The 72,089-nt window shown below is 37.2% G+C and overlaps 2 protein-coding genes across 2 annotated transcripts in view; both read left to right on the plus strand.

The window, feature by feature from the left end:
* The first annotated feature begins 19,881 nt into the window (after nt 1-19,881).
* On the plus strand, nt 19,882-56,508 carry LOC121368788 (protocadherin Fat 4-like). Its single transcript, XM_041493536.1, has 32 exons — nt 19,882-20,347; nt 21,644-21,723; nt 22,171-22,328; nt 23,244-23,437; nt 24,972-25,214; nt 26,322-26,563; nt 27,183-27,369; nt 27,818-28,223; nt 29,442-29,635; nt 30,168-30,591; nt 31,084-31,277; nt 31,657-31,899; nt 32,447-32,691; nt 33,966-34,149; nt 34,749-35,169; nt 35,959-36,152; nt 39,278-39,520; nt 40,730-40,977; nt 41,650-41,920; nt 42,990-43,404; nt 44,033-44,226; nt 44,481-44,723; nt 47,165-47,409; nt 47,944-48,115; nt 48,891-49,299; nt 50,116-50,309; nt 51,757-51,996; nt 52,681-52,919; nt 53,677-53,818; nt 54,730-55,150; nt 55,873-56,066; nt 56,492-56,508. Exons 1-32 carry the CDS (start codon nt 19,882-19,884, stop codon nt 56,506-56,508), a joined length of 7,962 nt encoding a protein of 2,653 aa, XP_041349470.1.
* Nucleotides 56,509-63,394: 6,886 nt separating this feature from the next.
* Nucleotides 63,395-72,089, plus strand: part of LOC121368789 (cadherin-23-like) — a 9,218-nt gene continuing 523 nt past the window's right edge. The window contains exons 1-6 of the mRNA XM_041493537.1: nt 63,395-63,587; nt 64,869-65,119; nt 66,012-66,198; nt 68,016-68,612; nt 69,765-69,894; nt 70,465-70,541. Coding sequence (XP_041349471.1) covers nt 63,395-63,587; nt 64,869-65,119; nt 66,012-66,198; nt 68,016-68,612; nt 69,765-69,894; nt 70,465-70,541 — 1,435 coding nt within the window. The remainder of the gene's footprint in view (nt 63,588-64,868; nt 65,120-66,011; nt 66,199-68,015; nt 68,613-69,764; nt 69,895-70,464; nt 70,542-72,089) is intronic.

Consider the following 72,089-nt stretch of genomic DNA (forward strand, 5'->3'; position numbering starts at 1 on the left):
AAAAAGCATAAAAAAAATGTGTAGTATTTTTTTATTGAGGAACTATTTCCTAAACCGGACTATATTAAGCTGCTACAGCAAATAACGACATGACAAATGGCGGTGTGTTTCCTAAAGTAAGCTTGTCCGGCCTCTTCTCCAACCTTGAAAGAGTTCCTACCAATTCACGTTTATAATAACTGCTGACTAAAGAATATATGATACATAAATCCTTGTACTCCAGTAGAAGAATAAATTATGTAGTCCGGGCAATCTGATTGAAGATGAATATCATCACATCATAATAATATATATCTTTTGTTATGTGTGAAATACAATACTCTACGCTCTAAACTATATAAATATTTAACTTTACACAATATCACATTTAAAATGATGTTTATGTATGAAAAAGTTTTATGTATTATGCGAAACCAGAATCCTGCGTGTGCAGGTGCAGTGTGTAAACTTATTTATGTTTATACATGTATTAACCAATAATTAGTAACTATTACCATTAGTAATTAGTATCCTACTTGTTTGTGCCATGCTTGTGCAAATATATGTTGTAAAAAGCATACATGTTTTGCATCCAGTTCCAAATGTGGAATGTTTATATGCAATAAAATGTATGTTATCTTATGTTATAATTATTGCATGCTCCATTCTCTACCTCGGAGGCTAACGGTTTACTAAGCCTTGAATATTATTTGGATTTATATAACGACCAATCCTACCCAGGTCGTCGCAAACTAGACGCAGCCATTATCGCACACACACACACACACACACACACACACACACACACACACACACACACACACACACACGCACGCACGCACGCACGCACGCACGCACGCGCAAACACGCACACTTCAACTTTCCCGATCTGTTACAAACTGTCTGCTAAATATGTTGTATTGCTTACTGTCGTTGGTATGTGGCGATCTGCGTCAGTCTGAGGTTGATCTGCGACGGGTTACACATTTTGTGGGAACCAGACTTAATTATAAAAATTACGACACCACAAAAGCACATTGATTTACTAATCATCGGCTACTGGACGTCAAACATTGGTAATTCTGACGTATAGTCTTCAACACAAAAAAAAACGCTACATTTTTCCATTAGTAGCAAAAGATTGTTCATATCAACTTTATCCGCAGACTGGACAGCACATGTCACACCCTTTGATACACCTCAACCCTCTTCCCAGACTTAATAATGGACACATTTTATACTTGCAGCTGCAGGACAATTCGCGCCGCCGTCTCTGTTCAGCGTGCACCCCAACACCGGCGTCATCGGCGTCAACACGACCCTGGACGGCGACCGCGACACTGGAGGAAGCGAGTTCTACGTCGTCACGGTGACGGCCGAGGGAGCCCGCCCCGTTCGCAGGAGAATAGAGTCGACCTTTAGGCTGATCGTAACCGGCGTCAACGACAACGCGCCGCGCTTCACCAACGCCCTCTACATCGTCGAAGTCGACTGCCCGACTGAAGACACCCCCGTCATAGCACGCATCACGACGCGGGACCCGGATGGAGTCAAGAAAATGAAGTTCGCCATGAGTCCAAGTCGACAACTTAAGATAGATCCGAATAACGGTAAACTGCTATACTTGTGTTTAAATTCAAAAGCGGATTAAATGGGGGGGGGGGGGGGTGAGGAGGGGGTTTGCCCACAACAGTTAATTTGCATTGACTTTCTGTGCTGTCAAATAAACCCTTCATTCAGTTCACTTGCTTGCTTATTTCATTTCAACTTATTTCCAATTAAGGTTCAAGCACGCTGTCCTGGGCACATACCTCAGCTATCTGGGCTGTCTGTCCAGAACAGAGGGTTAGCTGTTAGTTGTTAGTGAGAGAGAAGAGGGTGTAGTGTTCTTACACCTACCCATTGAGTCGTTAAAACTCGCTTTGTACCTACCAGCCGTATGTCCGGTGGCTTAACCACATGTCACGGAGGCCGGTTGCTTAGTTATAAGATGGATATACTTGTTTGTGTTGTTAAATAAAGTTTGTATCATCAATGTATTAGTGTTCTTTGTGTTGTTAAATACAGTTTGTACCATCAATGTATTAGTGTTCTTTGTGTTGTTAAATACAGTTTGTACCATCAATGTATTAGTGTTCTTTGTGTTGTTAAATACAGTTTGTACCATCAATGTATTAGTGTTCTTTGTGTTGTTAAATACAGTTTGTACCATCAATGTATTAGTGTTCGTTGTGTTGTTAAATACAGTTTGTACCATCAATGTATTAGTGTTCTTTGTGTTGTTAAATACAGTTTGTACCATCAATGTATTAGTGTTCTTTGTGTTGTTAAATAACGTTTGTACCATCAATGTATTAGTGTTCTTTGTGTTGTTAAATACAGTTTGTACCATCAATGTATTAGTGTTCTTTGTGTTGTTAAATACAGTTTGTACCATCAATGTATTAGTGTTCGTTGTGTTGTTAAATACAGTTTGTACCATCAATGTATTAGTGTTCGTTGTGTTGTTAAATACAGTTTGTACCATCAATGTATTAGTGTTCTTTGTGTTGTTAAATAACGTTTGTACCATCAATGTATTAGTGTTCTTTGTGTTGTTAAATAAAGTCTGTATCATCAATGTATTAGTGTTCTTTGTGCATACATACATACATACATACATACATACATACATACATACATACATACATATCTTGTTTTTAGTTAGGACTTTTCCCTTCTAATTTTATTGTACATAAATCCCTGCATCTTTAAAACTGCTATTTTATTTTTATTTCTTAGGTGACCTTCTATGGAGGAACGACCCCAAGAAAGGTATTTTAGGGGTTAAACATGCAAGGACTGGCCTCAAATATCTGGGGTACGGCGGACTAGCAGCTGATGTGTTGTTACCTCCACACCTGGACAGGCGACTCAAACCGCCCTTTGACCTTCTTAAGGTCATCGTGGTTGACAGCGAAAACCTAGAAAAAACGGACTCGACTTACGTCCTCGTGAATTTTGTCTGCAGTGCTTACCTGTCATCAACCGGTTGGTAGCTTTCATTTCATTTCAATTTATTTATCCCCCCAATTAAGGTTCAAGCACGCTGTTCTGGGCACACACGTCAGCTACATGTATCTGGGACAGTGTCTGGGACATGTGTCCAGGACAGTGGGTTAGTTGTTACTTGTTAGTGGTTAGTGAGAGAAAAGAGGGTGTAGTGGTCTTACACATACCCAATGAGTTGTTAAAACTAGGTGGGAGCTGGTATTGGGCTACTAACCCTGTACCAGCCTTATGTCCTAGGGTTTAACCACGACAACACCGAGACCGGTGGTTGGTAGCTAAAAGTCACGAAATACTAAAAAGACGATTATTTGTTATTAAATGGGCCATATAAATATTGGCAGATTTACATTAAAAATATGTTTTCATAATTTAGAAAACATTATAAGATATTCAATTAATGTTATCTAATTATATCGGTTATGTAATAATAACGATCATTTGATAATAGCTATGACTGACCGATTTATTTTAAAAAAATAGTACGAAATTATTGTATGCAAAAATCTATATTAACTACAAAGATTTGATTTTATTTTATTTTATTTTATTTTATTTTATTTTTATGTATTTATTTATTTATTTATTTCAGTAAGTCCGAAATCTTCGTCCGCGGAGAACTGGTTGTTTAAGGCTATAAGTGGAATTCTAGCCATTATTCTTGCGGGTATTGGAGCCTTTTACCTCATAAAGAAGACTGGATTGTAAGTATATTTTCACTGCGTATACGTTTATCCAATACCCAACAGCAATTTCAAGAAAATTTTGATTAAGTAACCATTTAGAATACATAATCCATTTTGTATTATTTCTGTTTTGAGGCCATTATTCGATACACACCACCATTAAAGGGACATTCCTGAGTTTGCTGCAATTTTTAAGATGTTATCAACTAACAGAGACTTTGTAACGATTGTAATTACATATCAAATATATTTTTCTGCATAAAATATTAGTGGCTGTATATTAAACGTGTTTCTGGTCATTCTAATATTTGTACTAGGTTAAATTTCATTTTATTTCCTAAAATATTGTTTTTTCGTACGTACAAAATTATTTGAAGACAAAATCCAGTTTGGGCTTCTTACAAATATTAAGACGACCAGAAACACATTGAAATATACAGACACTGATATTCTAAACAAAACATATAATTAATATGTAAGTTTAATCGTAGAAATAGTTTATGAGTCGGAAAAATCGTACAGTGCAGCAAACTCAGGAATGTCCCTTTAATTACTCCATGCAGTTCAATACAATTTCTATATCAGAATATATTCTGTGAAAAATACAACACTATCGATAGGGTCATGTGACTACTCATTTTAGGGACTGCTCTCGACTGACATGTACCGTGTAAAAAAAAACCATAGGTCTACCACGAAAATGTTCAATTAATGGCCCCTTTGCCCGACCACCGCTTCGTGTTGCTGTTATACAAGTGACATCATACCACTTGCACAGTTCTTATCAGTTAGTACTACATATAACAAGTTACTTCAAACCAATGGGCTATTTAAATACTACAGAGGTCATCCTACGTGTAATCATCAAAGAACGATTTCAAAAAGCATATCAGAATTTTGTAATATTTTTTTTCATGAGGAACTATTTCCTATGCCGGACTATATTAAGCTGCTACAGCAAGTAACGACACGCCAAATGGTGGTGTGTTGCCTTTAGATGCAATCGTTAATCAAGGTTAAGTAAGGACCCAATATTTGATTGTTTGTTTTTCTGTCTCAAACAGTGCTCCACGAGTGGTATATCAAAAGCCGTGGTATGTGTTGTCCTGGCTGTGGGAAAGTGCACATAAAAGATCCCTTGCTGTTTTTATTTTTGTTAGTAGTAGCCTATGTTGCTGCGGTGGATCACAAACACACACACACACACACACACACACACACACACACACACACACACACACACACACACACATTCACGCATTCATTTTATATGCTCTCTGTCGCATTCTCTCTCTCTCTCTCTCTCTCTCTCTCTCTCTCTCTCTCTCTCTCTCTCTCTCTCTCTCTCTCTCTCTCTTTTTATTGCATTAGCGATTGTTCATATGTTAACTACTTGTAGAACTAATTACATGTGTATGTTTTGTGGAACTTACTTTATTGTGGAAAACATTCGGATCAAATTTATCATTCTAAGGTAGATTATTATTATTGAATTTTTCGTACTGGTTAGTCCTTGAATTGTTTTTTGCAGTGGCAACTTGATAAAAGTGACTCCACAAACTAGTACAACAACCGTTGAAGAGGGTAAGTACATACATTTGCTATTATTACTATGCTTAGATTGCATCATACAAGCACCATTCGTTATGGGTTCGTGACATGTCATCTATAAGGGACATAACTGGGTCTGTATTAGTAAATATGGATTATAATGACGATTCTTTTTTCCTAACTAGTAATTTCAATTACTTTTTCTTGTCCGGTATTTTTTAGAGTTGTATTTTATGGGTATTTGTTTAATTTATGCAATGTTATTTTGACCTAGGTTCGTGTGAACAAGGAAGAAGAAGAAGTTTGTTTTGTTTAACAACACCACTGGAGCACATTGATTAATTAATCATCGGCTATTGGATGTCAAACATATGAACAAGAAGAAAGAATGTGTTTTAATTGTCCCAACCACATTGAAGACGAGTGCCACGTTTTACTTGAATGTTCGTTATATGCAAATATTAGATTAGAAGTACTCGCTTACTGTAGGGCATTACTTTTAAGTTTTGATCACTGCACCGACATCCAAAAAGTGTGTTTTATCTTGTCCTGTCCCGATATATGTATTTTATCTGCCAAAACCTGCTATTTTATTCTTAAACATAGAAAATCCCTTTTATACACTATAAAATGATTCGTGTATATATCTTATTGTTTTATCTGTGCTGCAATTGTTTTAGCTGTATATTTTTTTTTTTTTTTTTTTTGTCTTCTTTAGATGTTTTTATTCAATAGTCTCTCGTAACTCAGTATAGAGTGGCTCATTACAATTTTATTACATTTATTGATTGTATGTATATGTTGTATTTTTATTTTGTTGTAATAAGGTGAGACTTTAATAAACTGTCTGTCTGTCTGTCTGTCTGTCTGTCTGTCTGTCTATGAACAAGGAGCTGGGCTGGGCTGTTGATGTTTTGTGTCTCTCTTTGGGGACCACAGAATCAATAAATTCTTCTACTAACCATGGTGACCTTTAAACGAGATCATCCACACGACTGCTATTTTTTGTTCTAAAAATTGTTTAAAAATCGTATTTAAGGCCATCTCTAAATAGCTCTTTCTACTCCATCCGTTTCCATAGGCCTCTACTAATGGCTATTAGAGTGACGTATAAAAATCTTGTCTTTAATTCTTTTATATATAGGTTATTCATTTATTCTAATTCACTCTGCATATATGCAACTTCTCGGTCTTTAGTTGGATGTACTTAGCCAACTACGTAGAAACGTACATATAAAAGATCCCTTGTATTGGACAATATAGCGGATTTCCTCTAAGACTATGTGTCAAACCAAATACCAATCAATGTGCTCTAGCGGTGTCGTTAAACAAAGCAAACATTGACTTTTTAGCTAGACAAATAGTTTTGACTTAAAGTAAAAATGGCACTTTTTTAGTTTTCCTGTGAATAACAGTACTTTCCCTCACTCCGCGCTATGTACAAGAGTGACACGAATTAAAGGACAATTGCATTTTAAATCTAATTAGCGCTTGCTTGATGCGCGGTCAGTCTGGGATCGTTCATCATCAGTGGGCCCACTGGGCTATTTCCTACTCCATCCAGTGCACCACGACTGGTACATCAAAGGCCGTGGTATGTGCTATCCTGTCTGAGATGGTGCACATAAAAGATCCATTGCTATTAATAGACAAATGTAGTGGGTTTCCCCTCTAGGACTCTATGTTAAAATCACAAAATGCTTGACATCCAATAGCCGATGATTAATAAATCAATGTGCTCTAGTTATGTCGTTAAATAAAAGAAACTTATTTATTTTATTTAAAGCTAATGTCACATAATGTTGCTTTTTTTCTTGCTTTTTTTACAGCAGAAGCAGACGATAAAATTACCCACGTGCAGCACCTCAGGGATTCACCATCACCGGAACAGGAAGACTCGAAACAGAGAACAAGTGCAGGCAGAAGTAATTATTATCAGGTTTCTATTCAATTAGTGCATGAGGCAAATTATATAACCTTACCTCTCATGTTTCTACATCTGATTCGGACTACTTTTCTGTGAGCGCGAAACTGACTAATTTAACCGCATTGTTACCACGATCCGCGCCGCTTATATTATAAAAAATACAGCTCTATTGATGACCATAGAATTGATTTTGGGTTTTTTGACAAGCGCCTCGGCCCATAACTCAAAAAGATAAGAAGAAAAAAAAGAACGTCGATTAAAAAAAAAAAAAAAAAAAAAAAAAAAATCTAGAATGTTTTTGGCCACGTAACAATTAGTCTATATTGAGATGTTAACGTAGTCACTATATATATGAACTAGATTAACAGAATTTAACACATATTATTTCGGAAATAATATTTCCTAAATATTTATGTTTCTATGTCTTTCGTGTCCTGTTTCAGGGGAATTATCCATTATAGACCTGACTGGACCGTTGGTGTCGGAGAAGCAAAGTTCACAGTCGACAACAAGAACGTGAACTCACACAAACGAAAAACAACCTTCAGATAGAATACGATATTATTCAGTTTTATTTTCACCATTTAGCCACATCTCTGTTATTGCTGATTTTGTTTCTAGTTGTTGGTTTTCCATATTATTTTGTATTTTCTATTCGTGCCTGGGTTAACATGCTTGAACCATAACTGTATAATAGTGATTCAAGCGCGCTGTCTAGGCGTGCACCAGTGGCTACACCACGTTTATTAATATTAGTTACTGGCCTGTATATTTTTAAGTCACCTTTGCCTGCCTTGAGACCAAATTCCCTACATGCCATCCACTATCAACTTCACTCTAATAATTACCACTACAATGCTGTCTGACATTAATCACAGTCAAACAGCAAACTTTCATTTCATTTCAACTTATTTTCGTGCTTATATCTAATTAAGGTTCACGCACGCTGTCCTGGGCACACACCTCAGCTAACTGGGCTGTCTGTCCAGGACAGAGGATTAGTTGTTAGTTGGTAAGTGGTTAGTGAAAGAGAAGAGGGTGTAGTGGCCTTACACCTACCCACTGAGCTCTTAAGAACTCACTCTGAGTTGGAGCCGGAACCGGGCTGTGAACCCTGTACCTACCAGCCTGTAGTCCGATGGCTAAATCACTGCGCCATAGAGGCCTGTAAAACTACTTCTGTAGATGACTTCTGCAAATGGAAAGATAACTAGCAAATTACTTCTGTAGATGACTTCTACGAATGGAAAGACAACTAGCAAACTACTTCTGTAGATGACTTCTGCGAATGGGAAGACAACTGTTGCCTGTGGCCTGACTGTTCGTAATGAAAAAGAAGTCATTGTTTTACCTGTGATTCAATAATTTGTTGCAAGCCATCATGGTTTTCTCTTGTGAAGAAATACGATTTAAAAAAAAGTTATAGTGGTTTTCGGGGATTTTTCTGAACATGATCAATATGACAAATTGAATGAATTAGCTATTATTTTCCCAATGTACATACCTTTGTATTTTTTTAACAGCTAAACTATAGTAACGCATATAGTTCACATTATTAAATAATAATTGTTAGACAAACATTCTACTCCCGTGCCTATATAGTTTTTATATAATTATGAATAATGGTCACATGTATAACATCAAATGCGTTAAATGTTCAAATCCAAAATTAACTATACTGTTTCTCATAAGGAATGAGTTGTGTATTTTTATGTGTGTTTTATTTTGCATAGATGTGATGTACATACGGTTAAACGTTAATAAATTATATGTCTGTCTGTCTGTCTGTCAGTCTGCGTTAGAAATCGTGATAAATACAAATTGTGGCTGATAGTGGTCATTTGAAAATTAAAATGGTGGCCACCAGGGGTGAACTATTTTGGAGATCATGTTTTTAAATTGACCCAACTATGCCATAGAATACCCATGGCAAATTCTATGCTTTCCTGAAAAAGTCAACGATTACGTTGATATTTTAGGCTTTAGTTGCAGGACTATTAAACCTTAAATTTGCTGGAGGTATCCAATTATTGCACACATATGTCAATTTTGTGTCATTACTGATTAAGTGTACTTGTATATATCATATACGAGGTATGGCAAAAAAGAAACGAGACTATGTCAATAAATCATTTATTATTTAAAAACTGAAGAAATCAAAGATTATCTCCTTCAAAATAATCCCCATTGGCTGTTATGCACTTTTCCATTCTTTTCTTCCATGCAGCAAAACATTTTTGGAAATCCTCTTCAGGGATGCCCGTTAACTGTTCTGTCGTACGTCTCTTTATGGCTTCCACATTGTCAAAATGGGTTCCTTTCATGAAACATTTCAGTTTGGGGAACAGAAAATATTCACATGGGGCAAGATCTGGCGAATAGGGTGGGTGTTCCATTGTTGTGATTTGCTTCTGTGCCAAAAACTGTTTCACCGATAGCGCCGAATGAGAAGGAGCATTGTCGTAATGAATAATCCACTTGTTGGACCACAGATTTGGTCTTTTTCGACGAACCTTTTTTCTTAAACGCCCTAGAACATCTCTGTAAAAGTGCTGGTTGACCATTTGCCCTGGTAGAAGATATTCATGGTGCACAATACCTTTAATGTCAAAAAACACAATTAACATCGTCTTCACTTTGGAACGGGACATTCTTGCCTTTTTCGGTCGAGGAGATGTTATCGTTGTCCACTGGAGGCTTTGTCTTTTAGTTTCCGGGTCATACTGGAACACCCATGACTCATTCCCTGTGATAACACTGTCAGGAAGGTTTGCCTCTTGTTCAATTCGCTCAAGAAGATCAGTGCAAATGCCCACTCTTTTCTGTTTTTGTTCATTCGTCAAAAGTTTTGGCACCATCTTTGCACACACCTTTCTCATGGACAAATCTTCAATTAAAATCTTCCAAATCGATTCCTTGTTCATGCTAAGCATTTCAGCCATCATTCTAATTGTTAAACGGCGATCACTTGAACTTTTTTAATGTTTTCATCAGTTTTGGTGGTTTTTGGTCGACCTCATTTTTGGTCATCGTGCACATCTTCTCGACCATCCAAAAATCTTTTATGCCACTGAAATACCCGAGCACGAGACATTGTCTGATCACCATAATTTTTTTTAAATATACTGTATGCTTCAGTCGCAGTTTTGTTAGATTTAGCTAAAAATTTAATGTTAATGCGCTGTTCCAAATTTCTTTCACTCATTTTCTGACAAGGGCGATGACACACGTCTTATCAAAATGAACGTAACACAATTAATATTTACCCGAAACAAGCATTTGAGCACTTCTTGGAACCAGGAAAGACCGTAATAAAACAACATAAAAGCAGTTTGATCATATAGTGGGTAGTTCCTAAGCTAAACGATTAGTCTCATTTCTTTTTTGCCACACCTCGTATGTATATAGTTATTATATTGTTCTTGTTTTTGTTCGATTAATCTGTATATGTTATATATATATATATATATATATATATATATATATATATATATATATATACATACATACATACATACATACATACATACATACATACATACACACACACATACACACACACACATACATACATACACATACATACACATACACACACACACACACATACATACATACACACACACACACACACACACATATATATATATATATATATATATATATATATATATATATATATATATAAGAATAAGAATAAGATTTCGTTGATATGTATTTATACCATGTAATTATCTGGACCTTGTAGGCCTGTTGAATGCAAATACAAGATATAAAATACAATGTAAATGGATTTGGCGTTCTCAGACTGCAAGTGCAAAATACAATAAACACACACAAAGGTTGAATAATGGAATGTGTTAACATAAATATATATCAAGTTTATTGAATTTCATAAAAAAAAAAAATCCTTTCATTATTTTTAACAATGCAATGCAATACAATACAATACAATCTTTATTGCAACCTTTCGATGTGTACATTGGTTAAGGGAAAACGCGTAAACGCTTGATTTAACGGTTTTACTCGTACGGTATTTTGTTTACCCATAAAATTTTAAGGAAGACAATGAAAAAAGTAAAATTGGAAGCCAAAATACCCAGGAGGAGGGTAATCAATATGCCTAGAGGCAGATTATACTTAAAGTGTTGATATTCTCCCGTTGATGGTACATAGATGACTCTTGGCACATGCAAGTAGGGGATATTCCCTAAAATTACCAAAACTGTAACATTGAAATACTTTCAACATTTATTTCAACATTAACATGTACATAACTTACTACATGTGATTCAACTGCATTGGTTTTAACAGCATGAAAGTCACACAATAAATGTAATGTCTGTTAGTGTGTCACTGTCGTGTTGGACCTAATCTAGGGTCAATACCATGCATTACACCTTTGTCAAATGGTTCTTATGAATCGGCCTATTGTCATCTGTGGGACCTGATGCCATCTATCCTGCAGTGCCCTGCCTAATTCTACCATCGTTTGTGGTGCTTGTTGACGTTGCTGAATACGTCTACCAAGAATACCCCACACATGTGTTATGGGCGAAAGGTCAGGAGATATTACTGGCCAAGGCAAGGTCTGGATTTGACGGTCAGCTCTGGCATTATCATCCTGGAACACAAATCCTGCGTGATGAGTCATGACGACAAGCAAATGATTAGAACATAACGACTGATGGTGTTATCTTTGTAGTACAGACCCGTGACTCTCCCTTGAGAAATGTGGAGATCTGTTCTGCGTGTCTTGGTTACACCGACACCGTTATTAACCCACTTCCAATCTGATCATGAGGCACCATAGCGTTCACCTTACCTTCACATTCGCCAAACCCTTATATGATCGTCACGGAAGTCCAGATTAATCCTGGATTCGTCACTAAACATAACCAACGATCGTCTGTCCATCGCAGATGACACCGACACCATTCCAGCTGGGTTTGGTGATGTTTTTCAGTTAAAGGAGTGTACGGTCTACGGGCGCGTAACAAAGTAGCATAAAGGCGGTTACGTATACGAACTGTTATGTTGCCAGTTGGGGTTGCTGTTGTAGCTGAGATGCATTGATTTGACGATTACGGAGGGCTGTGGTGATAAGGAGCTTGTCTTGGCGTCTGGTGGTGGCCGTTGGACGCCTACATATGTTTCGTTCTAAAGGAAATGGTGCACATAATGTTCGACAATTTTTGGGGGGTATTTATTTACAATTAATTTTAACGGCATATGTATCGGACTAGTATTTATTGCACAACGATTTATTTTTAAAGGGACATTCCTAACTTTGCTGCAATTTTTAAGATGTTATCGACTAACAGAGACTTTTTAACGATTGTAATTAAATATCAAATATATTTTTCTGCATAAAATATTAGTGACTGCATATTAAACGTGTTTCTGATCGTTCCAATATTTGTAGTAGGTTTAATTTCATTTTATTTCCTAAAATATTATTTTTTCGTACGTACAAAATTATTTGAAGACCAAATCCAGTTTGGGCTTCTTACAAATATTAAGACGACCAAAAACACATTGAATATACAGACACTGATATTCTAAACAAGAAAATATATTTAATATCTTACATATTTAATCGTAGAAATATTTTATTAGTCGGAAACATCTTACAATGGAGCAAACTTAGGTATGTCCCTTTAAAATGTGTACATATTTGTATATAGAGAACCAACACGTATGTAATTTAAAATGGGTTGTTATTGAGAACCAACACGTATGTAATTTAAAATGGGTTGTTATTGAATATATTCTGTTATTCTATTACTAGTAAGTTTGCTTTGAATAAAATGAATTCATTCCCACCTACCTACGTCATTATATTTATATTAATTGTAATTTTCTTATTTAGGAAACCCAGACATGTATCATGTTGTGACAGCATTGGATTAAAACCAGTTATAATTACTAACATGTTCGTTGTGTTTTATTGTTTCCTGCTATAAAACTCTTATCAACTCATATATTTATATTGTAACTAATGAATAACGAATCAATACATTTACCACATATATACCATATATTTGAATTATTACCACTTTTTACTTCGAGAGGATCGAAAAGGGAAGCAACTCTCAATGAATCTCAGTATACAGACAACACTACATGATATGACATTCAGTTATTGATGCAAGAATCAGCTCTGCTTTACACCATAAGTATGGGAGTTGGACCTCTTTTCAAAATTACATGACCTAATGGTCAAATCAGTTCTGATTACAATAAAAAATAAATTAAATAAGTATGGGAGTTGGACCTCCTTTCAACATTACATAACCTAATGGTCAAATTAGTTGTCAGACCAGTACACCGACTTCTCTCTCACCGACCAATAACAACTAACCACTAAGCCACTAACGCAGGACAGCGTGCTTGCATCTTGGATATAAGCACAAAAATAAGTATAAATGAATGAACCGTTAACTGAATACAATCATATGCAGTAGGTGTCACGATACACCGATGTATCGATGCATCACGATACTTCTGCTTGTGTATCGATTTTTATATTTTATATTTATTATATTCATTTACCAACACCAACCTGTACTGGTATGTAGTTATTGAAAAGTTATTTTCATAAACAAGACGGTGGACACATAGTATGTGCTTGCTTATGTCAATATGTCTGTGATCTGGTATTTTTACATTAAAACTGTGTTTAATCAAAGTTTTACTTTTAGCAAGTTTATTTCTTATTTTTAAATCACTTCACCTAAGCTTCAACGTTTTGTTTTACGGAGAAAACATTGTGAATCAGGTATCGTATATCAACTGTCTGTGGTAAACACCCCTAATATGCACAGTGTACATATCAAGTCACGTAATCCATGCATGAATTCTTCCTTTAGTATAACAACTGTCTGTGGTAAACATCCCTAATTTACACAGTGTACATATCAAGTCACGTAATCCATGCATGAATTCTTCCTTTAGTATAACAACTGTCTGTGGTAAACATCCCTAATTTACACAGTGTACATATCAAGTCACGTAATCCATGCATGAATTCTTCCTTTAGTATAACAACTGTCTGTGGTAAACATCCCTAATTTACACAGTGTACATATCAAGTCACGTAATCCATGCACGAATTCTTCCTTTAGTATAACAACTGTCTGTGGTAAACATCCCTAATTTACACAGTGTACATATCAAGTCACGTAATCCATGCACGAATTCTTCCTTTAGTATAACAACTGTCTGTGGTAAACATCCCTAATTTACACAGTGTACATATCAAGTCACGTAATCCATGCATGAATTCTTCCTTTAGTATAACAACTGTCTGTGGTAAACATCCCTAATTTACACAGTGTACATATCAAGTCACGTAATCCAAGCACGAATTCTTCCTTTAGTATAACAACTGTCTGTGGTAAACATCCCTAATTTACACAGTGTACATATCAAGTCACGTAATCCATGCATGAATTCTTCCTTTAGTATAACAACTGTCTGTGGTAAACATCCTTAATTTACACAGTGTACATATCAAGTCACGTAATCCATGCACGAATTCTTCCTTTGGTATAACAACCAATTTTTCATCCCAGTCAGTGCACCACGACTGGTATATCAAAGGCCGTGGTATGTGCTATCCTGTCTGTGGGATGGTGCACATAAAAGATCCCTTGCTACTAATCGAAAAGAGTAGCACATGAAGTGACGACAGCGGGTTTCCTCTATCAAATATCTGTGGTCCTTAACCATATGTCTGACGCCATATAACCGTAAATAAAATGTGTTGAGTGCGTCGTTAAATAAAACATTTCCTTCCTTCCATATAACCGTATAAATTTCACTATTTCACTCTAAAATGTGTTATTGTCACTAGAAAATAAAGGTAAATTGCCAAAAGTTATATAATAAACAGAAAATTTCATGTTTTTTGTCAAATCGCGACGAGTGTGATATGCTTGCAAACTTCACGAGATGAGATATAAATCTTATTTGACAAAAAAAAAATGAAATATTCTCTATTTATTGTCTTTTGCTTTGCAAGACAGCGTAATTTTCTGCATTTTATTCGATCTTAGGGGAAAGGGGATGGATCTAGCTCAGTGGGTAGAGCGCTCGCCTGAACTGCTTAGGTCGTTGGATCGAATATCCTCGGCGGACCAACTGAGTTTGTCCTGTCTCAACCAGCGCATATCAAAGGCCGTGGTATGTGCTGTCCTGTCTGTAGAAAAGTGCATATAAAAGATAATTTGCTAATTAAAAATGGTGGCGAGTTTCCTCTGAAGACTATACTGCTACCTTAACGACAAATGTTCTTTTTTATTATTTAATTGGAACAGGTAAGGACCGTAAAATTCGTACGATACATATCGATCATAGATCTTTATAAAACCTACGCCTTTTTAACACGGTTGATAAATACACAGCTAATGGCTGATAAATAACGAGAAACGTATTCATAAATATGTAGACTCAACTTTTAAAAAGAATAAGTTGGAAACAATGCACACGCCATGACATTTCTCACGATTAACCTGTTGATTACACAAGAAAGCCGTCACAGAAAACAAATAAATATTACCCGAGCCACGTTTAACAAAACATTGTAAAAATATACTAGTATTATACTCATACACTACATCACAGCGTTAAGAATCGCTGACCTTCGACAGAACGCTCAGAAAGTGCTATATGTATGATTAATGTTGTAATCGTTCTTTTATAAATCTAAAACGTAATACACTTTTAAACAGAGTGTTTTTTACATCAAACAGTATAGGTTGGAATAGCTTGTCTCCGTAAGTATTGCGCATTATGTATTTAGGTTTTAAATTTTAAATAACTGATCTAAATCGTAGTTATTGCGTATGCGTTACATGTAAAAATCGAACATTATAAATAATCAATTGGTCCTAAAACTTGTAAAAGCTAGACTCATTGGAAAACATAAAACCGATTTTTCCAGAAATCTACAGCGGCACCAGTTCCACCTTTACTTGATTTATATACTCAGACATGGGTATACTTTATTTCTTCAAAATAGATGCATTTATCTTACAACGAGTTGTTTTAAAAGTCTTTAACGAGCGGAAGCGAGTTGGATACTTTTTTAAAAAACGAGTTGTAAGATAAATTGTATTAAATGGACACGAATGTTGTATTCTATTTCTTACATATCCTGAAAAAAACAGTTTTTAAAATAAATTTAAATGCCTTTTCCAACGAAAACCTATTTACGGCCCTTACGCTTATAGTTAAGTTGTGCGCCACAGACAAGTCAATTTCAGGTTATCTTGTACGTCACGGAGAAATCAATTCGACCGTTCTGTTTTTTCAATGGATGGTATGGCATTGGTGACCAGCCCTAAGTTCAGCCAGCTAACGTGTCGCTAAAGTTCGCGAACTATTTGATTGGTTCCCGACGTGGCGATTTGGTTTAATGTGAAGCAAATAAACCAGTCCAGTGGACTTTTTTTCTGCTAGGTCTGGCTGATCACTGCCCTGGGCTTCGTTCAGCCAGAGAGAGAGAGAGAGAGAGAGAGAGAGAGAGAGAGAGAGAGAGAGAGAGAGAGAGAGAGAGAGAGAGAGAGAGAGAGAGAGAGAGAGAGAGAGAGAGAGAGAGAGAGCAGAGAAACGTCCGCTAGACTGGTTTATGCGCTTCACGGTTTCTTTAAATAAAGAATATGGTGACTGTTTTCTCGCTAAATAGTGTAAAGTATGTTTTGTTTTAAAATACCACTAAACCACATTGATTTATTAATCATTGGCTAGTGGATGTTAAACATATGGTAATTCTAACTTAGTCTTAGAGAGGAAACACGCTACATTGTTTCATTAGTAGCCATGGATTTTTTTTTATATACACACAATCTGATTAAAATTAGCTCTACTGGTCTCACCAGTAGATCTAACAGCATGTCCAGGTGACATTTCATATATAATTAACAATTTAAATATCGACCAATTACATTTCGCCTTTTATAGCGTTACTCGGGAGCATACAAATTCTAAAAATATCGGGCGAGACTATTTATGCAATAGGCGAACTTGTTGGTCTATTTCAACATTGAAAAAACAGGGGGGGAAAGTGCAGTAGTAAACTCTGGATTGTATACTAGTATAAACAGATTTTATGGCTATACCATCACGTGTTTTTTCAGTCTTGAAACGAATTTTATATAACATTTTATATTGAAATTAGTTCCCGGCATACTTCGTAATTCACCCGAATCATTTCGTATACCCTCGGCATAATCCCGAATGTTTTCAAATTCTTTTCAAATCACTGGCATGATTTTGCAAGTAAGGTTTTGATTGGTCGAATGAAAGGTCAACTGGGCATGAGCTCCAACGGACTGCTGTTAGATCCACATGTAATAGTGGAGCTAATTTTAATTAGATTCATATACACCATCTCACAGACAGGGTAGCACATACAACGGCCTTTGATATACCAATCGTGGTGCACTGACTGGGATGAGAAATAGTCCAATGGGCCACTGACAGGGATTGGTCCTAGACTGACTGCGCGTTAGGCTAGCACTTTATCACTGGGCTACATGTACATCCCGCCCTCGCTAAAAAGAAACGTAGTTAAAAAGAAACGTATCTCTAAAACTATGGTCGGTTCCTTTAATTGTATACTGTAACTTTGTTACTCGCTGAATTCAGTTTTCGCACACCATTTATTTTAATAAACTTGATTTTATACAATATATCTGCTCTACTTTAAATTCCAAATCATAAACTGGCATCGGTAGGTTTAATGGTCTGGCTAGTATGTACTGGGTTCGCACCTCGAAACCGGATCCCACCCACAGTGAGATTTTACGACTCAATGGGTAGGTGCACGGCCAATACACCGACTTCTCTTTCACCATTAAAACCCATTGACCTGACTGTTTGAGCTTTAATGGATATAAGCACGAAATTAAGTTGAAATGAAATGAATACTAAATACCAACGATTATGCGTTCAAAAAAACAAACAATTATTGCCTTGATTAAGATCGAACTTGCATTTAATTTATGTAATCATATGTAACTTGACTTTCGTGTTATATCGAGTTAAGATTCAAGTACATCGTCGTGAATACAACTGTGTCCAGTGGTTAGTGTTAGTAGAACTTAGTGGGAGAGATGTCGGTGAAGTGGTTTTACACCTCACCATCGACCTGTTAGACATCAATCTGGTGCGTTTCTTTGTTTAACGACTCCAATAGAGCATGTCGATCAATTAATTATCGGCTATTCAATATTAAACATTTAATAGTTTTGAGGAAACCCGCTACATTTTGCGTTAACAGCAAGTGCTATTTTATATACACTTTCCCACGAACAGAACATCACATATCACGGCTTTTGATATACCAGTTGTTGGGCATTGGTTAGGATGCGAAAAACATCAGCTGGTTTGTCGAGAGGATTCGATCCTGGCCCAAGTACCCAAATCAAGCGCTGCACTGACGGAGCTAGATAGGTATTGGTATTCGAACGCAGTACCTACCATCTGAAAGGCACAGCATAGCACATCATGGCATAGCATTATGTATAGCATTATGTATAGCATTATGTATAGCATTATGCATAGCATTGTTCATAGCATTTAGCATATCATTAAGTATAGCATTATGCATAGCATTATGCAAGGCATATCATAGCATAGCATAGTATTATGCATGGCATGACATAGCATAGCATAGTATTATGCATGGCATGACATAGCATAGCATTATGCATGGCATGGCATAGCATAACATTAAGCATGGCATGGCATGGTATTGCATGGCATAGCATAGCATAGCATAGTATTATGCATGGCATTGCATAGCATAGCATTGTGCATGGCATATCATATCATAGCATAGCATTATGCATGACATGGCTTAGAATAGCATAATAGTATGTATGGAATGGCGCATAGCATAGCATATCATAGTGTTATGCATGACATGGTAAAGTATAGCATAGCATAGCATTATGCATGGCATGATATGATATAGCACAGCATGGCATGGCATGGCATGGCATGGCATGACATGGCATAGCATAGTGTTATGCATGGCATGGTATAGCATAGCATAGCATGACATAGCATAGCATAGCATAGCATAGCACAGAACACCATGATGTAATGTAATGTAAGATTATGATCTGTGTTTTATCAGGTGACTGTTACATCGGTCAACAATGGACTTTCATTGGATGACAGTTTTAGTCGTCTGCTGTTTGTGGTTACCAGAAGGTGCACGTGCTGGTAAGAAAAGCCGTCAATTTTCGTCGGTTTTCATAAATAATTTGTAAAAAAAAATTGACATAAAAAATAATAATTCAGATTACAAAAAACTACAATGAATCTATAGTGAAGTCATTGAGGTTTAATTTGCAATAGATTTGTAGTGAAGTCATTGACTTTTTAACCTCCGTGAGGTTATTACGTAGTAAATTAATTTCAAGATTTCTATCCATTTTCTTTATTTTCTTTTTGTTTGGAAAGTTTTATTCTTTGATGTGTTTTATTTGTTTTAGTGGACTACAAGGTGTAAAGTATATGCTGTAATTTCCTGGTCATAAACACAAATAAGGTATTCTACAAAGGTTTTGATGCAAATTTATGTCCTAGTATTTGTGTACAGCATTCCTAAGAAACACCATCTATTTTACACACTTTGACATGTATATTTACTGTTCAATTATATATAATTATTATATGAATGCAGGGCGTGAAGCCGACTTTGAAACTGATGGTAAAATGTCGGTTCAGCTTGTGAATGACCAGGGTATACCAATAACTGCAGAAGGCAAAGTCTACCTGCAAATTAAAGGCTGTGGAAATGCTTTCTTCATCTTGACTAAGAGCGCCAAGTTCAGCGACAAAGGTGGCACATATTTTGTAGTTTTGCTGGGAAGTGGCAACAACGGTAAAATAAACGGAATTAAAGAGAGCTGTTTTTCGTGTAAACAGCTTAAGGCTACGAAATACGAGAAACTGTTGGACTGTAACAGATTCAACAAGTTCTGGGTGACGTGGAACGACAAAGGAAACATCAAGTTTGGTCGTGGAATGGATATCACTGGCGCTCCATTGCTCGATTACACGGGGAGTACCCCGTTTCGCATCAACTACCTGAACCTTCTGTCATCCAAGTACAAAGTAAAATGGAAAGTTATATCAGGTTAGTATGGTTAATGGTTATACCTATTTAGATTTAAAGGCGCAGACCCTAACTTTAAGCCATAAAAATGGACACTAAGTTTAGTTAATTTACAAACCTGTAACTCATTTGGATAAAGTTACAATAGAGTGAAAGAAGAGTCTGTGACGTTAAAACAGGAAATATCCTTAAAAATAGACTAGAACTCGAATCAATAAACTACTACTTCTCAGACGCACGTGCGTTTTTAAACATGAAAAATTTAATTTTGTGGTACTACAAACACCAGGATGACCAGAATCTTTTCGGTTCTAGGGAAATGGATAATATAATCTAAAGAATAAAATATATCTTTGATTTCAGGGATCATAAACGGCTGTATAGTAAAAACTATGTTGTAGTGTTTAAAAACTATGGTCTGTCCCTTTAAGGCACCACATCACCATCTGTCATGTCGTTCCTTGTTGGAGCAACTTAATATTTCATTTCAACTTATTTTTGTGCTTATATCAAATTAAGGTTCAAACATGCTGTTCTGTGCGCACACCTCAGCTATCTGGGCTGTCTGCCCTGGACAGTGGGTCAGTTATTAGTTGTTAGTAGTTAGTGAGAGAAAAGAGGGTGTAGTTGTCTTACGCCTACCCAATGAGTCGTTAAAACTCGCTCCGGTTGGCAGCCGGTACCGGGCTGCGAACCCAGTACCCACTAGCCTTATTATAGCTTAATATAGTCCGTTTGAAAAAACACTCCTTACACTGTGGTTTTACATAATTGTATAAATACTATTACCATATACATGTACATGTACTTACCTTTTCTGACACCCAATAGCCGATGTGTCTTTTTGGTGCTGAGGTGACGTTAAACATTTATTCATTCATTAATTCATTCATTCATCCATTCATCCATTTAGTCATTCATTCATGTATTTGTTCGTTCGTTTTAAGACATAGTTCCTCATACCAACTGTTTTTACAAAATTTCCTTTTGAATTAATTTTTTATGATTATCAGTACACTGACCTCTGTAGTATTTAAATAACCCATTGGTTTTAAGTTACTTGTTATATTTAGTAATAACCGATAACAACTGTGCAAGTTATATTCTTCCATATATATAACGACATGAGACTGTGTTCTGGCATGAGAGTGGCTAACGGAACATTTTCGTGGTGGAGCTATATATATATATATATATATATATATATATATATATATATATATATATATATATATATATATATATATATGTATATATATATTGTACGGTAGTCCCAAAATATTATTATTATTATTATTATTATTATTATTATTACAGACAATCCTCCTGTTTTTGTATATCCATCGGCGTTTGGAAATAAAGTTATTGAGGTGCCGGAAAATGCGACTGTCGACACGGTACAGTTAACTTTATATCACTTTAAAGTCGAAATTTGATTAATTCGTGAAACTGCACAAAATCGATTTATTATGTTAACTACTGATTTTATCAATTGTTTTTTTAAATTATATTCACTTTATAACATAGGTTACGTTTATTGTTAATTATTATTATTATTATTATTATTATTATTATTATTATTAGTATTGTTATTGTTGTTGTTGTTGTTATTATTATTATAAGTATCAATCAACTGATGAATCAAATGTCATGATTTTTACCTTCACGTCCAAAATATATTTAGTTTTTCGAGGGTTTTAAGACAAGACAACGCTAGCCGTCTTACTGAAAAAAACATTCGTTATTGTTATTTAGCAATTCCATAAATTTGAACTCAATAGAGTTATTTTTATACTGATATTATTTTGGATTATAAAATGAATATTTATGTTTCGTGATGACAGACGCTGCTGACAGTGAACGCCACAGATCCCGAGGGTGACGAAGTGACGTACTCCATCGATGGCGATTACTCAGACATTTTTGAGTGCTATGATGACAAGGTCAATCTCATTGGAAAACTAGACTTTGAAACGAAGTCTCACTACATAGTGGAAATCACGTGAGTGTTTAAAGCCAGGGTTACACGTGTCCAGAAAAATATATTGTTTTAAAATTCTCTTCAGCTACATTGGAAGATAGTTACCAAAACGTTGAAGTTTGTTTTGTTTAACGACACCACTAGAACACATTGATTTATTCATCATCGGCTATTGGATACCACACATTTGGTAATTTTGACACATTCTTAGAGAGGAAACCCGCTACATTTTTTCCATTAGTAGCAAGGGATCTTTTATATGCACCATCCCACAGACAGGATAGCACATATCACGGCCTTTGATATACCAGTCGCTGGAACGAGAAATAACCCAATGGATCCACCGAAGCTCTTACAACTCCATTATCGTCGTATAAGCCACTAGTTGTTCAATCAATCAACCTTTTGACTCGTGCTTATGTCCACTGAAGGTTCAAGCACGACTGTCTTGGGCACATCCAAGATAGGGGCGCACCTGTCGTAATTCGGGAGTTGGGGAAATTACAACACCGTCGAGGTGGCCAACTTTCAGCTAGGAGTTGGTAGTCTAAATCTAATTGTATGGTTTGATTTTTTAAATATATTAATTGTTTCAAAGAATTAGATTCATCACTAATTAGTTATTTTATATAGTGAATTAAAATGTTAATTCATATTATTTTTTAACATACACTGAGATAAACATCTATGGATGAAACTATTAGCGACACTGAATCCGTTTACGGTTTATGCTAATAATAATAAGAAGAAGAAGAAGAAGAAGAAGAAGAAGAAGAAGAAGAAGAAGAAGAAGAAGAAGAAGAAGAAACTATTAGCGACACTGAATCCGTTTACGGTTTATGCTAATAATAATAATAAGAAGAAGAAGAAGAAGAAGAAGAAGAAGAAGAAGCAGACGAGGAATAATAATAATAATAATAATTTATTTTTTTCCAGTGCTACCGATAGCTTGAACGACGTTAAACTGGCAATTACAATTCAAGTGACAGATGTCAATGACGAGACCCCTGAAGTGGAGATCAAAGCCGGTATTAGCATATCTGAAGAACTACCCGTCGGCACGTCGATCGGCGGCTTAATCAGCGGGACAGACAAAGACCGGGGCGACACGTTGATGTTTCGACTGGAAGGTAACACAATAAACACTTTGTTGCGTTCATCGACGATAGTTGCGTCCATCGACGATAGTTGTGCCCACCGACTATCGACGATAGTTGCGCTCACCAACGATAGTTGCTCCCATCGACGATAGTTGCTCCAATCGACGAAAGTTGCGCCCATCGACGATAGTTAGGCCCAAAACACACCAGGCCCTGTGCTTATAAACCTTAAAGTCTAGACTTTAATAAAGTCCTGACTTAACGTCATGGCAATGCCATTCAAATAGCATCACGTTAAAGTCTGGACTTTATTAAAGTCTAGACTTTAAGTTTTATAAGCACGGGGCCAGCAGCCAGTTTTTCAAAACATTGTGTACCGAATTTACGAACCTTGTTTTTCTTAAACGCAGGTGTTTAAGTATAGTTATTGCATGTAGTTACACGCGTGTAAGACATAAACAGGCTTTGTAAATTCGGCGTTTTAAGGACAACAGAAAATGAAATCTGTGTATTTAAACTATATTTGATGTAATGTTAATAGTAATAATAATTGTGGTTTAGTTGTGTAGATTTACGTCTACGTACAAAATTAGTCTCACGATGTTTTGTGAAATTAGGCCATGGGTGTGAGTGTGGGTCTGGCGAGTATGGTACAAGACGATAAACAAACACACTGATTTGAATGTGACAAACCACATACCTCGTCTGAAATAGCGTGAACTACAGATCTGCCAGCAGACGACATAGAACATGTGGTATACTTTCACACTGCTAGAATATATTTTCTTCTGTAAACACCAGCATTAATTATGAGAATTCCACATAGATTAATACACAACAAAAAAAATGTATATATTCATCAATGTGGAAGTCTCATAATTATTGATGGTGTTTACAGAAGAAAATATATCTAAAAATATATTAACACAGTTAATATATATCGATAGCACGTAACAGTTACTGGTCCAAACGTGAAAATACACCAGATATGGTATATTTACCACACTAGCCAGACCCATATTAGATGTGTTTTTGGGCCTTTGTAATACGAATACATGTATAAACGATCCCATTTTTTTATTAGTTTCAGACATTATCGAATTATAAATAAACCAAAATTTAAGAAGGTTGCTCGACAATAGTCAAGTTAAACGGGTTCTCCCTTTAAATTCTTTGAGCAATATTTCGATAAAATCAAACTTACATTTTCTTCCTTGAAGTATTGTTCCATGCATATCCGTGTGCATATTCAGACATCAGTTTGTTTATTAAGTGGCAGTCCTCCTACAAACGAAGGTGAAACCATATCGTGGCGTGAAGATCGGCCATGGCTCCATATCTTCACGATATCATCTCTTTTAGAATCACTCTATTGAATCACGGTATTGAATATGCTAATGGAATATTCGTAATTGTCGTTATTATAGAATTTAAAAAATGTATTTTGTTTTGGTGTGTTACTGGTAAGTAGATTAATGGATATTATCGTCAATTTTGTCAGAAAAAAAACGCCTTTCCTTTTAGTACGAAGTCCCTTTAACGCAACTGCTGTGTTTTATTTCAGGAAACGACAGCAGATACTTCTTGAATGTTACATCAGAAGGAAACGTCATTACCAACGATCGCCTAGACAGAGATGGCAAGAGTGGGCGTGTCATGTTGGATGCACTGTCAGTCACCGTAATTGACGCCGCCAATCATGAGAAAAAAGCCGCCATCAACATAACCGTTACTGACGTTAATGATAATGCTCCACAGTTCGAACACAACGTGTATAAAGTCAATATTACTGAAAATCAAGCTAACAGTACGTCATGACTTTTTTTCTTTCTGACTGAAGTCAAATCATACTGCCAGTCAATAGCTGTCTCGGTTAGCGGATCTGACTATTATCAGTCGAGAAACATTTGGTGAGGTCGAGCCCTGTTGGTCGCTTGTTAGATTTTTTGTTTATGTCTACTACGTTAAATGATAACCAGGGCGGCGGGACGTGGACTAGTGGTAAAGCGCTTGCCTGGTGCGCGGTTGGTCTGTAATCAACCCCCGTCGGTGGGTCCATTGGTTCTAGCCAGTGCACCATGACTGTGGTATGTGCTATCCTGTCTGTAGGATGGTTCATATAAAAGACCCATTGCTACAAATGGAAAAATGTAGCGGGTTTTCTATCTAAGACTATATTATGTCAAAATTACCAAATGTTTGACATACAGTAGCCTATGATTTAAAAAAATCAATGTGCTCTAGCGGTGTCTTTAAACAAAACAAACTTTAACTTTTTAAAAATGATTACCAGTACCACTTTTTACCCAAAGTGAGTTTGAATGGCTCAGTGTGGAGGCATGGGACCTCTATATCGATTTCTTTCTCTCACAAACCACTAACCACAAATCATTAACTGATGTCTTGCAGAAACGGATATAGGGGGGCAGGGGCCCAGCCCCCTCCCTCTAAATTTTGTAACAGTTATAATTTTATTATATATTAATTTTCATTTTTTACGATCCCCTCCAAACCTCCCCCAAAGTTCCATTGGCATTCCGCTTCATGTCATTGCCCCCCCCCCCCCCAAATAGATTTTCTGGATCCGCCACTGTCTTGGACAGTCAGTGCAGTTATCTAAGGTGCGTGTTAAGGTCAGCGTCCTTGATCCGTAACTGGACGCAAGCACATAGATAATTGAAAGAGAGTTAACTAAATAATTATGACGGTTTAGATTAATAATTTTAAAATTTAAAACCTAAATGTCATATTCGCAAAACTTGAAGTTTGATATAAGTATGGAAATAAATAAAAATTAACAGAATAAAACCCATAATAACAATAGCAACAAATATAATCATTTTAGCCATTCAAAACCGTCAATTCAATTAGCTCTGTTACATATTTTGACATATACCGCTTCGTCTCTTTACAGATTTAACCATTCTGAAGCTCATTTGCTCTGATGCTGACCTGGGTTCAAATGCTGAATTTAAAATCAGTTTGTCCAACACAATGAATGGGTTGTTTAGACTTGATAACGATTCGCTGTTTGTTGATGGCGAGACAGTAGACTTGGAATCGATGGACGAGAGTGTCATCATTCTACCTGTTATTGCAGTCGACTTACCTGACACGGGTCCTTCGCTTACAGGGTCAGCTCAGATCCTTGTTAAGGTATGTCATTAGTTTTCCATCATTTACGTTGATGTCAGCATTTTATATATGAGCTGGGATATCAACAGAGACGAATATAGACAAGTGTCAGTTTGAACATGTACAGGATATTGATGTTCCTGTTAAATGGAGACGTTCCATTTATAATTTGAACAATTGTGTATTTTTCGTCAAACACACGGGACACACACACACACACACACACACACACACACACAGAGAGAGAGAGAGAGAGAGAGAGAGAGAGAGAGAGAGAGAGAGAGAGAGAGAGAGAGAGAGAGAGAGAGAGAGAGAGAGAGAGAGAGAGAAGCAATAAATAACTGAAAGAAGGGAATATTTTAAAGACACTCCTGCAATGTTCAACCAGCAGGAATTATTATATGTGTTTTGGATTAGATTGTAAATATAGATTTCCAATGGAGCGACACATAATGACTTACACATAATACCTATTTATATATGCTATTTCCTTCACATACAGGGTATCATGATTAAACCAAAGACTTAGTTATACCATGCGTGGAATACTGGATACAACACTAGATAGAGCAATGAAATTGTCAGTAATATATCTCCAATATTTGAATATCTGTTTATCTGAGGCATTGCTCTTACACAGGTGTTACCTCAAAATGATTATGACCCAACCTGGAGCTCTCCAACCACAGACAATAATGGATCATTTCCTAACATCACCATCGCTAGGAGTACTTCGCCAAATGTCATCATATCTACGTTTAAAGCCGAGGACAGAGACACTGGCGTACGAAGCAACATCACCTACAGTATACTGGCCATTAGAACAGGTAGAATCTTCGGTTTTGAGATGCTAAATCATCAATAGCTGATGATTTTATGTTTTTGATTATATTCAAGAAATACTAAGATACGCAAACATTTGTTTGGACAGTGATATGATTGCAACAATTCATCCATTCATCTTCCTTTTATGCATCGATATATCAATCCAACCACACATATACCCATGTACACATGCAACCATCTATCAATCCATCCATCCGTGATTCATCTACCTGCCCATATATCCATCCTCCCATTCATGCGTACACCCATCCATCCATCTATTCATCAAGCCATTCATGATCCATCAATCAGTCTATCCATCCATTTTTCTATCCATTAATGATACATGCACCCATCCAGCCCACGCTCCCGTTATCCATCTATCCTTCAATTAATTTGCACCGTATTTTGATCTCATGTAACCGTATTATATATATCTTCTTTTTTTAGACTTTGGAGAAAATGCCATCAACAAGTTTTCCATAGACCCCACGACTGGAGTCCTAACACTGTCCTCACCAATCAGTCTAAACGAGTCGCTGTTTGACGTCACCATCCAGGCGTCAGACGGCGATGAGCCCGCCAGAACAGTGGCGGGAAACCTGACCTTGAACGTCCAGAGGTCAAATCAACACAAGCCGAGGTTTAACCAGAGTCTGTACGAAGTTCAGGTGAAGGAAGACTCTGACGTCAACACCGTCATTCACACGGCACTGGCAGACGACCGGGATGGAGATAATGTTACCTATGACGTTACTGGCACGTGGAATTTCGTGTTTCAGGTCGAGGGTGACAAGGTGAAGATTTTGAAGAAGCTAGATTATGAGAATCGACGGACGTATCCTGTCACGTTGAGGTATGTATTACCATAACTATCAACGCGATCAGCTCATATAGATGTCGGAAGTTGGCAGCAACTGGGTGGGTAATTGATACATATTAATTCGCCTTTGAACTGTGGAGGGTGTAATGCATACTTTTGGCCACCTGGCTTCAGAGTTAAGGAGATCAGTCCCCTCCCCTACCCCCGACATTTATATATCTGAATTTGCCTATCACTAATTGATGACTGAAGTAGATGAGCAAGTCAGGAATAAACTATAAAGAGAAGTCATAACGATATCACATAGAGGAATAGTACTGTGACATCACTTCCGTGTAGGACATTCCAATATGTTTCGAAATTACCAACATATGTGACCTAGGACTGCAAAATCAATCATATGGTCACATTCTTTGAACCTATTTACTCAAAAGTTCCAGACATATACTTCAAAGTCAGATTTTACACATTCAAAGGAAGCAAGAAATAAGCTTCAAAATGATACAAAAATTATTAAAATGTCTCTAACAGCAATACAACAGGATACAACATTTTTAAAGAAGTCAGAAGGAAAGAAGGACGGAAATGTTTTATTTAACGACACACTCAACACATTTTATTAACGGTTATTTGGCGTCGGACATATGGTTAAGGACCACACAGATATTGAGAAAGGAAACCCAATGTCGCCACTTCATGGGTTACTCTTTCCGATTAGCAGCAAGGAATCTTTTATATGCACCATCCCACAGACAGGATAGTACATACCACGGCCTTTGTTACACCAGTTGTGGAGCACTGGCTGGAACGAAAGATAGCTCAATGGGCCCACCGATGGGGATCGATCCCAGACCGACCGCGCAAAGAAGTTAGAAGAATCAAACTGATGAAACTGTATTTAATATGTAATTGTAGTCGTTTAAGTGGTTCTGTTAGTCGAAAACATATCACAATGAAAACAATGTGTTTTGTTTAACGACACCACTAGAGCATATCGATTTATCAATCATTGGCTATTGGATGTCAAACATTGAGTAATTTTGAGATATAGTCTTAGAGGGGAAACCCGCTAGATTTTTTTCATTAGTAGCAAGGGATAATTCATATGCACCATCCCATAGACAGGATAGCACATACCACGGCCGTTGATGTACCAGTCGTGGTGCAATGGATGGAGCGAGATATATCACAATGAATTGCAGTCAACTCAGAACAGTCTGCTTAAGACAAGGACACTTTTCTCTTGTGCAGGGCAAGCGATGGCGAAAAGGAGGACACGTCTATTTTGCTGGTGTCAGTCGTTGACGTCATAGACGAACCTCCACTGATAACGACCCCCGGCAGGATAGAGGTGCCGAGAGATGTGCCCGTCCAGACCGTCCTGGGAGGCGTGTTCACTGTCACTGACAAAGACGAGGGAGACGAATTCACGTACAAACTTACAGGTACTGATGTTCACCTGTCTTCACATATCTAGACATGAAAAAAACACCTATTGATGGCAGTGATTAATTGCTTCTGTAATTTAAATTATGGGGAGCCATTTAAAGTGACCGACCCTAGTTTTTAAACACCGCGGCGTATTTTTTCACTATTAGGGGAGCTAAGAGACAGCCGGGGTTGTTTTATACGTGTGTGCTGGGTTTTTGTGTGTTTTTTGTGTGTGTGTGTGTGGGTGGGGGGGGGGGGGGGGGGTGTTGTTGTTGTTGTGGGGTTTTTTTTGGGGGTAGAGGTTTTTTGGTGATAACTGGAATCAGATGTACGAAAATTAATATTCCGAACAATGAAAACAATGAAAAATAAATAACTTAATAAATAATGATCCAAAACGGCTCAAATAGTGAAACATATGTCGTAGTGTTTAAAAACTAGGGTCTGTTGCTTTAAGCTATAGTAAAGCACATATTTACTTTGCAATTGAAAGACAAACTCCTATGCACATATTCTTTGCCTGTAATTGTTCTCCATCTTTTTCAGGCAACGACAGTGATTTCTTCCAGCTGAATCGAACAGACGGTCAACTCCAAGTGATAAAACGATTTGATTCTGGTGTCAGTGATGACAGAAAATTCTTGGATTCACTGACGCTGACTGTGAGCGACAAATCTGGCACCAACACCTCTAAATCACTGAACATCACCCTTCTGGAGCCTCATGATGATTCGCGGTCTCAACCACAGTTACTCAGGAGTGGCGGCTACAGCGTGGACGTAGCTGAAAACACCACAATGGGGAGTGTGCTGTACAACCTGACTCTTGAGGTGGACGTGGATGATCCCGCAACCGTCGTCTTCACGGTGATTGATGGAGGAAACGAGACGTTCTCCTTTAACGAGTCCTTATTGATCCTCAGCAGAGAGGTGGATTTTGAAACTCAGTCAGTCCATGTGCTGACGATTAGGTGAAATTTGAGAGTGTGTGTGTGTGTGGGGGGGGGGGGGGTCTGATAACGGGATCAAATCACACTTTTGAAATGTGCAATTCAAGAAGATTCACGAGGACCATGTCCATTAAATAGCATGTGACACTCCTGCCTTTTGTTTTTAATTATATCAAAATTGTCCACTAAAATTAAATTCCCTTCCGTCCCAAACCTATCCACTGGCCATGCCAGGTATTTGGCTTGGGATGGATGTGTCTGAACCTTGAATGGATATATGCACGTAAAAACTGTTTAATCAATCAGGTAAGCAAGTATGTGATAATTCTGTTGCCAATATTATATCCACAAGCTGAAACTCCCTTCGATGGGTTTGGTTAGTTAGTTTAATTTTTCAGCAGATTCAGTAACCATAATATTCATCATCTGTTTACATTATGCTAAAAATAAGATAACATATTTTTTTATATGGTTACGACTTTTTAAATAATATTATGTGTGTGTTTCTTTAAGTGTGAAGTCTGGAAAACACTCTACGTCAGGATCCATGGTGCTGTACATTACTGACGTCAATGACGAGGTCCCCGTCATATCGTTGGAGGAAAACCTCACACTGGCGGAGGAAATACCTATAGGAACACATATAGCCGGCCTATTCCAGGTTGTTGATAGTGACAAGGGAGATAACCTCACCTATTCCCTTACAGGTGTGTGTATCAAAGCGATTACTGTTCATAGAAACAAACTTGTTCAAACATTCAGTGCTGCAATGCTGTAATATTACTGTATCAGCACCATGGTTTGTGCTGCCCTGTATGTTGGCAAAGTATATATATATAGAGTCATAATTCTCATACGTATTCATGAAAGTGCCCTAGGCAGCCAACTAATCTACGGACATGGTGCTTGAATCAGATATGAAAATAGTATTAATTACCTCACCATCATCGTCATTATCTTCATTATCATCATCATCATGACCACCACCACCACCACCACCACCGCATCATCATCATCATCATCATCATCATATTCATCATCAGGATTAAGAATGTTTTAATACTTTTTAACCTTTAATTATTTCAGGAAACCATAGTCAGTACTTTGACGTTAATCCGACAAACGGCCAGCTGAGAATTCGAGAGAGGATAAATCGAGATGGCGCTGCTGGAATTCGTGTGTTAGAGGAGATAACTCTGAACGTCGTAGATGTTGCGGGTCACGTCGCAAATAAAACATTCAACATCACAATTACAGATGTTAACGATAACCCGCCATCTTGCGGTGACATTTTACATATAGCTAATGTCACAGAAAACTCCACCAATGGTAAGATTTATATTGTCAAGGAACTAATTAAAATAAAATATTCATCTGAATCTGATACACCCTGGTCATATATTGTGCTGGGGTGTCGTCAAACATTCATTCATCCATTTATTCATTCATTCATTCATTTGGTCATATATTTCACTTAAATAGCTTGCGTGTAGTTGGCATAGCTTTGAGTACAAACTATACATAAATCGTGTGCCAAGCTGTGATGCCAAATAACATTAACTGTAATTTGTTAAAAACAGCGGAATAACATAAAGGTCCATTTGATTTAATCTATATAACGAATTATATATGACTTGATCTCAGCTTAAATATAATCTGCACAACTGATTTTAATAATGTTTGTTATATTTACTTTGATTAGCAGCAATGGATCTTTTAAATACAGAATACAACAGATAGGATAATACATACCACGGCCTTTGTTACACCAGTTGTGGAGCACTGGCTGTATTAAGAATAGCCCATTGGGCCCACCGACGAGGTCCTCCAGATGTTGCTTAATTTTGGTGTTATTTGTTTTTATCTATAACAATAGAGATTGTCGTGACTTCTCTTTCCTGCACTGACGTGGATGAAGACACAAACAACATCACCGTAACAATCATCGATGGAAATGAGTCTGTGTTTAAGATGAACGGCTCTGATGTGGTGGCTGATGGTCAGAAGATCGACTACGACACCGCAACGAACGATGACACCTCCTACGTGCTAACCCTGCATGTCGTCGATGGTGCAATCAATGGTTTTTCAAACACAGCAACAGTGATTGTTCGCGTACAGGTACATTGTGGACATCAGAAATATAACAACCAAATTTGTGAAAAGTGTAATAAAGAATGTTTGTTTAGAATAGCAAGCATTCTGAGAGTACTGCTAAAGCAAATACATTTTGTATTGCCGAGCCCCAACAAATGTTTGTAAGTCATAAGTTAAGGGTCATAACTCTGTAACAATTGACCATTTCCCATGAAAGTCAAACATTATCTGTAACTCTCTATGATAACGTTATACACAACGTTTCAGCACAGTGAGGCTTTGCGGAAAAGTATAGACAACTATATGTTGAATAGGCAGATAGACAGACAAACAAACAGATCTCGTTTTTCCAATATTAATCGTGTTTGAATGGAATGAGAAATAACTTATCAAACATGACTAGGATACCATTAAGAAACCGCTGATACATTTTGATTGTCGATAACAACCTCGTGTAGAAATCTGTGAAATATCTTCTCTGTTTTTTAATACATCTGTTGTTGAGAACAACATTCTTCTTTTTATGATATAACATGGCAATAACGAGCACGTATTATCGATTAAATATAAATGATTAGGTGATGACTCTCATAATCGCATTTGACAACACAAGTTCCTCACCATTTACCTGTGTAGTAAGCAAGTAATCTCTACTATTTGTACAAGGTGACATCGATTTCGCTTCATTGACAATGACAGGGCGAAGTCAAGCTCATCAAAGCCAGGTTTTTCATCACTTCGCTTTGTCACATTAGCCTGGCCATATCGTTTCTATTTTGAATATAGAAAAGCTTACAACAGTAGGACCACTAAAAAGACATTGAAAGTTGTACGTAATTTAACGGTTAAAAGGCTGTTATAGATGACGCTATTTTAACACTGTTGAACTAGAACCAGTGCATTTAAAGGCTCAGACCTTAGTTTCAGCCCGTAAAAATGAACACTTAAAGTTTAGTTAATCTACAAACCTGTAACGCCTTTGGATAAAGTAACAAAACAGTGAAAGAAGAGTCTGTGACGTTAAAACAGGAAATATGCTTAAAATAGACTAGAACTCGAATCAATAAACCGCTACTTCTCAGATGTGCGTTTTTAAAAATATTTTTAAAATGCAATTTGTGTACTACAAACACCAGGATGACCAGAATCACTTCTACGGAAATGGATAATGTAAACAATAAATCATTAAGTAATGTTTGATTTCAGTGATCATAAACGGCTCTAATAGTGAAAAATATTCTGTAGTGTTTAAAAACTAGGGTATGTCCCTTTAACGACTGTCTGTGATTCTTCTTCAGGTTCTACCGCGAAACGAGCATGATCCCACGTGGACTTCAAACACCACTTTAAACGGAGTACTACAGAACCAAACGACAGCCTCTAACATAGCGCGCGACTCGAGCATCCTGACTCTAGCCGCGTCGGACGATGACGCTGGGCCTGATGGAACTATCATCTATCAGCTGATATCAACCATCTCAGGTCTCACTTCAGACCTTTATTTCATGTTTGTGCTGTTTGTGTTATATATCGATAATAAAGAGATGATAATAAACGAGCTTTCGCGAACACCACGTATTATAAAAAAAAATTAACGTTATATCCATTTATGCATGACATCACATCTGTAAATATGTCCATTGAACTCTCGTTCGACAAGTTGACATGTCATATCTGTCTTAATTCACTCATTTTCATATCAACTTATTTTCGTTCTTATATCCAATTAAGGTTCAAGCACGCTGTCCTGAGCACACACGTCAGCTATCTGGGCTGTCTGTACAGTGGGTCAGTTGTTAATTGTTAGTGGTTAGTGTCTTAATAAACGAGTAACTGTTGTTGTTTTTCTTACACACTCGTTGAAGAGTATTTAGAAAGTAGAATAAACGGTGAAAATTGCACCTTTTCAGGGCAAGTCTGAATTCTATACAAATCCTCTTCCCTCCGCAGTAAAACGCCATCACATGGTCTTATGATGCGGGCCATGCCCCTCCGCGATTACCTCCTACGTCTCTCGCAATTCCGATGGCATTGTTTTCCGTATTTCATGCATTAAGCGGTGCATACTTTGTATTGTTTAGATGCGGGAACCGAGGAACCTGGTCTGTTTCGGGTAGACCCGACATCAGGGTACGTTACAAACACCGACTTCTTAGACAGTCGCAGCAGCCGCAATATCTCCACGTACTACGATGTCACGGTCATGGCCACGGATATGGGCCAGCAGCCTAGAAACATCACGAGCACAGTCCGTGTGTCCGTCCAGCCAGTGATGTGGAAATCAGTGTTCAACGCCACGGCAACCACCATGGTTGAGGTTCAACTCCCTGAGGACACCAGTGTCGGAGCTGTCGTGCACACCTTTGATGATATAGATGCGGATGTGTATCAACTTTTCGTTGTGGGAAGGCTGAATGAGACATTCCAGTTTAACCAAAACAGGCTGACCTTGAAGGGAAAGTTAGATTATGAAACGCAAACTGTTCATGTGGTGAACTCAAGGTATTAGTTTGTAGTATCTATGTTTCTGTGTTCTAGACACGACACATGTATCCAAATGTACTACAGTTGTAGAAAAAATGTTGTAGAAGGAAACAATTAAAATTACAACTTTTACATTGTAGAAGTGATACAGTTGTAATAAAAACATCACAACAATTCGCATATGTAGAAAAGAAACATACAACAGTTTTACAAATAAAACCACAATTAGTGAATCAAAACTACAACTGTAGGTGTCAAACAAAAACTATAAACCTACATTCCTAGAATAGAAATAACACATTGCAGAATGAAAATTACAACTGTAGCAACAAATTCACAATTATATGAACAAAACAAGGGTTTAGAAAAAACACACTACTGAATTCAAATCATAACATTTAGAAATGTTATGATTTAGTCGGTAGAGCACTCGCCTGTAGTTGGTTCATATGATCAAAAACACTCGGCTGACCAACTGGAGTTGGTTCCGTTCCAACCAGTGTCCTACGACTGGTATATGCTGTTCTGTCGATGGAAAGGTGCATATAAAAAATACCTTGCTGATAAAGAGGGAAATGTAGCAGTTCTCCTCTGAAGACATCATGCCGATGATGCTTTGGTGATGTTTAAAAAAAGAAAATTAAAATATAAAAACAAACACCAAACACTAAACAAACTACAAACACCAAACACCAAACACACTAAACAAAATACAAACACTAAACACTAAACAAAATACAAACACCAAAACAAAACAAAACAAAACAATTGTACTCCAATGATTCGTACATATGTGTTTTTCTACAGAGTGTTCAATGCTATCACTACCAGCTATGTGACGGTTGTTGTCACAGTTAATGACGTCATCGATGAACCACCGGTCATTGAACTTTCTTCGGAACTAAAGCTAGCGGAAGAACTTCCTGTTGGCAGTACTGTGGCAGGACTATTCACTGTGAAGGACAATGATAAAAATGACACATTAAACTATACCTTGTCTGGTAAGATTCGTCTTATTAAAAACAAACAAACCGTATCTACAAACAAACATATAAATATCCACATATGCGCACATATTTGCATGAACTTGGATATTTGTTACAGATCTTCATCACTTATGATGATTTTAGCGCTAAGGTTGTTTCGTAAAACGCGGTACACATTTTTTATAGTGTTCGTTGTGAATTTCTTTTTATCATACGAAATAAGTCTATATGAATAAGGGCGGGAATTAGCCCAGTGGGAAAGCACTCGTTTGATGCGCGGTCGGTTTGGGATCGATCCCCGTCGGTGGGCCCATTGGGCTATTTCTCGTTCCAGCCAGTGCACCAAATGAATGAATGAATGAATGAATGAATGAATGCTTAACGACACCCCTGCACGAAAAATACATCGGCTATTGGGTGTCAAACTATGGTAAATGCAAACAGTAACCAGTGCACCACGACTGGTATATCAAAGGCCGTGGTATATGCTATCATGTCTGTGGGATGGTGCATATAAAAAAATCCCTTGCTACTAATGGAGAAAAAAAAAATGTAGCGGGTTTCCTCTCTATGTCTTTGTCAAAATTACCATATGTTTGACATCCAGAGGTGTCGTTAAACAAAACAAACTTTATGAATAAAGTTAGTTGCATAACTGAACATCTTTGCATACTTTGCAAATACTCTTGAGCCTTAAATAGGTTTGCTTCGTTTGTACTTGTGTGACCTAGGAATGTGAATAAGGCCTAAATAGTTGTGAGCACCATTTCTGACACACTCATTTGAGAGATCACCTGTTTGATTCATTTCATTTCATTTCAACTTATAATCGTGCTTATATCCAATTAAGGTTCAAGCACGCTGTCCTGCACACACCTCAGCTATCTGGGCTGTCTGTCCAGGACAGTGGGTTAGTTGTTAGTTGGTTAGTGGTTAGTGAGAGAGAAGAGGGTGTAGTGGCCTTACACCTACCCATTAAGCCCGTAAGAACTCGCTCTGGGTTGAAGCCGGTACCGGGCTGCGAACCCTGTACCTACCAGCATGTAATCCGATGGCTTAACCACTGCTCCACCTGTTTGAGATCATTTTGGAGACTTGCGACTGGTTGTTTTTTGGTGATGACCCAGTCACTACAGTTATACCATCCAGTGAAATAAGCACAATCGAAATTGAATGTTCTGTGAAGTATAAGTTAAACTGAAACTTATTTTAAACCTGGATTTTGATGAAATGTATAGTGTCGGTTATATATCATTTATCTTTCAGTTATCTTATATTCTACCAGTCTCATTGTTGTACAGTATAAAAACGAAAATAACGTTTAATTATGTAATTATTTTTTTGTTTTTAAAGTACTGCTTAATATAATATGCATAATAAAATATTAATTATTAGGATTTTTGTTACTTTTTTGTATTGATAATTTTTTCTCTCAATTTTCATTTAAAGCAATTTGATAATTTCTTTAATATATGTGTATATACTTATAAATGAACACTTTCTGGTATGCATACAATGTTGTCACAAGTGCATAACCATTTGAAGTACATTTTCTTACTTTGCACTTTAAATATAATGTTTGATCCACCATATATTTATATTTCAGACATCATGTTACATGAACGTCACATATTTATTTCAAAATGTCTACATGCATGCTTTTCAAATATTTTATAAGTGTTTTAAATTGAACCGTGTGTGTAGTTTTAATATCTACTAATATATTGTTGTATACATATAGGATATGACGTTGTTCTTGAAATAGTGTGTGTGGTAGTAGTTAGTTGCAATATTCTATGACATTAAAACTGGCACCAAAAGAAATGCTAATAGGCCTTTTTTCAAAACGAAATTGTCGATAAACCTTTCGAATATGCCAGTGACATATTTGAGCGGGGGCGGGACGTAGCTCAGTGGTACAGCGCTCGCTTGATGCGCGGCCGGTCTGGGATCGATCCCCGTCGGTGGGCATTTCTCGTCACAGCCAGTGCACCACGACTGGTATATCAAAGGCCGTGGTATGTGCTATCCTGTCTGTGGGATGGTGCATATAAAAGATTCCTTGCTGCTAATCGGAAAGAGTAGCCCATGAAGTGGCGACAGCGGGTTTCCTATCAATATCTGTGTGGTCCTTAACCATATGTCTGACGCCATATAACCGTAATTAAAATGTGTTGAGTGCGTCGTTAAATAAAACATTTCTTTCTTTTTTTTATTTGAGCGGAGCGGAGCAGATAATTTTGCCATGCTCCTATACCACGAAGGTTTCGAGCATGTCTGTCTCGGGTCCTGTCTCTGGAAAGCCAGAGACCCCGACCCGGGATAGAGCATATTACAGAACAAGTTTTAAACTATAATAATTTATCACAGGCACTTATTTAATGGTGCAAATTGCATTTGTTACATATTTGGCTATGCTACTGATGTTTTAGTGTCATTGGTTCTCTACTAAACGCATATATGTCGAATTAAACATAATTTTTAGTAGACATAGATGTATGCATGTATACAGTTAGCTAGATGATTGTAAAGTATTTAATAAATCAACATAATGGGGTTTTGATCCTACTGATTCAGGTACGTGAACAATATAAAAATATTTGTTAAAATTGTTTTGCATTGTTAGTTGTGTAAATATATTTAATTTTGAGTGTTAATGTAATTGAAATGTCCTTACCAATTCCTTAAACTGTTTTAAAATTCATACTTCAGTGAATCTGGTTGATCAGACATTATTTTTACAGTGATATATTCCACACCACAATTTACACTTAATATACATTCAACTAAATGTTCTGAAGAATACAAATTTTATTTCATGGGTGTGTATATGTAAAATACAAATATATGCTTCTGCATGCGTGTGTGTGGACGCATTTAAAGAAATCAGTGAATAAGTTATTGCTACCAGCTTGTAATAACAACACGAACAACAATAGTAACAAACATAAACATGATAAACATAATAATAATATTAATAATAATAATAAAATAATAAGATAATAATAATCATAATAATAAACATATTAATAATAAACATATTATTATTAATAAACAATTTATTAAATATTTATCACGATTATTTTACTATATAAAAGGACATTAATAATGTTTGATTTTGTTAATTTGTTTTACAACAGGCCAGCACGCCAAGTATTTCACGATCAACCAGAACACAGGAGAACTCTCTGTGACGATCCCTGTTGATCGCGATGGTGACACTGGCGTCGCCATCTTGGACGACCTCTGGCTGACTGTAGAAGACAAGTCCGGCCTACAGGCGAATACCAGCTTGAACATCACCGTCGTCGACGTCAACGACAACAGCCCTGTGTGTGGCTCCGACATCGTCAATGTCAATGTCACGGAGAATTCGGCATCTGGTACGAATCATTAGAATTAAATGATTTTATTGCAGCGTGAAGCAACTTCTGTTGAGCTCTATCCTGTGCACACTTTCTAAGCTAGTCTTGGGAGTGGCAGTCCTCCTATTAGCGGTGTTGGAGGGATGAAACATCATGTTGCGATTTTCCTAGGGAGTGGCAGTCCTCCTATTGGCGGTGTAGGAGGGCTGAAACATCCTGTCAGGGATCTTCTAGTGGAGTGGCGGTCCTCTTAAGTGCAAGCACCTAATAGTGGATCATGGAAGCAATCACGACTTTGCCTTACATCCTTGCTACTCTGCCTTGTACAGAGATACCATTTTAATATGGGAGTACGGTTTTGTCGTTCAGATTCAATGTTGTCTTCTATACTATAAAGGCAGGTTTAGCTGACCGGTATAAAACACTTTCCACAAATACGACCGTTTGTGAGATTAATCCGTTTTAGTGGACTCATTGTCGTCTGCTTCAAATATTGTCCCACGACTGCTTATTCAAACTCTGTGCAAGCATTTATTCGTCTCAATACTGGGTACATTTCAAGGGATGACAGCCAGAAATGGTTATGTATCACTCTTACTACTTGTACCCCCCACCACACACACACAAATATGCTATGTTACTAAACACTACAAAGGTGGAATTACATAAACCTTTCTTCATCCACACATGCGAGGGACAAGTAGTGTTATGTCTGTCCTAGAATTCAAGTCCGTTTTAAAGGGACATTCCTGAGTTTGCTGCATTGTAAGATGTTTCCGATTAAACTTACATATTAAATATATCTTCTTGTTTAGAATATCACTATCTGTATATTCAATGTGTTTCTGGTCGTCTTGATATTTACAAGAAGCTCAAACTGGATTTTGTCTTCAAATATATACGAATGAAAACAATATATTTTAGGAAACAAAATAAAATTTAACCTAGTACAAATATTAGAACGATCAGAAACACTAATATTTTATGCAGAAAAATGTATTTGATATGTAATTACAATCGTTAAAAATTCTGTTAGTCGATAACATCTTAAAGATTGCAGCAAGCTCAGGAATGTCCCTTTAACACCTTATGATTCATATAAAAATTTACTAAGTTTCAGCTTTAGAGTCTAAAGTTTTGACTAATTACTTTGTTTTTAGGACTTTGCTTACTAAACCAGATACTTAGAGAACTGGTCTGAAATATTGGTATTTATTTTATTTTCAGGGCTGAAGATACTCAACCTGACTTGTACTGATGCGGACGCCGGACCTAATGCAAACATTACACTGCGCGTAGTCAACGGGACTACCACGCCGTCATTCGCTATAGAAGAATCTAGCCTGGTTACAGTTAACTCGTTGGACTACGAGAAACCAGGCATATCTGACAACAAATACACAGTACTGGTTTTGGCTACTGATCATCCCATTAATGGACAATCCAACACGGGAACCACCGTGATTCAGATTGAGGTGATCATGGCGGGATTTACTGACTACAGATACTAGTATATCATTCTAAGAGCATACAAAACCTACTGACACGTTCTTATAAAGCTGAGTCTAGATGCTTTCTTTTCCTTCTTTATTTCTCTCTATCTTATTCTCTTTCTCTCTATCTTATTCTCTCTCTCTCTCTCTCTCTCTCTCTCTCTCTCTCTCTCTCTCTCTCTCTCTCTCTCTCTCTCTCTCTCTATATATATATATATATATATATATATATATATATATATATATATATATATTTGTCTATCTCACTCTATCTCGTTCTCGCTCCCCCCCCCCCCCCTCTCTCTCTCTCTCTCTCTCTCTCTCTCTCTCTCTCTCTCTCTCTCTCTCTTTCTCTCTCTCTCGCTCTCTGTTTCAAGGTTTGTGGTTTTATTCCATTCCAGGAATATCTTGCTTTATTATATTTGCTGAATATGGATAGGCCTACATGTTTTTCAATCAGAGGTGCTTATCTTACCACGATTTTGCAACTCCTTTAAACCAAGTCACAGTCTGTTAAATTAACTGATTTGGGAGAATATTATGCATGCATTCTAGACGAGTGTCTGCTTAATACGGGTGGCCGCTAGGGTACGTTCGATTGTGTGCATATTTCAGTCCACTTTAACGCCGCCATTATCATCTTGGCAATTGCAGATTCTGTCAGAAAATGAGTTTGAACCGGTTTGGCAGATTCCAAATGTGACAGCGTCACTAACCAATACCACCGAGCTCACTACGTCTTCTAGCATCAACTCATCCACCCAGTCACCAACACAGAACACTCAGCCAGGAACAGTGACATTTCCAGCAGTCACCCTCAACCAGAAGGCTGTCGCTGGCACCATCGTGACAAGAGTTGTAGCCGAAGACAAAGACAAAGGGCCTGACGGCCAGCTAAACTATGAAGTGGTATCGGTTCTATCTGGTAATTCAATCGTGTTTATTGTTCTGTTAGTCCATAATTTATTTAAGGCAATCCAATCGCAAAGTGTAGCACTTGAGAATACTCACTGATGAATGCTGGTGACCTCTCCTGGGAAACGGGGTGGGATTTAGCCCCCTGGTAAAGCGCTCCCTTGATGCACGGCCGGTCTGGGATCGATCTCTGTCGGTGGACCCATTGGGCTATTTATCGTTCCAGTCAGTGCACCACGACTGGTAAATCAAAGGCTGTGGTATGTGTTATCCTGTCTGTGAGACGGTGTATATAAAAGATCCCTTGCTACTAATGAAAAAAAGTAGTGGGTTTTCTCTCTAAGACTATAATATGTCAAAATGACCACATGTTTGACATCCAATAGTCGATGATTAATAAATCAATGTGCTCTAACGGTGTCGTTAAATGAAACAAACTTAATTTTTTCTTCTGGGAAAGGGTACATTGTCGTGAATGATCGGACTATAATACCGTTACATGTTCCAGCTGATATTACGTTTTTGGTTAATGATATAGAAATATGAGAATGGCTTGACACAAAACTGGTCAAGTAAAATGACCTTAGTACAACAAGCAGTACAACAAGCAGAGTTACGTTTTGTGATGTTGTTACTGAAATATGAGTATTGTCCCGCTACAGCATTGTCAAAATTGGTGTGCATTTGGTTTGAAAATTACAATACTTTACATACATGTACATTTAATAATAATTCGTATGTTAGTTATACAAATGTCTTTGTTTATAGTTACTTTAAAGGGACATTCCTGAGTTTGCTGCATTGTAAGATGTAATTTACGTACGAACAAAAATATTTATGAAACAAAATGAAATTTAACCTAGTATAAATATTAGAACGATCAGAAACACGTTTCATATACAGCCACTAATATTTTATGCAGAACAATATATTTCATATGTAATTACAATCGTTAAAAATTCTCTGTTAGCCCCTTTAATAGCATAGTTAATGAAAATTGTTACAAATAAAGTTATAAATTGAAAAAATTGTCATAAGTATATAACAAATTTTATTATTTTGTATTTCCTATAACTCAGATACCAACGAATCCAAATCCAGCATGTTTAAGATAGACTCACGGTTGGGTATTATTACACTGGCAGAGAAACCGACAGACCAGGCCAATGTATCAAGCTATTATGATATAACTGTATCCGTCAGAGACAACGGTAATCCCTCCAAATCATCCAGAGCACTGATAAAAGTTACCATACAACAGATACTGAATAGCCCACCTTCGTTCAACGAATCCTTGTCTACAATATCAATACCAGAGGACACAGCTGTTGGAGACGCTATCTTTAACATCACTGTGTGGGATGGCGATGGCGACAACGTGACTGTTCACATCAAAGGGAAAGCAGCATCCTTATTTCTGGTCAATGGATCAATGATAACATTGATGAAGCAATTGGACTTCGAAAAGGAAGCTTTTCATCTTTGCATTTTAAGGTAACAAACATATATGAATAAAATATTTGATGAATTTTAGTTTTACTGTACTAACATCCTGATTCCAGGAGATAGCACTGTTTTGAAAGTCTTTGATTATATAAGATTATTAGATGGGTATTATTAATACGGAGTTGATTAACAACTAAATACTAACCGAAGAAATAAATTATGGACTCTCAGAACATGACCTATTTCCCCATCATTGACCATAATTTTAAGCCGAAGCATTAAAAAATTCAGAATGAATTATATCTAATATATTGAGGCTCTTGGGGATACAGAGGATTTTCGTGGTGGTGATTTATTGTTTGTTTCTTTCTAAAAAACAACAACTAATTTTGTCATTCTTGTATCATACTACACGAGTCCACCTATTTGAAAAAAAAAAAAAAAAAAACGAAGAGAAAAACCACTTAAAAATTGAGAGTTTCTATTTATGTAAAATAGAGTAAATCGGGTAACCAACCAATGACATCATTATGAAAAGTGACTTCATTAAAATAACAATAACACTTTCTACTAATTATTAATAAATTGTAGTAGTTACTGGCAGCACTATTTTTTCACCAATAGTATCTGATAATTCACAGAATATTACATAATAAATGATGTTGTTCTGTTACAGTGCTACTGATGGAAAATCGACCACAGAAAGCTCGCTTCTTGTTCGAGTGACCAATGTGATGGACGAACCTCCAGTGATTCGAGTTGGCGAGCAGACGACACTGATGGAAGGACTTCCTCCAGGACTCATTATTAGTGGTCTCTTTACGGTCACTGACGCTGACGAGGGCGATACACTGAATTACACTCTTCGAGGTAACTTAGTTTATGGTCATAATTTTGTTAAGAAAATATATTTCCGTTTAAATTTGAATATAATATCTTTCAGGCGTGCTTGAACAGTTCTGTGATGAAAGCATGCCACAAATTACTTAGACCCACATCCACAGACTCCCGAGCACAGTATTCTGTAAAATGTTTTTTTAATAATATTATAAAATATTTCGAACACGTGGATTAGAGTATGGCAAAAGAAAGGGATATTTGTTCTTATATTGTTTTTTTCTTAGGCACCCACAGCTCTTTCTTTTCTATTGACAACGTGACTGGTGAGGTCAAAATCAGAGAGTATCTGGACTACGATGGTTCAAATGGACTTCGCCATCTGGATGATCTAATACTCGTAGTAGAGGACAGCGCCCAGATGACGGCCAATGTCAGCTTGAATTTAACGCTGCTAGATGTAAACGACAACAGCCCAACGTTTTCACAGTCCATATACTACGCTAATATTACTGAGAATAGCAACGCAAGTATGTAACTCTAATTTAGCTTAGGATCATTCCACAAACAATTTCATATTATAGCTGATTAAATCAATGCATTATGGTATATGCTATTTCAACACACCTCGGCTGCCTCGGTGGATATATTCAACTGATTTGATTTTTTTTCTCGTTCCAACTAGTGCACCACGACTGGTCAAAGGCCGTGGTGGTATGTGCTTTTCTGTCTGTGGAAAAGTACATATAAAAGACCCCTTGCTGCATTAAGAAAATATAGCGGGTTTCCTCTGATGACTTTGTCAGAATTACCAAATGGTTGACCATAGCCGATGATTAATTAATCAATGTGCTCTAGTGGTGTCGTTAAACAAAATAAATTTTAACTTTAACTTTAGCTCAGCTGATTTATACGATTCACAGGACCATAACAATCTTAAAGAATAATATGTTGATATATGTGCTTGTGCAAACTATTTTTCTGTCATGATTATTTTTGTTGTATCCTAAATGGACCTAAAATGTATATAAGACATTAATAGTGTTAATAGACACACAAAATATGTCGATTAAAATTAATACTTTTAAAATAACTTAAAGAAACAGTAAAAGAAATCTAAATATTTTAAAGGGACAGACCCAAGTTTCAGCCCATGAAAATTAATATTAAGTTTAGTGAATCTACAAACATGTAACACATTTGGATAAAGTTACAACTGAGTGAAACAAGAGTCAGTGACTTTGAAATGGTGAAATACCCTCTAAAAATAGACTGAAACTCGACTTCATAACTGTTATGTCTCAGACGCACGTGCGTCTTTAAAAAATATGAGAAATGCATTTTGTGATATTAAAAACACCAGAATAACCAAAAACATTTCGAATGTACGGAAATAGATAACCTAAATCATAAAATCTAAGTAAGGCGGTCCCACACTAGCGCAGCGCGTCGGCAGCACGTCGGCAGTGCGTCAGCTTTGAAGCGTCAATAATGCCCACATACACGCAGCGTGTCAAACAGAAATAAAAGAGAGAAAAAATAAAGCTGAAAAGAGGAAAAGAAAAACGGATTTGATTTGAAAATATGGCTCCCAGGAAGATAATTTCGAGTAAATTGGTTTTAATGTATTTGTATAGAAGATTACTTGATAAAAAACGCAAGAGGAAGTTTTGGGTACACGACATCGTTAACCAGGCATTGGCTGCCATTTCTGTGTCTTTGTAACTAACCGATTGGATGTCGTATATGCATGGGTGTTTCTGCACCTCTATGATCAACCTTTCTTCGTTAATATTTTGTTTTGGCATTGTTTTTCAGTAAAATAAGAAAGAAAGAAAGAAAGAAATGTTTTATTTAACGACGCACTCAACACATTTTATTTACGGTTATATGGCGTCAGACATATGGTTAAGGACCACACAGATTTTGAGAGGAAACCCGCTGTCGCCACTTCATGGGCTACTCTTTTCGATTAGCAACAAGGGATCTTTTATTTGCGCTTCCCACAGACAGGATAGCACAAACCATAGCCTTTGTTGAACCAGTTATGGATCACTGGTCGGTGCAAGTGGTTTACACCTACCCATTGAGCCTTGCGGAGCACTCACTCGGGGTTTGGAGTCGGTATCTGAATTAAAAATCCCATGCCTCGACTGGGAACCGAACCCAGTACCTACGAGCCTGTTGACCTATGGCCTAACCACGACGCCACCGAGGCCGGTTTCAGTAAAATAAAGATATTCGTCAATGGTGTGTGGGGTTTTTTTTGTGGAAGACCTAAAATATTACAACATTGTGACATCATAAACTTGGGGTTTCTGTGCGCGTCAGAGCAGCAAGCAGCAAAAATCGCTTTTGGAACGATAGAAAAAAACCCGACGTTGACGCGCTGTTGACGCGCTGCGCTAGTAGGGGTATGTATATGGTAATTCATTGGAAGTGATTGTTTGCTGCCGACGCGCTGCGCTAATGTGGGATTTCAGTTGTCAAAAACGGATCTAATAGTAAAAAATATGCCTTAGTGTTTAAAAACTAGGGTATGTCCCTTTAATATATTTTTTTTCATTATAGTTAATTCACAAGACATTTATAATTTTAATAGACGCAAAAACTAATGGGATTCAAGATGAATAATTTTATAGAAATAAAAGAAAACTAAATTAATATTTTCCTTTCTTTTGTTGTCCAGTAGATTTATGCAGTGTGTCTTTTATTGCCAAGCCTACGAATGGATTAATGTGTCATGTATCATACAAAACCCATGCTTAGTGCAAAGATCACTGTAAATGCATAAGACCAGTATATTTGACTGTTTTCTTATTTACCATTAATCATTTATTCCTGCCTTAGACAAACGGTCCAGATTGTATGTCTAGAACCGTTGTTAAATATTTAATTATTGACAAAACCATATGAATAAAATAAATAAATTAATTAATTAATTAACTTACTGAGAACATATACTTCACAGGCATGCTAGTTCTGGAGTTGGATTGCACGGACATTGACGAAGGACCAAACGGTAACGTGACACTGAACATCACCAATGGTGATTCGGAGTCTGTGTACCGTTTGGAAGGACGCCAGCTCTTTGCTGATGCATCTCGAATTGACCTTGAAGGTTTCAATCAGACTTGTCCAGTGTTTGTCCTTACAATACTGGCTAGTGATTCTTCAGAGAACACAAACACGGCAACAGCAGTGGTCATTGTTAAGGTACAGCTAGTTGTAATGTAAATTCATAAACCTTTTAACGTTTATCCTGTATTACCTTAAATCTTCAGCAAGTTGTTTCGTGTATTAAATATATATGTAACTTTAGACTTCATAAATTTATATTTAATAAGACACAGAGTGTATGTTGACAAGAGTCGAATTTATTGTACCGATTTGCGTGAAATTTGACAGTCTGCGTATGTTATGTTAACCGCACGGACAGCCAGAGAAGTGAATTCCCAATTAATTGTAATCAAGATCAGTACTGACAAACTCTCGTTTCGAAGATAATGTATTGCTTTAATAATAAATAAATTTGTCTGAAGAAAAAGAGGGAAATATACAGGTTGCTACAAAGCGCTTCCATGGCTATATATGTGGTACTATCTATATTTAAGTAAATATGAGTTTTCATTATAGCTATAGAAGGAAATTCCTTGTCAATGCATATTGTTCGGCTTTTACTGTACAGTGTACGGTGTGATAATAATTCAAAGAGCTAACAGTGCAGGATTTCAATTTCAATTGTAACAGATCCTACCAAAGAACGAATTTGTTCCAAAGTGGCAGATGAGAAATGGAGAAGCGGACATTAACGAAACAGTGGATGCATATGCCACTGTTGGAAGCCCAGTGACGGTTTTCTATGCATCAGACGAGGACACGGGTGATGATGGAATCGTTAACTATTTCCTCACATCATCACGTAAGTCACATGTTAAATAACCTTAAACTTACACTTCGGCAGACGTATTGTTTATATTCAGGGTTTATGCTATTGTTCACAAAATCGAATTAAAGTTGAATTTGGTAAATATATTAAATAATTTTTATTATTAAATCACCCAAAACGCTAATGCAAAAATTAAATAAATGCAATTCTTTTTTGTCTCCATTTTGCTTGGTTGCTAATGATATCCTGGGTCTACTTTACATCTTGTTGTATCTATAGACATTCTTTCTGAATACGACAGAGGAAAGTATCTGATTTTAAAATGTAACAAAAAGGCAAAATATATTACTCAATGCATTGCACTTTTAAATACTCGAACACTAAGCATACGTTTATACCTACAAAAATTTAAGAAAAGGAAAACCATTAATCCAGGGTAGTAGCTAGGATTTTTTGTTGAGGGTGGGGCAACTGAGTAGTTAATAGTCTAAAACTCCTTAAACGGTCAAGAAGAGAATTTTCTTTAAGTTTCTATAATTTTTTCTGGATTTCCTTTCTGGGGCAGGGCAACTGCCCCCCCCCCCCCCCCCCCCCCCCCCCCCCCCCCCGCTAGCTACGGCCTTGCAATTTAGTTTTAAAAAATATATAAAAGATCAAATGTCTAAACATGTTGTTCAGAAATTGTTTGTAATGGTCACACTATTAAATGACTTAATAAATCATCTTGTTTATTATACGAAAACATATTAACATCAGTTTTGTTTATTTTTAAAAAACAATTGGTTTAACACATATTTTTGATTTATAGAGAATGGTTCAAATCACTCTGACGTGTTTAAGCTGGACAAAGTAACCGGCGTTCTTGTGACAACTGCATCCTTGTCTCAGCGATCAGGAGAAACCTATAATTTGACAATCGAGGCCAGGGACAACGGGTCCCCGCCTAAATACACCGACACCAAGATTATGATAAAGGTGGAACCCGTACAAAACAGACCACCTGAGTTCCCCTTGCCCATCATGAGCACGACCGTTTCCGAAGATGCAGCAATGGGAAGCGTGGTGTACAACCTTTCTGTGACGGACCCCGAGGGTAATAACGTCACAGTGGAACTGCTTGGCAATGATACCGATAACTTCATCGTAGACGGATATCAGATTAAAGTGAATGGAAAACTGGACTATGAAAAAGAAACAATTTATGTTATAGCCGTTAGGTAAAACAAATGCTTTAATTGTAATATCATGCAACCCATTATTTTCGTTAAATTGAAATGATGGTAACACTGTTTGTGCCGTTAAAAAAGGCTGTCCTATACGTGTACAACAATAAACACGTTACACCCAAATTACCACATATTCCCCTGTCTATTTGCATATTAATTATGCGATACAATAAATGAAATACCACATTGTTTGACCAAAAAGTTTGTTTTATTTAACGACGCCGCTAGAGCACAATGATTTTTTTATCTTATCATCGGCTATTGGACGTCAAACATATGGTCATTCTGACACTGTTTTTAGAGGAAACCCGCTGTCGCCACATAGGCTACTCTTTTTACGACAGGCAGCAAGGGATCTTTTATTTGCGCTTCCCACAGGCAGGATAGCACAAACCATGGCCTTTGTTGAACCAGTTATGGATCACTGGTCGGTGCAAGTGGTTTACACCTACCCATTGAGCTTTGCGGAGCACTCACTCAGGGTTTGGAGTCGGTATCTGGATTAAAAATCCCATGCCTCGACTGGGATCCGAACCCAGTACCTACCAGCCTGTAGACCAATGGCCTGCCACGACGCCACCGAGGCCGGTTTGTTTGACCAAGTTAGAATGTATGCACGCCTTGTCGTTATCTGTGATTTAAAAAAAAATAAGAAGAGGAAGAAAATGCATCAATATTCACTGACATAGTTCATACTAAAGTGTTTTTCCAATTCAGCTGAGAAAATTCTGACATTTGATGTTAGGTATGTGAAATTTCGCTTAATAACTTGGTATTATTTGTTTATTATTGTGAATGTTTTTTCAGAGCTAGTGATAATAAACAACATTCCTCGGCTGTGGTAAGAGTTAATATCCGTGACGTCATAGATGAATATCCAGAACTTGAAGCATCAAAGACAGTAGTCGTCCCAGAAGAACTTCCGATTGGAACAGTGATAGGGTCATTTGCCACTGTAGTAGATCGAGATAAGGGAGATAACCTTACACTTTCCTTGCATGGTAAGTCTCTCTTTTAAATATAACGAAAATCAATGGGTGTGAATAACAGTTTTTTTATGCATTTTATTGCGAAATACCCCATGACAGTTCCAATGAAATCCATTTGGAAATCATATCTTAAGTGTTTTATAACCCTGGTTAAGTAAGCTTTTATAACCATAAGCGGCTTCGGTGGTGTCGTGGTTAAGCCATCGGACATAAGGCTGGTAGGTACTGGGTTCTCAGATCGGTACCGGCTCCCACCCACACTCAGTGGATAAGTATAGGGTGTCTCCTACCAAATCAAATCCCATAGACGACAATAGTAACATATGTGGCTAAAACTCCTACCTGCAACGTATCAATCGACATAGACGCCACGGATATAAATACTACCACCCCTCACCCTTAAAGTGAATCACAAAAAAGTGGGTGTCAAGCTGCTCATTTCTGAGATAACGGGTAGCGTCTATGACTACCCTAGTTCCGCACAAAATTTGAGTACTTTTTTTTACAGGTACCCCATGCATGTTCCAAGCACAAGGCTACTTGACACAGTGGTACTAGATGAAATAAAATTGCATACTTTTTTAGCCCAGATGAAACCAATTTTTTTTACAACTAACACACTCACATTTATAACCATTTGTGGTGTTCACTTCTCTATCAAAAGTTGGGTGCACCTCGAACTTTGACCCAGCCGGAAGTTATTTGGTTTAGTACTACCTATAAGACCACTATACCCTCTTCTCTCTCACTAACAACTAACCCTCAGTCCTGGACAGACAGCCCATATAACCTAGGTGTGTGCCCAAGACAGCGTGCTTGAACTTTTATTGGATACAAGCACGAAAATAAGTTGAAATGAAATATAACCATATTGTTTGTGGTTAGAACACGTTAATCGTGGTACAATTAATGATTTATTTGTGTTATTATAAAAATATGAGTTATTCTATCCAGGGAAAGGCAGGGTCTAGCTCAGTCGGTAGAGCTCTTGCCTGACGTGTTTTGATTAGAGGATCGAATCCCCTCGGTAGACGCATTCTCTGACTGGAGTTTTCCCGTCCCAACCAGTGTCCCATGGACGGTATATCAAACGCCATGATATATATACTGTGGATATATAAAAGATCCTTTACTACAAATGGAAAATGTAGTGAATTTCCAAATAGTTGACACCCAATAGGCGATGTTACTTAACCAGTGTACCACAATTGGTCAAAGGCCGTGGTATGTGCTTTCCTGTCTGTGGGGAAGTGCATATAAAAGATCCCTTCCTGCATTAGAAAAAATGTAGCGGGTTTCCTCTGATGACTACGAGTCAGAATTACCTAATGTCTGACATCCAATAGCCGATGATTAATTAATCAATGTGATCTAGTGGTGTCGTTAAACAAAACACGCTTTAACTTGTTTTAATCAATGTGCTCTAGTTATGTCATCATACAAAACAACCTTTATTCAGGGGAAGGCAGCGAGTTTTTCTCGGTAAATCCAATCAGCGGTGAGATGAGCATCAACAGAACTATGGACTATGATGAGGAGCGTCCATTCAGGAACGGGGCGCTAACACTTCAAGCTGTCGACAGCGAAGGGCTGCAGAGCAACGTCTCCGTCAACATATCAATCACCAACATCAACGACAACCCACCAGTATTCCAGCAGAACACGTATCTAGTCAGTGTTCAGGAAAACACGACACGTGGTAAATGGGTTTCTAATGAGAAATTGTCTACTTATTAAAATATTACGTTCCCAAAATAAACGATGTAGATGAACCAATGGTCTTAAGGGCAATGGTGGCCTTTGGAGGTAATCGATATGGGCAGTGGTATGGGAATTCAACCTTTAGAAAGCGTCTTTGTCCGAATCATATGAAAAAACGTATCTTTGTATATAAGGCACAATCTAGGACATGGGTACAAACTAAAAAAATATGACTCCTATTCCTCCGCTTTGGAACGGCAAAAATAAATAAATAAAATAAAATAAATAAATAGAAATATCACAATAGTATATGTTTATATGAATATCAAATACAAATGGCTTATAGAATATATTTTATTTGTTAAGTATTTTGTGTTAAGTTTGAAAGTGTTTATATTGTGTTTTAAACCGTATATCTCTATCGGTTAATGTTGTTCTATTGTTCTATTGTATGACGAATCACTACTGGTATAGAACAATAAATAAATAAATAAATAAATAAATGAATGAATGAATGAATGAATGAATGAATGAATAAATAAATAAATAAAAGAAATATCACAATAGTATATAGGTTTTTACATACAAATGGCGTAATAATATTGTTTAAACGATAAGTATTTTTATTAAGCATATGTGTATTTTGTGTCTCTATTGGACAATGTTTTGTTTTTTAATGAAGATTCACCGCTGATACAGCTCAATGTCACAGATAAAGATGCGGGTGACAGCGATAATCTAACACTGACTTTTGCTCTTGGCAACGAGAAAGGATATTTCCGGCTTGTTAACCAAAGTCTGTACGTCCAGGGTGAGTCGCTGGACTATGAGCAGAAGTCGTCCTTCACCTTGATCGCTATTGCACGTGATCAACCAACAACTGGTTCCAGTCTAACTGGTACTACGGTTATCACTGTGAAGGTAATGACGATGAATGATTGGTGCTTTTTAAAGTGTAGAATTGTTATCCGGTGTTTGTTAATTAAATATAGCATCTTGGCTAGCCCGCAACCAATACCTTTTCTCTTACCTCTTTTCTCGCTTTAGACGCCGTCTCTGGTGCAGGGCCTACATATAGCCATTGTACCGTCCTCGGTAGTGTCGTGGTTAAGCCACTGGACATAAGACTGGTAGGTACTGGGTTCGCAGCCCGGTACCGGCTCCCACCCAGAGCGAGTTTTAACGATTTAATGGGTAGTAAGACCACTACATCCTCTTCTCTAACACTAGCCACTAACCCACTGTCCTGGACAGACAGCCCAGATAGCTGAGGAGTGTGCACAGGACAACGTGCTTGCACCTTAATTGGATATAAGCAAGAAAATAAGTTAAAATGAAATAAAATATACCAACAAAAACATACTTGAACCCTTTGTATTTAAGCACGTTGAACAGTTTCCAATTATACTTTTATCATTCAAACAGTGAAAGATATGTCTGATTTATAGCATGAAGATAAGGAACATGGTGTTTCATCACCTATCTATTATATCTTGCGTATACTTACATAAACTGAAAATGGAAATTACAGACATGTTTATGTAGTCTGTTTACGTTAGTGTTGTAATTAATGTTACATTTTACCTACTCACTACAATGAAGCATAAAGAATCTTGTTTTGCGCCATATTCCGAGATATCAGTTTTAAAACAAATTTGTCTTTCCTCTTCTTTCCTAGATCACGTCCAAGAATGAATTCGCCCCTGTTTGGTCAGGTGTCGCTCCAGCAGGAGCAGACGTTAGTTCCAATCAAGCTATAATTAACGCTAATGCGTCAAGTGTTAACTCCAAGAACACAACAGAAAACCAAAATTCAACAAGTTCAAATACAACGTACAACAACACATTGACAAAAGAAGTGGCGATCACAATGTTTCCTAATGTTACAATCTCAGATTCGGTACGGTCTGGAACTGTTATAGGTGTATACCAAGCTGATGATTTAGATGCTGGAACAGACGGAATAGTATCATACAGTATCGTATCTGTAGTCTCAGGTACCTACATTTTGATATTGTATTTGTAGAGCAATATAGGTGTTGTTTTAGGGTAAACTAGGTCATCCATTCGCAATATAGGTGTTGTTTTAAAGGGACACACCCTAGTTTCAACCCATGAAAATGCACACTAATTTTAGTTAATCTACAAACCTGTAACACATTTGGATAAAGTTACAATTGAGTGAAACATGAGTCTGTGACTTTGAAATGGTGAAATACCCTCTAAAAATAGACTAAAATTCGACCCCATAACTGTTACTTCTCAGACGCACGTGCGTTTTTAAGAATATAAGAAATGCATTTTGTGATATTAAAAACACCAGGATGACCAAAACCACTTCGAATGTACGGAAATGGATAATATAAATAATAAAATCTAAGTAAAATATAATTTCAATTATCAAAAGCAGCTAAAATAGTTTAAAATATGCCTTAGTGTTTAAAAACTAGGGTATGTAATGTTAAGGTAAAGTAAGACATACATTGAAATGCCAGCATATCCCCCTCTTTTAGGAAACCTTGTGAGCTTGATTTTACTTATTTGCGAAATTAAAACCTCTAACTTGATTGTTGGGGTGCGGGTGGGAGTGGGTGGGTGGGTAGCAAAAGTATTAGTGGCCTAAGGGCAACACATTCACAAATACGTCTCTACCACAGACCCAATTACAAGTGTGATACTCTGAACATTGGTACTGTCAATCATTTGACGGATATTTGCACCTATTTTTCAGAACCGGAAACGAATACAACACTTTTGCTTTTATATAATGAGCAGACTGGACTTCTCTCTGTTAACGACTACGTAAACAGTGATGCTCCGTTCACCATTTATCGTATCATGATTGCTGCTACGGACGGTGGAACGCCTTCGCGCCAGACTAACGGCAGTGTCACGGTCATTGTCGAGCGCAGTGCTGTAGATCTGAGTTTCAACCAAAGTCTGTACAGACTGACCATCCCTGAGAACACCTCGGTTGGAGAAGTACTGTACAGTTTAGCACTTCGCAGTGGCGATATAGATCCCAGTAACGTTAGCTTTCAAATTGTTGACGCAAACATATCATCGTCGCGGTTTCAGATGAACAACAATAAGTTCATACTTTCTAAAAGCCTTGATTTTGAAGACACTAATCAGTATCTAATACGAGTCAGGTATGTATCACAGTTATAATACATACTTTTAAAAGGACTATTTGTTTTACGACACTCTATCACATTGGTTAATGTACTAGGTTTCTAATATAAGGTAACTGTCAATCGTAGTCTGTATACTGATGGATGAAGATGGTATGGTATGGTATGGTATGGTATGGTATGGTATGGTATACGGATTAACATGCACATTCAGAGCAAGCTGTTTTAGCGCAGGTCTGTCATAAGCACAGGTTCCGACGCTTTGGCGCTTTTTGACCGGTCCGCCGAATTGGAAACGGGAAGCTAGATATGTTTTGGAATTTTGTTTGCCGAGTGTAGACGAAGATGAATGCCGATGCCTTTTTATAGACATAGACTACTACTATTTTCTATACCATAATCATATTAGTGAAAGTGATATCATAGTGATATGAAAGAGTGTTTAAATAAACATGACAAATATTTTACATGCAAAACAATAATCATAGTATGAAAGTAACGTCGGCATATTTTTCAGACTACTTCATTGCACATAAGCGTAATCCGAACACAATAGTTGCCCGAACTAATTCAGACGAATGTAGCTTGTTTCTTTTAACATAATTTGAATATTTTAAATACAAATTTAGATTTTTAAAAAGTTTTAATTAATTACTTTGTTAGGCTTAGCGTTAAGGTGAATCATATATCATTAAATTACCTTACATTACATACTTTTTATATTGCACTTGTTACTACAGAGCAACTTACGGTGAAGATGAAAGTTACGCTTGGCTGATGGTGAAAGTCAGTGACGTCATCGACGAGCGGCCGGAGATAACACTTTCCGGACAACTAGCTATACCCGAGGAACTACCAGTTGGTTCTGTTGTGAATAATCTATTTACAGTGGTCGATAAAGACATCGAAGACAACCTTACGTACTCTCTAACGGGTAGGTTGCAATATTTCTTAAAACAGTATTACTGCTGGGTACCCTCGGGGGAAAACATATGAACTTCCGTGGCTTGTTCAGCTGATGTTGTCAGAATTTGCTGAATTGTTTTGTTCTGCTTGGTGTTTGTAAGTATAATGGTATCGTGTTGCCATGTAATATATTGTAGCCTAACAACATTGCTACCAATGCTTATAGATATAATTGTACTTACTGTACTTAGCATAGTTTAACCATGTAACATACTAACATAACATTAAATGCATCAACCTAATCAGTTATTTTATTAATATTGACACATTGTTATCTTATCATTGCATTACACATTCACATCTGAGCGACAGTTACTCTACAATTTGTTTTTAAATGCAAACAAATACCAGAAGGTGTTCATAACTTCTTCTTCTTCTTCTTCTATATTACAGATATTAGTTTTGTATGATAATCAACTTCAAACTGAATGTTATCCCTCTTTTCGTGAAATTCCAGGAAATAATAGTCACTATTTCAAGATGTTGCCGTCTGGCCTGCTGTCGGTTGCTGCCCTCATAGATCGGGATGGTCCTGATGGGATTCTGTTTCTTGATGACGTCACGCTGACTGTGACGGACTCAGCCGGACTACAGTCAAACGAAACTTTGAACCTGACAATCATGGATGTGAACGATAATAGCCCCCAGTTTGCAAGCAGTATACTTAACCTAAATATCACCGAAAATTCAACTGGTGAACCATTTTCTAAAATGATGTTCTTATTGCAATGCTTTAAATTTGTTTAAAAGATTGAGTTAGAGAGAGAGAGAGAGAGAGAGAGAGAGAGAGAGAGAGAGAGAGAGAGAGAGAGAGAGAGAGAGAGAGAGAGAGAGAGAGAGAGAGAGAGGGGAGGGAGGGAAATGGGGAGAGGGAGGGGGAGGGAGTGAAAAGAAATTGAGAAAGAAAGAAGTGTTTTATTTAACGACGCACTCAACACATTTTATTTACGGTTATATGGCGTCAGACATATGGTTAAGGACCACACAGATTTTGAGAGGAAACCCGCTGTCGCCATTACATGGGCTACTCTTCCGATTGGCAGCAAGGGATCTTTTATTTGCGCTTCCCACAGGCAGGATAGCACAAACCATGGCCTTTGTTGAACCAGTTATGGATCACTGGTCGGTGCAAGTGGTTTACACCTACCCATTGAGCCTTGCGGAGCACTCACTCAGGGTTTGGAGTCGGTATCTGGATTAAAAATCCCATGCCTCGACTGGGATCCGAACCCAGTACCTACCAGCCTGTAGACCGATGGCCTGCCACGACGCCACCGAGGCCGGTGAAATTGAGAAAGATGGAGATATAAAGTTTGAGAGGACGATGAAATAATACATTCTGATGGATAAATGAAACTGATTAGAGTAAGGAATGTGCTGAAAAATTAAGAATCAACATCTTAAGTACTAAACTAAAAAAGAATTTAAACACTTTTTTTTTTAATATAATTTTAATTTTAATTAAATTTTAAAAGTTAATAATATTATATATATGATTTTACAGTAAGGTATGTATTTCATGAATGTACGAAACGTTTTCCGCTTGAGTTGACTTCTTCAAAAAAAAAACCCATATCTTTAACATTGTGTTCATTTTTAGATATCAAATTAGCCACCATAGACTGCAGTGATGCCGACTTTGGACAAAATGCCATATTCAACATGTCCATTTTGTCTGGCACATTTAGTTTGAACGGAACCGACTTGATGGTAGCAGACGGCCAAGAACTGGACTATGAAGCAATGGATAATCACGTATTTGTACTGCATGTGATCGCTGTTGACAGTCCAGAGAGTGGGACACTAAGAACAGGGTCTTCCGTAATCATAATTAAGGCAACTGAAATTTGTTTTCACTCGTTTAATATGTGCCATATTAATCGTAACCACACACTTTACTGAGGTGTTATGGGGAATTTGAGGGTGGAGGTTTTTTCAGCATTAGAAATTTATTTAGTATTAAATAACAAACAAATCAGAGAAACAAATCATCGACTGTTTTCCTACTTTAACTAGTCAAAGTATTAGCTATATAATAATTATGTAGTGGCAAGTAGTGTTTTAACGCAGTTAAAAATAATCAAATAATACAACGTATCGGAAGGGTCTGTCTTAAAAACATCAGTCCCATCGTCTGAATCCTATCTACCATTACAGTAATGTTAGGGGCAATTGGTCTTTATTTTATCACATGTTTTTTGTTAAATATCGTGTTAGGCATATAGGCATAATAAAGGAGAAATTTAAAAAAGGTATTTCCGAGATAAACAAAAACCCGACAAAACAAGACCTGATTTGAATTTCTTTTTATGAGTTGACAAGATTACAACAAACAGCACAGACCTATTTGTGTTAACATATCTGTCATACTAGACAATTTGATCGCTAAGTTTGGTTTGACATTTTGCATAACCTTATTAACTACACAGTTTGGTTTGATTCTTTATTAGTATGCTACACTTTAGTTTTCCTTTTACCTTAGTTTGACACCCAATAGCCGATTTATTTTTCATGCTGGGGTGTCGTTAAACAGTCATTCATTCATTAATTAGTATGCTCGAAATGCTACTTATGTATTTCTCTTTTCTATTTAAAAGCTGTGGTGGCAGTACTTATGACAGGTGCCACCGGTAGCGCAGGATATGCTCTCCTTTCACGAACACTTGATATCATAAGTTTTGACAGTGATTCATGAGTGCATGCAATCACACCTGTATTTATTCTAATGAGTTCTTTCTTGTGCTAGTTTTGATTGACTAAACTACTCTGTGGGTGGCAGTTAAGAAGGGTGTATTGTCCAGTAAAGGATATCCTTGGGAGTGGCTGTCCTCCTAATAAACGAGGCACTAGACAGAGATTTATGGAACCAAAAACTATTTTGTCAAATGCCCATTCAACTCTGCATTGTGCAGAGATAACAGTCTTGATCACGATTAACAGTTTTTTCATTCTGATTTATTCTAAAGGCCTTTACCAAAACAAAGGTAACGTTTTAAATAGTTATACATGTATTAGCATTAGTAATTATTGGGTTTTTGTAAACTAGGTCTTGCCAAAGAACGAGTTTGATCCTGAGTGGTCACTGCCTGCTCGAGAAGCAGATGGGACGTTCTCCAACATCACTATATCTGATGACCTGCGGGTTGGAAGTGTCGTCACCAGGTTTGACGCTACGGATCAAGATGGCGGTGATGACGGTGTCGTCAAGTACAGTCTGAATGCTGTGACCAAGGGTACGACTTTTAAAAAGCGTTAATAAACTTAAAAAGTCAATGTGCTGCTCTCTGTTGCTAAATTCATTACCAACTTTCTAAAATTACAAATGGCTACAGATGTTACTGTATCGTATATCAACACAAACTGGTGACTTCTGAGTGCAAATTGCCTGGAAGAAACCTTTCCAGGATAAGACCTATAGCAGCATGTTAATGTTCTTTCTAATACTGTTAGCGTGTTCAGGAGACCGAGCACTCGCGAACATACTGACTGGTACCAACGACGTCTGTCACATCACATTCATCTAACGTTAGGAGCAAAAACCAGTGGTTCGCTCGCCCTACTGAACAGGGCCCCGTCTCACAATGCATATAAGTAGTCGTGCACTTACGGTGATCATAGCGCTAAGATTTTCTTTGAGGAACGGGGCCCTGGCCATGTCGTTGCTACCCAAACGCTGCCTCGACAAATCATACATCCATCCCTGTATGTTGCATTTACCATAGTTTGACACCCAATAGCCGATGTATTTTTCGTGCTGGGGTGTCATTAAACATTTATTCATTCATTCATTCCATCCCTGTAATTAACTAACCGGTGGTCCATGTCATGCTCTCTATTTCTTTTCAGATGGGGGAACCAACTCGTCGCACATATTCTCAATTGACGAAGATTCCGGCTTACTTAAAATCAGCAGCAATCTGAAGGATGACGCTTCGAAAAACAAGATAACGACATACAAACTTCACCTGACCGCTAGCGACAGGGGCTCTTCACCCAGACCCATCAACGGAACCATGACTGTCGTCGTACATGGCAGAAACGCCGCGCCCAAATTCAACCAAACCGTGTATGACGTGAACGTGACCGAGGGCATCGGCAACGGCAGTGTTGTATACAGGATATGGGCGGAAGATTCCGACGGGGACAACGTCAGTTATACTGTAGTAGGCGATGGTGGAGGAAGATTCGTTATTGATGGACAGGACCTAAGGGTGATGAAGGAGATCGACTATGAAGATGTTCGTTATTACGTGCTTTCCGTTAGGTAAGTACCTGTTAGTTTTACGAGATTAACTCTTTTTCTTACACACCCGTTGGTGAGAACACCATGTGTTATTTATAATTACACATACTTGTTAACACATATACGTGTGTTAACAATTTCAAGACCTACGACTGGCTGCTCCTAGGTGATGACCAGGTCACCAATGTCATACGTCCAATAAAACAATCAGCTCGATGGAAATCGATTAGACTGTGACGTATAATTAACCTGACAATCATGTGTCTGTGACGCGTAAGTGAGCCACAAGTGCAACAGCTGTAAATAACTTTTAGTTGAAAAAGATGTTAAAATTTGTTTAAAACCTGGTTTTTGAGGATATGTAAGAAATAGAATAATACATTCATGTCCGTTAGATACCATTTATCTCACAACCCGTTGTTTAAAAACGTATCAAACTCGCTTTCGCTCGATACATTTTAAAATAACTCGTGAGATAAATGGTATCTAACGGCCACTCATATATTATTCTCTGTTTAAGCAGGTGAGCCAGTGGAGTCATATGATCTCAACATAATTAATAAATCACTTAAAGAATATTAGAAATTCAAGGGTTAAAATCTAAAGATTAATAATTTTATAAATACGTCTTACAGACTATACAGTATACTCTGTAATACTCATTGTCCAGGTATTTTAATGTACCGGGTAGACGGGCAAAACGTTTTTATATATATTTAATATCTGAGAAATGTATGAAAAACTAACTACTAATATCTAGGAAACATATGGAAAACTGACTAACTGTACTACTGATGAACTTTCAAGCACAGTTGGAAGTGAATCATTTGTTGTTGGGTTTTTTGTTCAACAGAAGGTTCTTTGAAAATTTGGAAGTAATGCTTTGGGGTGAATTTGTATGCAAATGTTTTATCCGAAAGTAATGAACACAAACCTTTATTTATATTCAGACAAATAATATTTAGTAAATTTGTGTTTCCTTTTTGCATTCCATTTTGGTTAAGATAATATTATATATACTGTACCAATACCATATGCCAATTACAACAGACAACATCTTTATTGTAATGGTTGTTAGCACCCAAGGCAAACCTTCAGATTTTATAACTTTTTAAAGCTAATATTTACGTAAAACATTAGCATAACAACTAACTTTGATCTGTTGGTATCCAAAAACGTACCTTGTCAGTCTACAGGTAATACTGACCCAAATAATAGAGTGAAAGACAGGATCCATTTCTTCTTTACAACTGCTATTTACATGCCCGTAGGAACGACATCTAGTGAGGGGAACCAAATCTCTAGTGGAGGTTGGGGGTGGCGGTGTAGGTCAAAACAGGTTGTTATCTTTATTTATATAGAGTAGGACAAAAAATGTACATTATCGTCCTCAACTGGGGATCACCCCCACCCCCAACCCCAACACACAGACCGGTTCTTGATTTACGAACTGTTCGTATTTTAGAGCAAGTGATGGCATAGACGACGCATACGCGACCTTGAACATTCAGGTGGAGAACAAGTTTGACGAGGTACCGGTGGTGACAGTTTTTGATAACGCAACTATCCCTGAAGAATTACTCACAGGCACTGTGATTACGGTCTTTAACGTGACCGACAGGGACCCGGATGACCAACTAGAATATTCATTGCAAGGTAATACTTAATCGGATATGTGATAGTCTATCTTCAATACAACTATTGTCATGTTTGCCAGGCGTGGGTACCTAGGAGTGCAAAAGTAGATGATTTAATGAAGAAAGCAGTCATTAAAAACATTTAATTATATCTTGAGTGTTGTCATCATACATGTTGACTTATAACACATCATTTATACGATATGTAATACTGTAATAGATATAGACAAAAAAGGACTGTGTATTTTTATGACATCCTAGGACAAGATTAATCAACATTAAGGTTACACAAAAATGTATCCTTTGCTTCCATATTGACATTTTGCATTAGCTTATTCAGTCAAATATAAAAAAAAATTTCGACAAATATGACCAGGGCCCCGTTCCACGAAGCGATCTTAGCCATAAGATTACCGTAGGCGCATAGCTACCCTATGCACTTAAGTTGATCTTAGGGCTAAGATTGCTTCGTGGAACGGGGCCCTGGGCTATAACTAGCTACATATAAATGGAGTGTCAATACAAAACAAAAATAAGGCAACAGTAACAGAGGTTCTTCTCCAGGAAGACAAAAAATTCACTTCTAAATTAAAAATGTGTATTTTTTCTTGGGGAACAATTGGCCCAACACCAACCTCTGATCCCACTAAATGTGGTCCTCATGACAATACATACCATGGGATTTTGTGAAAGACAGGAAGGAAATGTTTTATTTAACGACGCACACAACACGTTTTATTTACGGTTATATGGCGTCGGACTTATGGTTGAGGACCACACAGATATTGAGAGAGGTAACCCGCTGTCGCCACTTCATGGGCTACTCTTTTCGATTAGCAGCAAGGGATCTTTTATATACATCATCTCACAGACAGGGTAGTGCATACCACGGCCTTTGATATGCCAGTCGTGGGCCCACTAACGGGGATCAATCCCGACCGCACATCGCGCGAACGCTTTACCACTGGACTACGTCCCGCCCCATTTGTGAAAGACAGTTACATATTTTCGAGAAAAACATTCGGGGCGGGACGTAGTCCAGTGGTAAAGCGCTCGCGTGATGCGCGGCCCATTGGGCTATTTCTCGTTTCAGCCAGCGCACCACGACTAGTATATCAAAGGCCGTGATATGTGCTGTCCTGTCTGTGAGATGGTGCATATAAAAGATCCCTAGCTACTAATGGAAAAAAATGTAGCGGGTTTCCTCTCTTAGACTATGTCAAAATGACCATACATTTGACATCTAATAGCCGATGGTTAATAAATCAGTGCTCTAGTAGTGTCGTTAAACAAAACAAAACTTCTAAACAAATATTCCTTTTCTTTATTTGTAAACCTTATTATTATTTTGCTGTTTGAAAATCTCTTTCAGGCACTGATTTCCAATATGTGAATATCGATCCAGCCACAGGCCAGATGACTATCGCTAAAAGAATAGATTGTGATACAGCAAAGGTCAAGGTTTTGAATCTGGAGCTGGCGGTAACAGACAGGGGTGGTCTCCAGGCTAACACCTCGTTCAACGTGACAGTGAGCGACATCAACGACAACGCACCGACATGTTCGTCTCCTATCAGCAGAATGAACATCACAGAAAACGGAACAATAAGTATGTAACAGACAGAATGTTACAAAAGAATATGTTGCAAATATACTGTTTAAAACATTTTGGAGGCATGTGAGAAAAGTTTTACTAGTTTGTGTTAGGTAGTATTAGGGTATTAGCATCACAGGCATGTACCAAAGTATGATCCATTCAATTTGTTACAGTCACAATCGCAAGTATAATGAATACTAGTATTAATAACAACAGACGTTCTATTCTGATAGGGTAATCGAATATGTTTTATTTTGTAACAATAGATTTCGATCATTTAAAAATATAATGTTATTTCAAAATGTATTTGTGATGTAATTTCAATTCTGATAAGATCAAAATATTTGGTACATGAATTCCATCTCTTAGATTCGAGGGTTCTTAAAATAGGACGTGTATAGGACCATAGCTCGTTTACGCACATCGTTTAATCAGAATCCATGTTATTAAACAAAGCCTTGACATAACTATGAAATCCCTGAAAATAAGAAACATCAATTAATAATATGAATACCAGTCAGGACTATTAAATGTGGGATGTGAAACGCTTGAAAACTGATGTTACCACACGATCTTAAATAGAGTCAATTAAAGCTGCATTGTCGGCAATTTGTTTAATAATGAGATGTGTGGAATATATCAACTATAGTAGTGTCGGAAATAGAATAAAACTGATTTTCGTCGATTATTTCTTTCATATTAAACTGACAAGTGAATATTTTGTAATTATCTATTTAATGATACTCTACCTAATTTAGCATTTACATGATTGGGCTCTTTGATGTACAAGGTGATGTTTACTCTTGAAATTAAAAGAAAGATGTCAGTAAACTTTATGGGAACAGACTATAACAAATTTTGATCAACATATGTTTAGTGTTTTAGTTCTAGAGTACCCACAATTTTTTTCTGAATGCTGTTGACAGCAGTGTAACTTATGAATAACGTAAATATAACAACTAATTATTACTAATTCTCGACCCTGGAAATAAATAAATGTCCTGGAAAAACAATCTCAGCGACAGTTGTGTGGTTAATGTGTAAGAAAGTAATTAATTTATCGGTATTACAAGAAAGAAATAATTAACAAAAGTGATATAAAAGAAAAGTTCCACGACAAAATAAATGTTGCAGGAAATTGAAAACACCGCTTTAATCTCCATGTCATTGACGATTGCTATTGTTAATTGCCACGGTCGAATGCTGTGTTTTGTACCCGAACTTTCAATAAATAAAAGATGTTAAATTCTGAAAGTGCAAGTTGGTATCTTTAACATGAAATTTTGTTTTCAGATACGGTGATTGGAACACTGAACTGTTCGGATATAGACGAGGAACCGAATGACAGCTTCATACTCAACATAGTGAAGGGCAACGAAGATTCTGTGTTCAAGCTCCTGGCGTCGGATCTCAACGTGGACGGGACGAAGATTGACTACGAGAGCATGAGGGACCGCGACTTCTCCTACACCGTCACCATAGAGGCCATCGACTACCCAGTGAATGGGGTCGCTAGGACCGGGGTCACGGTCATCATAGTCAAGGTACATAAAAAATCAAATTTGCTCATGAATCTGAATGACAAAACCATCTTTCTTAATCAAAACCATATCTAGTCAAAAGGGTATTTTTCCAAAATCGTGATTGCTTTCGTGAATCTCTATGAAGGCACCTCGATTAAATAGCAATATCGATTAAGCAGGCACCTATAGGGTCTAATAGACTAAATAAATTCCTATTGCCGATAATGTTAACGTTTACTAATAAAACTGATATAAGCAGCATATGAACACACCCAGGAAGTACAGCAATAAAAAGTGTGGCACCTCACATCTAATCTACCTGCAAGAACATGGGCGGTCACATACAATTTAAGAGATTTAATTAATGTTTTTAATAGCAACCGTCATTTTTGCTGAAACTTGCAGTTCTATTTTTGGGGGTACCCCGCATTAGTTTCAACTTCTGGTATATACTGCATAACAACTGTATAACAAATAAAAGTATATTTATTTATTGTCAATGAATAATAGTATTTGCACAAATAATCATTGTCACATATTACTATCAATCACACCCACAGCTGTTTTTACTCCGTAAATATTTGACGGTGCACCTCGAACTTTCACACAGAACTCTCTTCTTTGGTACTATGCAACCTCTAGGCCTATTAACAGTAACACTTCCGGTAAACAGAGTCTCTGCCTTTACACGGCCACCTCTATTGTCCATATAACTCAGTAAGTTTGTTTTGCTTAGCAACACCATTAGAGCAGATTTATATTAATTAATCATCAAATGTCAAACATTTGATATTTCTAACGCATAAAACATTGCTTCTCCAGTTTGCCTGGGAATCATGTATGTGCGCCTTCTTATATACAGATAGGAACATACCGCGGGCTTTGATATACAATTCATACACATTTCTTACAGATATTACCAGCAAACGAGTTCGCGCCAGTTTGGGTGTCACCTGGAGGTGGGCAGAATGGAACATTCCCTTCTCAGAGTTTGTCAGAAATTAGCCAACCAGGAACAAGTGTCACAACATTCTCTGCACGCGACAAAGACATGGGGGCAGATGGTGAAATCCGGTACAGCATTCAGTCCGTCGTGTCAGGTGAGGTATTCAAACTTATTCTACTTGCTCTAAGCTGAAGTGGACTTAGAGTTATGTCGATAGGCTAGGTTCCAATAACGAGCTACTCTCGGCATAATAAGTTCAAAATCACATGTAGCTTCCTTTTTACCTTTCACTGAACCGTTTAAAAATGCTCTCAAATTCCTTCATAAAAACTGCGTCATATTTCCTTTTCGACTTGACTTTAAATCCTACAGGGTATTCAAAATTCAATAGCACCAAAACTGCCTCTGCCCGCTACCGACCCCGGTCGAGCTGTTGGTACTCCTTTGCACATGCCAGCGCGGGCGGTCCGCTCTCCCACCCACCCCAACCCTTTTCCTGTCTTGGACGGAGGAGTCGGCCAAGGCCAGCATCTGCGCCCATGACAGGCGTGCGCTACAACAGCTTGTTCTGAATGTGCACGTAAAACACTATGACCATGACCATGAGTATAGGGTTATGTAGTCCATTGGCAAGAGACTCTCGCAGTTCCTTTCAGGTCTGGATTTAATGTGACAAGGTTTTAAATGTTTATGCTGTTTAAATGCACAGTAAGATATTCAATTAGTAAAATTTTAAATGACATTGAGATCCCATTTAGTTACACTGGAATTAGCCCTTACGTGTTACCTATTTTTGAAGTTAATAAAACTATTTTTAAAATGTGACAAATTTTGTACTGGAAGGAAGGAAATGTTTTATTTAACGACGCTCTCGACACCTTTTATTTACGGTTATATGACTTATGGTTGACGACCACACAGATATTGAGAGAGGAAACCTGTTGTCGCCACGTCATGGGCTACTCTTCTCGATTAGCAGTAAGGGATCTTTTGTACTCACCATCCCACAGACAAGATAGTACACACCACGGCCTTTGTTACACCAGTTGTGGAACAGTGGCTGGAACGAGAAATAAATCTTGTATTGATGCTATAGACAGTTATGAGTTTCAAATGGGGGTTTTGTTTCGTGTGTGATATGTGAATTCGGATGAACTGTTTGTTCTTTGAATAGATATAACTGTCATTTTTAAAAATATTTGTATTAAGGTAATACCAACATTAATCTGTACACATGTATATTAAATAATGCTGGCGAGTGAAAAGACAAAAACAGTAAGGTAGACATACTTAAAATATGGTACAATCTGTGCACATCATAAGACTACGTGTGTCAGTATCACACTGTTTATCTGTATATCTAAGCCAATTGTTTTAAACAATATTCATTAACATTTGTATTGACGTTGGGCATTGACCAAGAGGCGATGCCTATATTAAGGTCTCTCCCTACATTTTACAATTACACATTTTACATGGCATCTAGGCTATATATTCCTTGTATAGCTGTAGCATATATAAATCGATTCATGCACATTTTTAAAGGGACATTCCCGAGTTTGTTGCAATTTTAAAGATGTAATCGACTAACAGAGACTTTTTAACGATTGTAATTACATATCAAATATATTTGTCTGCATAATATATTAGTGGCTGTACATTAAACGTGTTTCTGATCGTTCTAATATGTGTACTACGTTAAATTTCTTTTTATTTCCTAAAATATATTTTTTCGTTCGTACGAAATTATTTGAAGACAAAATCCAGTTTGGGCTTCTTACAAATATTAAGACGACCAGAAACACATTAAATATACAGACACTGATATTCTAAACAAGAAAATATATTTAATATGTAAGTTTAATCGTAGAAATATTTTATTAGTCGGAAACATCTTACAATGCAGCAAACTCAGGAATGTTCCTTTAACAGAAAACATTTTAAAATAAAGACTTTTATATCTACTTCCAGATAGTGGGAAAAACATGCTGGACTCTTTAATCATTAACGAGATAACTGGCAAAGTGGTGACAGGCAAAGCTTTGGACAGAGACAGTGTCACGGGAGGGACAGAATACATTGACATAGTCGTTGTTGCTAGAGACAACGGGTCACCAAGCAAAAGAACCGAAGGCCGTCTGCGTTTGATCATCACTAACGCCAACGACAACAGGCCTGAGTTTAACCAAACTCTATTTGATGTAATGGTCACGTGCGACAAGACAGAGAAAGAAACTCTAGTAGACTTTGGAGTCACTGACGCCGATAACGCGTCGTCGTTTTCATATTCCATCAAAAAGGGACAGTCGTCGGTGTTTAGCATTGATGACAGCGCTGGCGCGCTAACTCTTACGAGAATTCCCGCGGAAAATGACGCTATCAAACAGAAGGCTCATATAATGAGGGTGGTCGCAACAGATGATGGCAACCCAGTGCAGTCGGGAGAGGCCTTTGTGGTTATCCAATTCGAAAAATGTCCTTTTAGCAACATCACAACGACAACGGCATTTCCAACCACGTCAACAGAAGCAGCATTCGTTTATAATTGTTCAAATATAACATCAACAGGTATTGTTTTGCATTGGTCATAGCTAAAATAATATACATTGCGATCTATTTGCTAATTGTTGTAATTTCTACGACTGATAAAGTAGTATATTAATAATATAGTTACGGACGCATGGTAGCATGCCTGTTTTGAAATCACAGTGGTAACGTGAACCATCTTTGAAAACTAAGTAGCATAATTTACTTAAGATTGCAGAAGTACGGTGGAATTGAGATCACGTCTTAGGATCACTATTTTATGATCACCGTCATAATGTAGAAGTACGATGACAAGGAAGAATAATATTAAGATTTTGTAGTAGTTGTATCGTTATGCTTCAATACTAAAATCATACTATAACGATATATATATATACATACACACACACACACAAACACACACACACACACACACACACACACACACACACACACACACACAATGAATAAAGATCTTGGTTTTGCTCGTGTAATAAGGTCAACAAAATGTGTGCATACTCTTGCAAATGATATAAATGGAAAATATTGTATCCCAAGTTAATTAAATAAACCAGAAAGGAAACTGCTTTTCATTTTGTTTACATTTATAATTTATTTTTATATGTACCACCGGACTTAAATTTTGATTGTCCAGGAATGCAAGTCCGACCCGGACTTAATATCCTGGCAGTCAGACCAGTATTCCTAAGGAATGTATATTAGACCTAGGACCTGAGACTAAGTCCGGCCAGACAACTATTCCTACGGACTTGCATTCCGTTTACACCTGTGTAAAAATATCTTTCCACTTCACAGTTCGGTGTACTTATTAGTTCTGTTTGGGCTGGACGTAGCTCAGTGGTAAAGCGCTCGCTTGATGCGCGGTCGGTTTGGGGTCGATACCCGTCGGTGGGCCCATTGAGCTATTTTTCGTCCTAGCCAGTGCACCACGACTGGTATATCAAAGGCGGTGGTATGTGCTATCCTGTCTGTTGAATAGTTTATATAAAAGACCCTAGCTATTAATGGAAAAAATATAGCGGGTTTCCTCTTTAAGACTATATGTTACAATGACCATATATTTAACATTCAATAGCCGATGATTACTAAATCAATGTGCTCTAGTGGTGATGTTAAACAAAACAAACATTATTAGTTCTGTTGTTGTTAGTATTAAATGTTGTGTTGTTTCAGTAAGAGAGTGTCCCAGTGTATTACAGATGCCTCTGGTTGAAAACTGGGCTCTACGGTCAGTCTGTGGTCTTATGGCGGTCTCTATGGGAATCATGGGAGTCCTACTAATAAGAAAGAACAAGATTAAAAGGTACACTTTTCGTTTAAGTTCTGTGTCACGATTTATTTTCTTTTGTAATAACAAAAATCATATAGCTTTATTTGCTTTATGGATACTTTACATTGTCTCGGAAGCATCAAAGCGAGTTCAAGAGGGCGAGCGTTCGCGAACAATATTTTTTGACTGGCACCATCATATTCTATCATATCACAGTCATCTACTGATAGGCGCACAAACCAGTCTAGCGACCAACCGCGAACACTTTCCTTCCTGAACATACGATTACTTCATGTATCACTAGTAACAAAAAGACATACTCGTCTTTCTAGTGACCTCGCCAGAATTTTTTAAAGGGGTTAGAATTTACAATGAACTAGAACAGTTTATGGCTAATATTTAAAAATTCAAGGAGAAGAACTACAAAGAAAACAAAAAAACAGAAAGATTGCCAAAGGATGTTCGTTAGCAAACTCCAAAGCTCACCTCACAATTGCTTATGTTTTATAACGCAAACACTATTGCTCCCTTTCAGAGCATTACTTTGTTAAAGTACACCTTATGTGAATAAAATCAAATTAATATTAAAATGTGCATTTTCAGCCCCTCGTTGTTCAAACAGATGTCAAGACTAACGACACCAGTCATTCAGAGTGATGAGGACTCTAAGTTGAAACCTGGTAAGTAGAACGAAGGAAGGAAATGTTTTATTTAACGACGCACTCAACACATTTAACCAGCGTTTGGGAGTAGCGGTCCTTCCACAGACAATGTAAGAAAGATGTATCGACCATGTCTGACCCTGAAAGGTAGCAGTCCTCCTTGCGGCGAATCGTCTGATATTGAGTAATGGGAGCAGTCATGATGTTGTCAAAACATTAATTCATCATATCAGGTTTTAGTTGATGGATAAGATTTGCAACAAATGGTTGAGTCTCCATTTGGTGTGTTGTTGTGGATTTGGGACTTAAAGGGACATACCCTAGTTTTTAAACACTAAGGCATATTGTTCACTATTAGAGCCGTTTATGATCACTAAAATCAAACATTACTTATATTTTATTGTTTAGATTATCCATTTCCGTACAACCGAAGTGTTTCTGGTCATCCTGGTGTTTCTAATACCACATAATGCATTTTTCATATTTTTAAAAACGCACGTGCGTCTGGGAAGTAATGACTATTGAATCGCATTTTAGTCAATTTTTAAGGGTATTTCAACGTCACAGACTCTATTGTATCCAAATTTGTTACAGGTTTGTAAATTAACCAAACTTAGTGTCCATTGTTATGGGTTTAGGTGAAAAATATGCCTTAGTGTTTAAAAACTAGGGTCTGTCCCTTTAAGTACTTATGGTTATCTCAATCTGTTAAATCGATTATCAAACAAAGAATATCTGATAATTTTTTTCAAAACTGGCACGCTTTAGTATCCAATTCCCCCAAATCGCTCTTTTATCGTATATTAAATATAATTTTAATTCAGAAATTATCTACTCTTGTTGCCTAAGCGACTATCAATACCTATTGCAAAATTGAGATTAGGTAACCATCATCTCCCTGTTAAAAAGGGAAGGTGTGAAAATAGACCACTAGAAGAAAGGAAATGTACCCTTTGTAACCAAAATGTATCATTATCTTTTTATCTGTCCATTTTTTTTTTCGATACTCGCAATAAATATATTAAATAAAAAAAATGTTCATGCCAAATATTCTAAAAGTTCACGAACTGTTTAATAATAAAGGTTTTCCCAGTATTAAGAAACCTATCTCAGTTTGTAAGAATTATTTTTAAAACAACTTTTTAAAATTTAAAAAGTGTGTTGCAGGAAACTACCATATCCCTCGAGTATTACATTTTTTATGTCTGACAAATATTTTCTTCACCATGTCATGTAATATGACCAATGACGTAATAAAGTGTTTGTTTGTTTTGTTTGTTTTGGTATGTAGGAGTGAAACAAGAGTCTGTGGCGTTGAAATAGGGAAATACCCTTTAAAAAATTGACTAGAGCACGTCTTCATAACGGTTACTTCTCAGACGCACGTGCGTTTGTAAAAATATGAAAAACGCATGTTGTGGTATTAGAAACACCAGGATGACCAAAAACATCTCTGTTGTACAGACATTGATAATCTAAACGATAAAATATATGTAATGTTTGATTTCAGTGATCTTAAATGGCTCTAATAGTGAAAAATATTCCTTAGTGTTTAAAACCCAGGGT

The sequence above is a fragment of the Gigantopelta aegis genome, chromosome 3, assembly GCF_016097555.1.
Source record: "Gigantopelta aegis isolate Gae_Host chromosome 3, Gae_host_genome, whole genome shotgun sequence".
Classification (NCBI taxonomy): domain Eukaryota; kingdom Metazoa; phylum Mollusca; class Gastropoda; order Neomphalida; family Peltospiridae; genus Gigantopelta; species Gigantopelta aegis.

Bases quoted from the DNA above. Each gene is read 5' to 3' on its own strand.
- LOC121368788 (XM_041493536.1), top strand. From the start codon at position 19,882: ATGAATGCAGGGCGTGAAGCCGACTTTGAAACTGATGGTAAAATGTCG. The intron at 28,224-29,441 runs GTATGTATTACC...TCTCTTGTGCAG, and splicing joins ACGTATCCTGTCACGTTGAG to GGCAAGCGATGGCGAAAAGG. The intron at 49,300-50,115 runs GTAAAACAAATG...ATGTTTTTTCAG, and splicing joins ATTTATGTTATAGCCGTTAG to AGCTAGTGATAATAAACAAC.